Below are 72,089 nucleotides of genomic sequence, written 5' to 3'. Positions count from 1 at the left end.
TGAGATCAATATGTACAAAATATCATTTTGGCTAATAGACTAGCCGCTCGAAGCTCTCTTCATTATTTGGCGTGAAGACTAACTACTCAATCCTCAATTTGTTGTATTATTTCAAGTTAGTGGGAAACTTCATTGGCTTGTATACATGGGTTTATCCGCTTAGCATTCTAAAAGCTCTCCAGCAATATTGGATAATATCAAGATTAATTCTTGGGGAGAGGAGTAGGTCACTTATTTAAAATCAAACCTCTCTATAAATATATGGTATTATATCTCTTCTCTTAACTCTTTTATTTTCCAATTAATTTCACTATCTTGATTTTCTGCTGCTTATTCAAATGTTTTTGATAAAATATTTTCAAACTCTGGTTTAAAAAAATGATTTTATTCTAAACTATCATTTTTTTAAACCTCCATAATTTACCCCTCCTCTTGTGTATGGGGTCACATGTTTTACAGCAGAGTCACAAGGACCTTAAGGAAAAAGAAGCTCATTCAAGCAAAAAATTTCCACCTCAGTAAAGAGGGCCTTCAATTTTGTTGTATTTTGATTATGAGATCTCTAAAACTAATCTTATAGAATCTCGTATCAACACCAATATCAAGAGGTAGAAAAGGATAGACAAGAATATCAATGTTCTAGCTCATAGGCCCGCTCAGAAGGGGTCTCAAATGCCTCCTGGATTATTCAGTGACGATGATGAGGATTCTAAGCAGTCCTTTCTTTTTTCTTTTTTCTAATATTTTTGCACTTTTCCTATTGTATTTGAATTCTCGTTTTAATTAATGAAGTATTTTATTTAATAGATATATGTGCTATTTCCCTTCTTATCTTTTTACTAAGGGATAAGGCCATCTTTGCTTATATACACTACCTAATTGATTAAGGCCATTAGCCCATTAAGGGTTTAGAGCTTCCTAATCAATTAAGAACACTCCTAATGGATTAAGATAGTAGCCACTGTAGGGTTTTCATTTTGAAAAATAGGGTTGCTATTTTTATGAAGCTCCTAATCTATTAGACTTATGGCATAATCAATTATGAGCAATAAAAAGCCCATGGATATTTTTCTCTTTTGTGCTAGATTTATCTCTTATAAATAGAGGGACCTCCTCACTTTCAAACCACATAAGAAAATGTGTTTTTGACACTCTTTATCACTTTGTAGTCCTTTTCATCTTATTTCTTTCATTTCACTAATATTGTCGTAGTGCATTAAGAATGAAAAATATCAGTGAAGATTTTATTGAGTATTTTGGTGCAGGGTAATATTGTAATTTATGCTAGTGAATTTTATCTCTTTTGAAAATTATCTTTTTAAGAAGTTGATGTTTGGTTCATGAGATTATCTATGAAAACATTGGTTTGGTTCGTTAGCTTTACCTGGTGTAAAAGATTTCATTTGGTTTGTGAGATTGTCCATTAAAATCGTTGTTTGACTCTTGAGTTGTGCCTGGTGTAAAAGATCTTATTTGCATCTAGATTATCCTGGTATAAAATCTCATGTTTGGTTTGGAGGATAACTAGTGTAAAACTTTAAGTTTGTTTATAAGAAGGTTTGTGGGCATAACCTATGAAATGCTCACACATATAATAGAAACTATCAAAAAGAAATTCTCTAGCACATATTTCTTATCTCTTATCTCTTTTTATTTTTGTTATTTACTTATTTATGTTGTGTGTTATTCTCTTCTTCACTGTAATTTATTTCTATTTATTTATTTGACTGCTTACTCTATGAAAAATTATTTTAACCAATTACTTTTAACATGATTTTTTTTAATTGGAAATAATTTTTCAAAGTAATACAATTCACCCCCTTTATGTTTGGAGTCACTTGTTCCTCGAGTTATGAATTCTCTGTTGAATTGGAATACGAGAATTTACCTCTTTTTTGTGGTTATCGTGTGTGTTGGTAATAGTATTAATAAATGTTAGAAGTTGAAAGGCAAGCATTTTGAGAAGTATGTAATTAAAGATTTTACTAGATACATGTATAAAAAGTTAAAATTATGGAACTATGTAACTGCAAGTACAATTGTCTGCAATTGTCAGATGATCCTGATGGTTTTAATGATGCCAACACCCATGGTCAAATGGAAAATGGAAAATTCTTTGGTAACAACAATCCAACAAATATGATGAAGGCATATGATCAAAGAAGTTATCTCAAGCCTCATTAGTTAGAATAGTCAAGTTCTAGATGAAGTGATATATCAATAAGGAATCAAGCTAGGAAACTTTAAGCTCTAAAGTTGTGAAAGAGAGAAAGTATACAAGTTCTCTAAATTCTACACTTGGCGCGTCTATGAGTGATCAATTTAATGTATATGTATAAAAGTATTTCTCGAGATACTAAAGAAGCTCACGCACTCTCTCTCACACACACACACAAATGTTTTGAGTCTTCCCTTCAGATAAAAATACAATTTTTTTCAGAACACATTCAAACAGAGATATGTTAGTAACAAAATCACTAGACTGAGGCATGAAAATTTTATTTTGGAGAGGGAATTGAATCAAATAATCTTGTTATAGACCTCTAAATAAATTTATTCAAATCATAAAACCATTGCAGTTATAACAATCTAGATGGAAAGAACTATCCCAAAAATTATAACTCATTCGAATAATGAAGATCTCACTAGAATGCCTTAACCTAAGAACCTTAAGAATGAAATGCATAATATGGATGGTAATTATACTCTAGTCCATGATGTTAGAATAAGATTTGTTCTGATCAATATTCTTAGTTTTGATGATAACAAGCATATGAATTTTGTATGAGATAATGTGGTACTCTAATACTATGCAATTTCCATTTCAGGAATTATATAAAGAGTATGCACAAAATCAGCGCAAGAAGCACTGACTCAGAAGGTTCAGCATGCAACATCAGAACATGGTCTGGCAAGACATCAGAAGATGGTCAAGCAGAATCAGAACATGGGTCTATGGAAGCATCAGAAGCAAGTACTAGACTGGCAGGCTACGCTGACTGACAAAAGGAACGTTAGAAGCTATTAAAGGCAACGTCAGTAGACACAGCGAAAACAAGGCTCGAGGTAGTTGACAAAAGAGTGAAACATTAAATGCAATGGCTGTACGGAATATGCAAAGCATTAAATGCTCCCAATGGTCATCTTCTCAAGTGCCTATAAATATGAAGTTCCGATGAGAAGCTAAAATAGACAACACTTGCGCATTATACAGAAACGCTGTCAGATTCAAAAGCTCTCAAACTTCATCATCAAGCTCACTACATTGCTGTTGTAATATCTTAGTGAGATTTAAGCTTAAACTTAAGAGAAAATCACAGTTGTGATAATAGCTTTATAAGAAGCATTATAACTCTTAAAAGAATTTGTTTACATTAAGTTGTAAGAACTAGAGTGATCAGGTTGTTGATCAGTATACTCTAGCAAGTCTTAGAAGTTGTCTAAGCAGTTTGTTCCTAGAGTGATCAGGTTGTGATCAGGATACTCTAGAAGACTTAGCAGTTGTCAAAGTGGAAAACCATTGTAATCAAGTGTGATTAGTGGATTAAATCCTCAGGTGAGGTAAATCACTCCAAGGGGGTGGACTGGAGTAGTTTAGTTAACAACGAACCAGGATAAAAATCATTGTGCAAATTGTTTTTATCTTACAAGTTTTAAAGCTACACTTATTTAAACCCCCTTTCTAAGTGTTTTTCTATCCTTCAATTGGCATCAGAGCGCCGGTTCTAAGGTGCAAGCACTTAACCGTGTTTAGAAAAGATAAAGGAAGAGAAAAACGCTTCAGTAAAAGATGGCTGGTGAAATTCCAACAAACACACCTGCATCTACATCTGGCTCTGCTGAGCAATACAATGGAAATGGTAACAATGGTTACACTAGACCGCCAGTATTTGATGGTGAAAACTTTGAATACTGGAAAGATAAACTTGAAAGTTACTTCCTTGGTCTATATTGTGACTTATGGGATCTTCTGGTGGATGGTTACAAACATCCAGTGAATGCTACTGGCGTAAGGCTTACAAGACAAGAAATGAATGATGATCAAAAGAAGCTTTTCAAAAATCATCATAAATGTAGGACTGTTTTGCTGAATGCTATCTCTCATGCTGAGTATGAAAAGATATCTAATAGGGAAACTGCCCATGATATATATGAGTCATTGAAAATGACCCATGAAGGAAATGCTTAAGTCAAGGAGACCAAAGCTCTTGCTCTAATCCAGAAATATGAAGCCTTCAAGATGGAGGACGATGAAGATATTGAGAAGATGTTCTCAAGATTTCAAACGCTAACTGCTGGATTAAGAGTTCTGGACAAAGGCTACACCAAGGCTGATCATGTAAAGAAGATCATCAGAAGCTTACCCAGAAGATGGGGTCCAATGGTGACTGCATTCAAGATTGCAAAGAATCTGAATGAGGTTTCTTTGGAAGAGCTAATCAGTGCCTTGAGAAGCCATGAGATAGAGCTGGATGCAAATGAGCCTCAGAAGAAAGGTAAGTCTATTGCATTAAAATCTAATATTAAAAAATGCACTAACGCTTTTCAGGCTGAAGAAGTAGATTCTGAAGAATTAGAATCAGAAGAAGAAGATGAACTGTCCATGATCTCCAGAAGGGTAAACCAACTCTGGAAGAGCAAACAAAGGAAGTTCAAAAGCTTCAGAAGTTCAAAGAAGTTTGAACGAGGAGAATCTTCTGGTGGCAGAAGATCTGACAAGAAGAAGGTCGTCTTCTATGAGTGCAATGAGCCTGGACACTTCAAGAATGAATGTCCAAAACTTCAGAAGGAGAATCCCAAGAAGAAGTTTCATAAGAAGAAAGGTCTTATGGCAACATGGGATGATTCTGAATCAGAATCAGAATCAGACTCTGAAGGAGAGCAAGCCAACTTTGCACTGATGGCTACAGTGGATGATGGATCAGAATCTACATCAGAATCAGATTCTGAAGAGGTATTTTCAGAAATATCTAGAGAAGAGTTAGTTTCCAGTCTAACTGAACTTCTGGAACTCAAGGCTCATCTTAGTATCAAATACAAAAAGCTGAAAAAGCAATTTGAATTTGAAACTAAGAAGCTGGAAGTGGAAAATTGTGAACTGAAGGAAAAAGTTTTAAAATCATCCAAAGATAGTGGATCTCCTTCTGAATCAGAAAAATCCATTCCTAGTCTCAATCATATTCTGAAAGAATATGACTCGAGCTTCAGAAAGTTCCTATCTAGAAGTATTGGCAGAAGTCATCTTGCTTCTATGATATATGGTGTTTCTGGAAACAAAAGGTTTGGCTTTGGCTATGAGGGTGATACCTCACATAAATTTGAACCTGTTGATGATTTGAAAATCACATACAAACCATTGTATGATCAGTTCAAATATGGCCACTCACATGATATCAAGCTCACATCACATGCACAGAGTTTTAACACAACACACACCAAGAAGCATGTGACACAACCTAAAAGATATCTTGCTGACAAACCCAAAGAATATCATGTTGTTCCTCCTGTCACTTATCATGCTAAACCCAAGTTCAATCAGAACTTGAGGAAAACTAACAAGAAAGGACCCAAGAAATTGTGGGTGCCTAAGGAGAAGATAATCTCTGTTGCAGATATCCTTAGCAGCAAAGAAGGCACAACACAAAATGTCATGGTACCTGGACTCTGGGTGCTCGCGACACATGACGGGAAGAAGGTCTATGTTCCAAGACCTGGTGCTTAAGTCTGGTGGAGAAGTCAAGTTTGGAGGAGATCAGAAGGGCAAGATTATTGGCTCTGGAACCATAATTATTGGTAACTCTCCTTCCATAACTAATATACTTCTTGTAGAAGGATTAGCGCATAACTTATTATCCATAAGTCAATTAAGTGACAATGGTTATGACATAATCTTCAATCAAAAGTCTTGCAAGGCTGTAAGTCAGAAGGATGACTCAATCCTATTTACAGGCAAGAGAAAGAACAACATTTATAAGATTGATCTTTCTGATCTTGAGAAGCAGAAGGTGACTTGCCTTATGTCTGTTTCTGAAGAGCAATGGGTCTGGCACAGAAAATTAGGATATGCTAGTTTGAGAAAGATTTCTCAGATTAACAAACTAAATCTGGTCAGAGGTCACCCAAATCTGAAATATAAATCAGATGCTCTTTGTGAAGCATGTCAGAAGGGCAAGTTCTCCAAACCTGCATTCAAATCTAAGAATGTTGTCTCTTCCTCAAGGCCGTTAGAAATTCTGCACATTGATCTGTTTGGACCAGTCAAAACAGCATCTGTCAGAGGGAAGAAATATGGATTAGTCATCGTAGATGATTATAGCCGCTGGACATGGGTAAAGTTCTTAAAACACAAGGATGAGTCTCATTCAGTGTTCTTTGAATTCTGCACTCAGATCCAATCTGAGAAGGAGTGCAAAATCATAAAGGTCAGAATTGATCATGGTGGCGAATTTGAGAACAGATTCTTTGAGGAGTTCTTCAAAGAAAATGATATTGCCCATGATTTCTCTTGCCCTAGAACTCCACAGCAAAATGGAGTTGTAGAGCGAAAGAATAGGACTCTGCAAGAAATGGCCAGAACCATGATCAATGAGACCAATATGGCTAAGCACTTCTGGGCAGAAGCAATAAACACTGCATGTTATATTCAGAATAGAATCTCTATAAGACCTATTCTAAATAAGACTCGTTATGAATTGTGGAAGAACAGAAAGCCCAACCTTTCATATTTTCATCCTTTTGGATGTGTGTGTTTTATTCTGAATACTAAAGATCATCTTGGTAAGTTTGATTCTAAGGCACAAAAATGTTTTCTTCTTGGATATTCTGAATGCTCTAAAGGCTACAGAGTATACAATACTGAAACATTGGTTGTAGAAGAATCAATCAATATCAGGTTTGATGATAAGCTTGGTCTTGAAAAGCCAAAGCAGTTTGAGAATTTTGCAGATATAGATATTGACATATCAGAAGTTGTAGAACCAAGAAGCAAAGCTCCAGAAGCTGAAAGTCTCAGAAGCAAAGAATCAGAAGATCAAGTTGCTGCATCTTTAGAGAATCTTAGAATTTCTGAAGAGCCAACAGTCAGAAGATCTTCTAGACTTACCTCTGCTCACTCAGAAGATGCGGTCCTTGGAAAGAAAGATGATCCCATCCGAACAAGAGCATTACTTAAGAACAATGCAGAATGTCAATTAGGTCTTGTTTCTTTGATCGAGCCAACTTCTGTTGATCAAGCTCTAGAAGATCCAGACTGGATAATTGCCATGCAAGAAGAACTAAATCAGTTTACAAGGAATGATGTATGGGATTTGGCTCCTAGACCAAAAGGATTCAACATCATTGGTACAAAGTGGGTGTTCAGAAATGAAATTCTGGACTCAGACACGCGATGTCTTACAGGATGTCACGACATCACTATCTGAATGTTTTTAAACAAATGAACAAAGTGTAAACAGAAAAACAACACAGGAAAATTGTTAACCCAGTTCGGTGCAAACACACCTACATCTGGGGGCTACCAAGCCAGGGAGGAAGTCCACTATAAGTAATATCAATTCAAGGTAATACAACTCAATATTACGCCTTTCACTTAATATCTACCCAATGCAACTTCAATCTAAACAACTTAGACCAGAGATCCTACTCACTCCCCCTCAATCACAGCAGTGATGAAAAACTAACCAATTAAAAACAGAAGAAGACACTCTTCAAAAACACAACTTGATCTTGCTTAAAAGCTTTGATCAAGTACAATGGTACTCTTGCTTAAAAGCTTTGAGTACTTCTTACAACTCAAAAAACAAAACACCTAGACCAAGACAATCATCATCATGATTGTTTGGCTTACAAGAAAACTACAACACAAACGAAAAACACAACCAACTTCTTGACGGCAAACCCTAAAAACCACATCGTACAGCAGCTTCTTCAAATGTTATAAATAACCTTGCAGCCGCTGGGCCTTGGATCCAATATTGGTTTTAAACCAATTTAAAACCATTTCCATAAAATAAAGATCCTATGAATAAACATCGCAGAACGTTGTTCTGAAACAAATCAATATCCAAAGTTTCCAAAAGAGGCGCGCAAAGTCTTAACAGATCAAACAACCATCCTGAGAACATAATAAAACACAGCAGCTTCGGATGTCATGACATCGGTCTTGACATCAGGTAAAAGCCTGCACAAGAAAAACTTCAAAAACAATGCATATCATGACACCAGGTTTGACATGATACAGACACTATTTGTTTTACCAAAAAATACAGCCAATCAATAACATCTACAAGAAACAAGCTCAGTGAGAAGGGAGAAGTGGTAAGAAACAAAGCCAGACTGGTGGCTCAGGGATATAGTCAGCAAGAAGGGATTGACTATACAGAAACCTTTGCACCAGTGGCTAGGTTAGAATCTATTCGCTTATTGATTTCTTTTGCCACTCAGCACAACATCACTCTGTATCAGATGGATGTTAAGAGTGCCTTCTTAAATGGCTATATAGATGAGGAAGTCTATGTCCACCAACCTCCTGGTTTTGAAGACTCTAAGTCTCCAGAACATGTTTTCAAACTTAAGAAATCATTGTATGGGTTGAAGCAAGCTCCCAGAGCTTGGTATGAAAGATTAAGTTCTTTCCTTCTGGACAATGGTTTCACTAGAGGACAAGTGGACACGACTCTTTTTTGTAAAACATCTAAGAAGGACATTTTAATTTGTCAAATTTATGTTGATGATATTATCTTTGGAACATCTAATGCTTCACTTGGAAAGGAGTTTGCTAAGTCTATGCAGGCTGAATTTGAAATGAGTATGATGGGTGAACTCAAGTATTTCCTTGGTATTCAAATCAACCAAACTTCTGATGGAACATATGTTCATCAAACGAAGTATGTAAAAGAACTTCTGAAGAAGTTTAACCTTTCTAAAAGCAAAGAAGCCAAAACTCCTATGCATCCAACATGTGTTCTAGGTAAGGATGAGGTAAGTAAGAAGGTAGATCAGAAGTTGTACAGAGGTATGATTGGATCTCTTCTATACTTAACTGTTTCTAGACTTGACATTCTATTCAGTGTTTGTTTGTGTGCTAGATTCCAATCAGATCCCAGAGAATCTCACTTAACTACTGTTAAGAGAATTCTGAGGTATCTAAAAGGTACTACTAACGTTGGTTTAGTCTACAGAAGATCTAAAGAATACAACTTAGTAGGATTCTGTGATGCTGACTATGCTGGAGATAGAATTGAAAGGAAGAGTACTTCAGGAAGCTGTCAATTTCTTGGAAGTCATCTGATTTCCTGGTACAGCAAGAAGCAAGCTACCATAGCTCTCTCAACAACAGAAGCATAATATGTTGTTGCTGCTGGGTGTAGCACACAAATGCTCTGGATGAAGAGTCAGCTAGAAGATTATCAGATATATAAGAGTAACATTCCTATTTTCTGTGATAATACTTCTGCTATATGTTTATCTAAGAATCCTATCTTACATTCCAAAGCTAAACATATTGAGATTAAACATCATTTTATGAGGGACTATGTTCAGAAGGGTGTTCTTTCTTTGAACTTTGTGGATACAGACCATCAATGGGATGATATCTTTACAAAACCCCTTGCTGAAGATAGGTTTAAGTTGATTCTGAAGAATATCAGTATGGACTTATGAATAACTTCTGAAATGTGTTAGGACTAGGCAGCTATAAGAAGTTCTGATAATGATCAATTAGAAGTTCTGATTATGTTATTACTAACGTTTCATTATCTAAGTTGATTCAGAAGCTCTTTTAAAGTAAAACAGCTGTCACCAGTCTTTCCAGGAAATGAACACGTGTTCACTGTTTTTGGACAAGCATGCATGCAGTTAAGGAGACGCCGCCCTAGGTAACTGTGCAAATCATTTCATTTTGTCACTTTATCTCTCCTAACGTCATTTCTCATTAAATGCATATTGATGTCATTTTTTTTTGTAATCATTTCTTTTAAACAGTTTTTTTATTTTCTTTTATTCAAACCATTTAAATAACCCGCTTCATCTTCATTTTATCTTTTTCGCTCTCTCTCTCCATTTGTGTCTCTCTCTCTTTGCATTTGTTCCTTCAAACCCTAGTTTGTGATCTGAAACCAAGAAAAATCATCATGTATTCATCATCAAGTTCATCAAGCCCGGCAGAAAAACTTACTTCTACTAAGATTCTTCTAAAAAAGTATGGGTATGCCCCTCTAAAGACTTGCATGATACCCACTGACGAACTGGAAGTTCTCTGTGAGTCCGCTGTGGACTTCTATAATCTAAGAGCAAATGGTTTCCTGTGTGATGCTCGGATATTAGCACAAGGATGGTCAAACTATCTTGACAGATTGGTTGGACCAATTTATCCTGAACTGGTGAAGGATTTCTGGGTTCATGCAACGGTTACCCCAACTGCCATCATTTCCTTCGTGCTAGGGCATGAAGTTGTTATCACTGAAAAGTTAATCAGGAAGCTATACAACCTAGATGATGAAGAAGGTTGCACCGATCCTCAACCTGGAAGGGTTAACTGGTTTCAGGTTGAACAACAAATCTCTCAAGCTATCGGGATTGAATCTCATAAAATTGGCACTTTAAGGTCGTTTTATCAAGTGTGGGCTGAGATTATCCTGGGTTCTCTTCACCACAGGAAGCAGTTATTCTCCTCCTCCGCCTACATCAGTCCTGATCATAAGTATACTCTCTTCTGTATTGGCAGAAAGATGGAACTCAACATCTCTCACATTCTGTTTGAGAATCTGAAGACCTCTATAGTAGAGTCTAGAAAGGAAGAAAGGGCGAAGTATCCTCATATTCCAAGAAACACTATTCCTTTCGCCAGAATGATCTCTGATATTCTGACTGAAAGTAACTTGCTGGATTCTATTAGGACCATTGGAGCGTCCCAATTTCTTGGAGTTGTTCAAGGTCCTGTCTTCAACGGTGTTGATCTGTTCAGACTTGATCTCATCCAGAAGGTATCTTCTGTTGGTACAAGCTTTCCAGATATTCTGTCTAGGAGAGTTCCTGTTGAAGGTTTTGCCACTTTGTTTCATTTAGAACTTCACAAGGCTGTCAAGCACCACTTGGAAGATTCTGTTAGGAAACAATCTGATATTGATCCTGCGTGGATTCGTGGTAGAGTGCTTCTTTCACGGGCTGATCTTCAGAAGAAACAAGAAGCAAGGCTAAAAATAAAGGCTCAAGAAGATGAGGCCAAGAAAGCCAAGAAGCAGAGGGTCACCTATGATCCTGACAAGGTGAACACTCCAGAATATCAGCAGCAGAAAATAAGAAGTTCTTTTCGTGCTTCCAGAACTGCTAGTGTCTCCAGGCATGTTTTTACTCCTCCTTCTGAACCTCAAACTTCTATCCAACCACCTCCTTCTGAACCACAAAACACCTTTACCATACCAAATCCTCCTCCACCTTTTCTTTCTACTCCTGTCTTAAACCCTACACCTCTAAATATCCTTCCCCCAACTCCTTCTGATAAGCCATCCTCATCAACCCCCATCATAATTATTCCATTCTCACCTACTCCAATCACAGATATTCCTTCCTCCTCAATCATCCCCATAGATATCCCATCTTCTTCAAACACTGCACCTCCACCTTCTCTACCCCATCCCCTAACTACCAGAAAATCCAACCCATACTGCCTTCTCTACCCTGACTACAAATTCACCTTCAACCCACCTGAACCTGAACCCCATATCTACGTGGAGTTGTTCATAAATGAAGTGATAAGCAGACTGGACTTTTTGAAGGATGCTTTCTTCAAGGGTCTTGATGATGTTTCTACAAGAAACCTCTAGAGAAGCTTTCGCCAGGATTTTCAAGTAGGAGCTATGGGAGTTCAGAAGAGACTAGTGGCTGCTGCCCCTGGTTATGCTGGTTATCTTTTGGAGGGTGATAATGGTATCTACTATCATCCCCTCAGAAACAGGAGAGCTGTAGAGGAGAAGAGGTTTGTGGATGAGCTGGAAGAAGCAAGGATTGCAGCTGCAATGGAAGTTAACCCTTGCAGGGAGATTGTGGTCTGGAGACCTCAGTATCCTGCTGATTGGAGACTTCAGGACTCTCTTTGAATTTCTGAGGGAAAATCCTTCTGAGAAAGACCCAAGCTTGGTCATTCTAGAAGTTGTTGACCCGCCAGAAGTTGAAGGTCCTTCTGCTCCTAGGAATCTGGCTGCCATTCTTCAGGCTCTTGAGAATGGAGATTCTGAGGTTCCTGCTGCAGAGTATGGAGATGCTTCTATGGAAGAAGCAAATGCTGAAGATCATGTTGCTGAAACCATTCCTGTTGAGGAAAATCCTGCAAATGATCTGACCATGGAAGCTGCGGATCAGAATGCCATCCCTCTGGAAAGAAGTTGTGAAGCTTCTTCTGATGAACCTTCTCGTCTCGCAAGGACTCTGGAAGTGATTCAGAAGAACCAGGATGAGCAGAGATCGATCAACGCTGAGTTTCGTGCTTTCATGGAGAGGCAGAATGAGAGCAACAATGGGATTCATGATATGCTGGCCAAGATCATGTCAAAACTAGGGTCATCTTAGTCATTGAGTCTTAGATTATTTTCTTTTGTTTTGCTGCATCTGTTTTTCTGTGCATCTTCCCTTGCCCTCTTGTACTTCTGACACTCTTTTTCCTGTGCTATCAATGAAATTATCCTTTTCTTCTAGTGTTTGTCTTGTTTTTTCATCTGAATCTTTTATGTTTTTGATGTTATGACAAAAAGGGGGAGAAAATTGTGATAAATGATCTGATTTAATTTATCAGTTGCTGGAGAAAGGCTCCACATTTCTAACAGAACTTGCAAAGTTCTATGTCTTTGAGTGTTGTTTTGCAGGAATTGAAGATCCTCTTTAAAGCTCAACATAAGAAGCAAAGACATGGGGAAAAGCAATTCTATAAAGAATCAAGCTCATGGAAATTGAAGCAAGCTGAGTGCTATAAAGCTTCAAGATCAGAAGCAAGAAGGAAGAATGTTCTGATATTCTGATGATAGAATATGCTTTCATTCTTATTCCTTATATGTTCTGATGCATGTTTTTAGTTACAAAATATGCTCTGCAACATTATGTTTGTGTGCTCTGATACATAATTATATGTTCTGATACATATTTTATGTTCTGATTCATTCATGCTGACTTTTGTCGTTTAGTTTGTTCTGTAACATTTCAGGATGTAAAGATGCTCTGATGATGCTCTGGTACATTCAACAATGTTCTGATACAATCTAGCATGCAATGACTCAAGAAGAAATTCAAGCTCTGAAGCTATCCAATGGAAGCAAGAATCAGAAGCTATGAATATTCTGAAGATCTAGGAAATTCAAGTTCTGAAGCTGTCCTATGGAAGCAAGAATCAGAAGTTGTGAATGTTCTGAAGATCTAAGCATATGTGAAAGTCTCAACTGAAATACTCAGGGAAGTCTTTTATTTATAAAATTCTTCTAGTATTTATTTCAGGGGGAGATTATTTATCTCAGGGGGAGATTGTTAATCTCAGGGGGAGACATATTCACACACTATGTCTATATGCTTATGCTATAGCTGTGTAATTGTCTTTAGCCGTCTGATATTCTGATCGCAAATTCATATCATTTATGTATGTTTTTGTCATCATCAAAAAGGGGGAGATTGTTAGAACAAGATTTGTTCTGATCAATATTCTTAGTTTTGATGATAACAAGCATATGAATTTTGTATGAGATAATGTGGTACTCTAATACTATGCAATTTCCATTTCAGGAATTATATAAAGAGTATGCACAAAATCAGCGCAAGAAGCACTGACTCAGAAGGTTCAGCATGCAACATCAGAACATGGTCTGGCAAGACATCAGAAGATGGTCAAGCAGAATCAGAACATGGGTCTATGGAAGCATCAGAAGAACTTGAGATCAGAAGCAGAAGCACTGATGTTCTCATGGTATCACGCTCAGAAGCACTTCAAGTTCAGAAGACAAGAAGATGCTCTGCACCAAGCTGTTTGACTCTGATGACATTCAAACGTTGTTTACACAAACATCAGATCAGAAGCAAGTACTAGACTAGCAGGCTACGCTGACTGAAAAAAGGAACGTTAGAAGCTATTAAAGGCAACGTCAATAGACACAGCGAAAACAAGGCTCGAGGTAGTTTACAAAAGAGTGAAACATTAATTGCAATGCTGTACGGAATACGCAAAGCATTAAATGCTCCCAACGGTCATCTTCTCAAGTGCCTATAAATATGAAGTTCCGATGAGAAGCTAAAATAGACAACACTTGCGCATTATACAGAAACGCTGTCAAATTCAAAAGCTCTCAAACTTCATCATCAAGCTCACTACATTGCTGTTGTAATATCTTAGTGAGATTTAAGCTTAAACTTAAGAGAAAATCACAGTTGTGATAATAGCTTTATAAGAAGCATTGTAACTCTTAAAAGAATTTATTTACATTAAGTTGTAAGAACTAGAGTGATCAGGTTGTTGATTAGTATACTCTAGCAAGTCTTAGAAGTTGTCTAAGCAGTTTGTTCCTAGAGTGATCAGGTTGTGATCAGGATACTCTAGAAGACTTAGCAGTTGTCTAAGTCAAAAACCATTGTAATCAAGTGTGATTAGTGGATTAAATCCTCAGGTGAGGTAAATCACTCTAAGGGGGTGGACTGGAGTAGTTTAGTTAACAACGAACCAGGATAAAAATCATTGTGCAGATTGTTTTTATCTTACAAGTTTTAAAGCTACACTTATTCAAACCCCCCTTTCTAAGTGTTTTTCTATCCTTCACCTGATACCTAAACAACATGGAGCAGATTCTATTGAGCATTATAGATCTCATAAATTTGCAAGTTCTCGATTCAAAATAATCACTAATATAATTACAGATAGGTTCGAAATTTTAGCTCTTGAAACTATTTCATAACACCAAAGTGACTTCATTAGAGTAAGCCATATTTATGAATGCATTGAGATTATTTTAAAAGCCATTAATTTCTTGGACAAGAAATCCTTTGAAGACAGTATGACTTTGAAGATAGAAATCGTAAAATCCTTTGATACTTTATATTGCCATTATCTTATTTAAGTGCTTACTCAATTTGGATTTTACCAAATGTTTTATAACTAGATTCTTACCCTTCTCCCCTCAGCAAAAATGTCAATCATGACAAGTGGTTAAGTTGCACAATTTTTTTCTTGCTAAAGAGAAATGAGGCAAGGAGATCCTCTATTTCCATTGCTCTTATGAATTAACAAAGAGGCACTTAGTAGACAGGTATGAATGTTGTGGATCAGGGTAAGCTGGCATACATATCATTTGGTAAGACAACCAACTATAGGCACAATGTTTTGTAGATGAACTTATGATGTTCTGCAAATATGACATAAAAAATGTTTAAGTCATTAACCATCTCCTTTAAAAATATGGTTAGAATTATGTTCTCCACATCATTCCAACTAAGTGTAAGCTTTATGGTGGAACCAGTCAAGGATTTAGGTTGAGGCACATTATTTATAGGATTGGATTCACAATGGGACAAACATAATCTAACTATCTTGGAGTTCCTATATTAAAAAGAAGACCTAAACTCACCATCTTTGAAGGTTAAGCAAACACAAGAAAGGAGTGGGGGTTGAATTGGGTTTCAAGAATGAAATTTGTTTACCAACCAAGACAAACAAACAAAGAACTTAGAATAAAAATAATGAACATAATACTTTTATCCTAGTTCACTGTTAACAAAGCTACCTCCAGTCCACCCGCCAAGGTGATTTTTCCTTCTCACAAGGACTTAATCCACTATAACCAAACTGATTACAAACACAAAGTCCTAATGTTAATGTCTTCTTGAGAATTTTGACTATACCCTAGTCTCTCTAGGAACATAATCAACTTAAAAGTTGAGATACAAAGGTGTGTTTAAAAAGATGCTTCTATAAAGCAGATTACATAAATTGAAATAAAATGAATAACACAAAAGTGTTTGAAAGAAAGTGTATGAACAAAAGTTCATTGCTTGATAATTTTCTATGAATAAAGTTTCTGGCTCCTAGCATTTAAAACATGTGATATCTTTGCTTGCACTAGACTTCTTATATCTAGAAGTATATTTGAAGCAACCACATGTCCTTCTTGATCCTCTGAACTTGCCTTGTATTTTCTGGAGAGAAGAGATAATCATCATCATCTTCTTCAGAATCTTCTTTAAATTCTTCTTCCTCTCTAACTTGAAAGGCTTTAGTCTTTTCAGACTTTCCCATAGATTTCAGAGCCACATGTATTCGTTTTCTTTGAGGCTCATCTTCTTCAAGCTCTATCTCATGACTTTTCAAAGAAATAATAAGTTCATCAAGAGTAGTGTTGTTCAGATCCTTATACAGTTTTAGCCTTGTAATCTTTTCGTACTCAATCTACGAAATAGCATTCAACAAAATAGTTCTAGCCTTATGATGATTCTTGTAGTCTTTCTTTTGTTGCTCATTCACCACTCTTCTTTCTATCTTGTTTCCACTAGCATAAACATGAGGAACATAGCCATTAACCACCATATCCCATAGAGCAAACTTTCTATTATGTCTTTCCAATGATCAAACTTTTCTCCATAAAAAATGGAGGTTTGGCACTATAGCGATATCTTTCATTAACAATGGGTGCATTTGATGGGTTGACTCTTGCCATTGTGTTTCAAAAAAAAAATGATGGATCTTTATCTGACACGGTGAAGTGTTTGATACACAATCAATACTAGAACCGGAGCTCTGATGCCAATTGAAGGTTAAAGAAGCATAAGAAAAGGGGGGAGGTGAATTGGGTTTCAAGAATGATTTTTTTATCAACCAATAAAAACAAACAAAGAAATTAGAATAAAAATAATGAACATAATATTTTTATCTTGGTTCGGTGTTAACGAAGCTACCTCCAGTCCGCCCGTCAAGGTGATTTTGCCTTCTCACAATGACTTAATTCACTATAACCAAACTGATTACAAACACAAAGACCTATTATCAATATATTCTTGAGAATTATGACTATACCTTAGTCTCTCAAGGAATAAAACCAACTCAAAAGATAAGATGCAAAGGTGTGTTTACAAAGATGCTTCTATAAAGTAAATTACACAAATTGAAATACAATGAAAGTAGGTATATGAACAAAAGTTCCTTGTTTGATGCTTTTCTATCACACAGAGTTTCAAAATTTTTGTTTGAGCAAAATTTCTCCAAAAGTTCCTCCAAAAATTCTTCTTTTCCATTCTACCAAGTCTTCTTTATACAGGCATAGAAAAATTCTTTCAAGGGAGAATATGGAGTTCCATAATTTCCTAGCTATATCCTTGCATAATGGTCAGTAGAAAGTGGGATGCAAAATGGTACAATAGTGTTGTCATTTATCCACAAAATCATTGGAGGAGAAGGAATATTTAATCTTATATCATGTACAATTTTCTCACATAAAACCTTTTTGATCTTATCTTGTAAACTTCATAGGCTTCAGAATGCGCGTTGATGAAGAATGTTTAGAAGGATCAAAAGTTGAAAGACAATTTTCAAAAACTTATCTTCAGAGTCTTCATAACTTGTTCTTCACAACCTTGTCTTTAGAGTCTTTAGAATTGACCTTCATAATCACAACTTATGATGAGCAGAATGTCAAAACTTGAAAATCTTCAAAAGCTCCTTTATTAAATTCAGAAGCCATTTAATGAGCATTCTTTCAGAAGCACTGTCAAAGAGCATTCCCGAACTTGAATTTTCTTTGTAAAGCCCATTTTTTTATATCTTCAGAGTCAGAGTCTGTTTAGTTAAGAAACTGATGACGACACACGTTATTTATTTAGAGTCAGAACCTATTAGCATTCAACTATACACTAGACAAAATCATTAGGTTACAAAATTTATCTCTAAGAAACAATGTATTGTTAAGATCAAAAATAGAGGTCAGATGCAGAACCAAATCTTGTTCTTACAAGCTTCATATCATAGTAGATAGAGTATTGACCGAGATAGATACTTAGAAAAGCCACATTCTTTCTATGATACACATGGTTTAATTGACAGGGTAACCCATACATGGTGCACTTTTGTATAGTCTTAGGAATTATGAATGGTCAATCAATCTTCTTAACAAACTGAATTCTTGCATTAGAAATTTTTTGTGAACATGTAGCATATATAATAGAAAGAGAATTACTACTATGTAAGATTATTTTCTAACCTTTATCTTATCGAGGTCTTGGCCTAATAGATATTAAGACAACAAATCAACATGGTTGTCTATCTCTTTGTTGGAAGATTTATCTATTTCCTTATGTTAGCATATTCAAGATTTTCTCTATGCCATCAAGATGTGAGAGCTGTAAACCATTTATTTCTTATACGCACACCTTACTTTTTCTGGAAATGGATGAGGCGGTTATTTGGCATAAACATTGATAAAACTAGTTATGAATCTTATTCAAACTTGTTGATAGAAGTTTGAGCTCTCAAATTCAGAATCTGATGAATACTTTACTCTAATCATAATATTTCTTTGGAAAACTTGGCACACAAGAAATGATATTAAGTTTCAAAATTGTAAAATTGGCTTTGATGGACTAATTCATCATGTTAAATAATGGGTCTATGTGGAATTTATTTCTTTCAAGGAGCATATATATTCCTCAATTCACGAATTTACAATTTTTAAATTCTTTGATATCAATTATCGACCTCCTCCAACACCTAGAATCATACAAGTTAATTGGTGTTTTCCTAATCATAATTAGATTAAGTGCAACAAAGAAGAAACTTCTAGAGGATATCTTAAAATATCAACTAGTGGTGGCCTATACAGAGATAACTTGGGAACATTCTTGGGCACTTACTCAACTAAGATTGAAGTTTACACTTCCTTTCAAACTGAATTGCATACTATCATGCTTGCTACGAAATATGCTAACAGAAGAAATTAGAGAAATCTTTAGTTTGAACTCACTTAATGTTGACAATTCGTGCATTTTCTAATATGAATATTGTTCATTTTCCTATTTTAATAAAAATGAAGAATACTTTACACATTACCCGTTCTTTTAGATTCAAGATATATCACATTTTCAAAAATAGAAAACTGTTCATCCCAAATTATTTTTAAATTTTTCTTCCATTTCCAAAATTGATAATACAATCAAATTGATAATATTAGTATCATATTTATTTGTCTATTTTACATCACAAAAGTGATAATGAAGAGTAGAAAACTGATTCTATTTTCAAATATAAAGAAAGAGATGACGAAAATTTAACTTCTATGTCCGCACCTCAAAGAGTTCTTAATAACCCAAGAATTGAAGAAAATGTTAATAGAGATTGGGGCACGGTCATCCCAAAATTTTTCTTCTATTTCAAAATTAATAATACAATCAAATTGATAATATCAGTATCATATTTATTCATCTATTTTGAGGCTTTCTTCCAATTATGTTAATTTAAAAAATATTGTGTATGATTGAACTGTGAATTTAGGGATTTATAGGATTGCTTCTCTATTGTAAGTTGTATTGTGAATTTAAAGAACTTTACGATTTTTTGTGTTGCGTTGTGCTGAAATTTTATATGGAGTTTAACAATAAAATTAAAGTGTTTTCTTGTTAATTTCTTCAATTGATTTTGTAGCAAAAAAGTGATAATGAAGAGTAGAAAAATTGATTATTTTTCAAGAGGAAAGAAAGAGATGACAAAAATTTAACTTCCATGTCTGAACCTTAAAGATTTCTTGAGAATTCGAGAGTTGAAGAAAATGTTAATAGAGTTTGTTTGGATGACAATGAGAATTCTTTAAAACGTGATCTTGGAAAACGTCCTCCAATATGGAAATATCCATTAAATCAAATGGATGAAATACGAAGAGATTTTAGAACACTTGGTTTTGCCTTTTTTTCTTCATGGTTAGAATGTTCAGCTTCAGAAGATGCTGCTTATTGCTTACCATGTTATCTATTTTTAGCAAAAGACCAAGTAGACACTCTGGTTCAAATGTCTTCATTTCTCCAGGTTTTAGAGGTGGAAGAAAGTTTGAAAGGGAAATCATTGTGCCTTACTTATGAAGTGTGACACCCTTGTGTGACTGTTTCATTAATTTATTCGTAAATTATACATGGGGTTTAGAAGGGTGTTACAGCCACTACTGAAAGATCTTTCTTGGCAATGAAAATTACCAAGACAAGATTGAGAAGCAAAATGGATGCTGATATTTTAGGGGATAGCATGACAGGTAACATTGAAAGAGAAATTGAGGCAAATATTAATTCTGGGACTATTATTGAAGATTTCAAGCTACTTAAAAACCGTAGAACTTTATTATAAAATATTTTTAAATAATAGTTTTTAATCATTTCATGGTAATTTAGATATTTTATGAATAGTTTTAAATACTTATAGTTTCGCCAAAATTCGTACCCGCAGGTACCCACTCGAACCTGTCCCGAAGTTGACGGGGAAAATCCGCTTAGTCAGGATTTGGGTTCTAGTTTGAGTTTTTTCCGATTAAAAAATAGAGGGACGAGTCGGATAATTGGGACACTAGTATTCACGCAGAAACTGCCCCCGAACATGCACCGCTTATTTTATTATTTATATTATTATTTATTTTTGATAATTTAGAATATTATATATGTGACCAATATTTTGGATTTGTATTTATTATTTAAAATACTTGAAATATATGTATGAAATTTGTTGAAATTATTTTATTTTATTATTTATAATGCAATTTAATTTTATAAAAAATTAATATTTTTATTAAAAAATTGATTTTACTAAATAAATGGTGGCAGAAATACCCGAACGGTTTAAGTTTTAATTCTTCATTCTCGTGTTTATATATATATATATATATATATATATATATATATATATATATATATATATATATATATATATATATATATATAGTTTTGATAAAATAAAAAAAATGATTTTAAAATATGTAGAATTAATATTGGTATTTTTTTTAAATGGAATTGATTTTACTTTAAAATTAATTTTACATCAACAATGTAATTTGTATCTTTTTATAATTGAATTTTGGTCTCAGTTTTAAAATAAGTTACATTCAATTTATAAAATTTAATCTTAAACAGTTTTAAGAACTGAATGTAAATTTAGTCAATATAGAATCAAAGACACGTCACTTTTAAACGAATCAATTTTCTGCATTTTATTCATTCTAAATTAACTTTTATCAATAATAACCAAACATACATGCATGTGCTTATTTTCTGTCGGCAACATAAGCTTTCAAGTATGAAAACTGAATCATTTTTAATACTAGTTTTTTTCCCATGGCATTACACGTGACCTAACAAAACATTCAACTAAAGTCACAACAATATCCACAATGTGTCTCTTCACATGCATAGTACACATTTGTTTGATTATTTCGGTAGGAAATCTCTTTGAAAATCAACAAGTAATATAAACTTATTGAAGATATCATGAATAATGGATAACCTCAATAATAGTTGATACCATCTTTCTTCTCTAGTTTTATTTTAATTCATGAACAAAATATGCCCATGCTGACACATGATACGATAGTATATTATGTTCTTTTTAAACGATAATCTTGCCATATAATTTAAACATAGAGATGAAGATTTCTGCTAATAATGTCTGACATATTTTTTTTTAAATCAAGATAATAATAACGGGAGAATTGAAATTTTCTAATCTTTTTACACGAAAGAAACAGAATAATATTCCCGACAAAAGAAGCACAAAAGAGGCGGGAATTACCGACCAATTGAAGTAACGAAAGAAAACCCAATGAGTCCTTTGTAAATTCGTAGAAGCTAAAATTGAATTTTGTAATATCTCCCAAAATCGCCTATCTCCACACTAAGCTCTTTACATTCCAAACCGTATTATGAACATTTCACCCGTCAGTGCGAAAACAAATCTCGTTCCGGGTTAACCAAATGGACCAAAAAATTGCCAACCAAAAAAGTCCACATTTATCCTCCTTAACCCTCTTGCTCTTACAATACAAAAACCAATCCTTAAAATTCCCGAAAAACTCCTCCTCTAAATCAACCGGTTTTCCTATCCAAAAAACAATATCATTCCAAATAATCTTCACCACTTTACAAGAGAAAAAAGAGTGATTCCTACTCTCCACCTCAAGATCACAAAACACACACTTTAAAGATGTTAAAGGAAGAGAAATACCTCTAGATTTTAAAAGGTCTTTAGTAGGAAGTCTATTCATAAAAAGTCTCCAACTAAAAACCTTGATTTTATAAGGCACTCCAATCTTCCATATCTTTCCCAACACCGCTTCATCCCTATTAGGAGGGCCGGAAGGAATACTGAAATTCGCATAGAAATGATAACATGAATCTATCGAAAATATCCCACCCGGTTCCCCACACCAACCAACCTAATCATGCTCGAGTAACCCAATCTCCACTTCTGATAAAATAGAACGAAGATAAGCGATGGAATTATGAAGCTCCGAATTTAATAAATTAACTTTAATACCAAAATCACCCCAACACCAAACATCATTATTCCACCCACCCATACCGTCCGCTGAAACTTTTTTCAAACAAGATAAAGAATAGAGAGCCGAAAACTATGTCTGACATGCTAAAAATAGTTTTTATAATAAATTTATTATTAGACTTTACTTTCTGCAGTATTTGTCACATGATTAATCAAGGGAGATGCTTTTTTGTTTTTGGTAACCTATACATAACATAAATTATACTTAAGTTAAAAGTATGAATTATACTTAAAGTATTAAGAACACTCTCTTTAACAATTACAATTGAGAATAATTGGAATAATTGCATCTAGTTTTATTAGCGTCAAAAATGAATTACACCTTGGTACTTATACAATAAGTAAAGTATACAATTGTTACCATACATTGCCATACATAGTATTATTATTTCCTAACTAATTCTAACTGTAATAACTAACAGTCAGTTAGTTGGTTAGTTTCTCATGCACTAAATCTTTCTTATTGTTTATACTCAAAGGAATCTTATGTTGTAACACCCTCCCACAAGTTGATGGTTGATACATGTCAAGCATCATTAACTTGGATATAAAATTGTTGAACGGTTGAGGCAGCTGTGGTTTGGTGAAAAGTCTGCTAGTTGATCCTTTGAAGTACATGGCAGTAACTTCATCAATCCATTTAACATTTTCTCCTTAACAATATGGCAATCTACTTTTAGATGTTTGGTTCTTTCGTGAAATACAGGATTAGCAACAATATTTAATGCACTATTGTTATCACAGTAAAACTCGGGTATCTTCATGCATTCAACATGTAAATCTTTGAACATGTATGTAAGCCATTGAAGCTCACAAGTGGCAGCAGCTAGAGCCAGATATTCAACTTCACTTGATGACCTTGAGATAGTCAACTGTTTCTTAGTTCTTCGAGAAATAAATGATCTTCCAAGAAAGAAGCATTGACCAGAGATAGATATTCTAGTAACTGAGCATCCATCCCATTCTACATCTGAATATCTCTACAACTTCACTTGGGAATTTCTAGGTAAGAAGATGCCCCTCCCAGGACATGACTTCAAATATCTTAGAACCTGAATAACTGCATTGAAATGGGTAAAACTTGGAGTTGATAAAAATTGACGAGCTATTGAGTGCAAAATGTTATGTTATGTCAGGTCTTGTATCATTCAGATAAAGTAGCCTTCCAATAAGTCTCATATATGCAGGATTGTCATGGTATGGTGCACTTGAATCTTTATAAAGTTTAGTGGATGGATCTGATGGAGTAGAAGCTGGTTTGGCAGATAACATATTTGAATCCTGCAAAAGACCTAGACAATATTTTCTTTGACAAAGTGAAATGCCAAGTTTTGAATGAGCAACCTCAATTTTAAGGAAGTATTTTAACTATCCTAGGTCTTTGATCTTGAACTCATGGTGAAGCTTCTCTTTATTCTGGTGCATCTCTTGTAGGGAACTTCCAGCTAAAATGATATCTGTAGCAACCTGCCCTAAAAATTAAGATTTAGAGTCGCCACCTATTCTACCAGGGCGAATAGGAAACCCTACGAAGTTATAGAGAATTCTGGGTAAGTTATTATATTCGGGTCAAGGGAAGGTGTTAGGCACCCTTAACCATTTCCTAAGGTTTGCATTTAAGGTTTGTAAGAGTATTATGATAAGGTTTAGGGTTTATAGCTAAGAAAATGAATAGGGTGAACGGCAAAATTCGAACCTAATTAGAATTTTGGGGAAGGGGACTCGCCTTGTTACCAAGTGCCTACGTACCTCCTTATGGAGGATCAGAGTCTACGTAGTTCGGGGGCGGGTTGTACGCCTTAGATTTAGTATGAATGTGTGAAGGTATTTTGAATTACCTTATCGCAGTTTTGAAATTCGTAGTTTATGAGAAAGATGTGTTTTTGATGTGGTTTGATCAATAGGTTTGATCAACATAATTAACAAATTAAATAAAGAATTGCTAATTATTCTAATCGATTGATTCAATTATCACCGTTAGCAAGTTTTAATAGACTATTTGAATTGTTTTGGGAATTGAATTATTTTATTATTAACCATCGCAACCAATTAGTTTGATTAAAACGATTAATAAATTGAGCCTAACCTAAATTAGCTAAATTAAATTAATTGACTAAAATAAATTAAAAGGGAAGCCTAATCCTAATTTTACTAATTATATCAATTTACCTAAAAACTAAGTCATTGTTTTATTTAAAAAGGAAAAAGGGTTAGAGGTTTTTCTAGGTTTTTACGGTGATAAATCTTAAATCTTAAGGGTTAGTGAACAAACCTAAAAATAAAACTAATGGTTAAAAAAAAGAGATTTTACCAAGGTTTTCAAGGGTAATGAAGCAAACAAATAAGTGTAAGGAAGAATTGACACCTGCTACCATTTGGCCAAAGGAGGTATTTGGCCAAATACCAAAAGGTTTTTGGCCTAAAAAACAATTGGGGTACCATCCACTTGGTCAATCCATAGAAAACCTGCTCATAAACCAACGCAATGTTACGATTAAGAAAACAAATGGAAAAATAGAAAAGTGATTAAAATAAAATCAAAAAAATATAAAAACCTGATTATAAATCAAATAAAATAAGAACACGAAACTACAATCTTTTTTTAGATTTTTTTGAAAATATGAGAATAGAAATTAAATCAAATAAAATAGAAAAAAGAGGAATTAAATCAAATAAAATAGAAAAAATGTTCTACGATTTTTTTCTGAACTTCTGGAAAAAAATTCGGAGCAAATCGAAACAGTAGTTTCAGAATTCGACTGATAGGCTGGAAAATTTATTACTGTGCTGCAACCGGAATTGCAACCCTGGAGAAGGAGAAGTAGGAGAAAATATTTTTTGTGTTTGTGAGAAGAGAGAGAGCCTCAGGGTTAGAATTGTTAGTCCTATTTATCATAATGAATTAGGTTAGAAGAAAAATAATTATAGTAAAATTATGGACCAAATCAAAGCCCAAAAATCAATTTGTTTTAATTCTAATAAAAAAATTAAATCAAACTAATTTAATAAGATTGACTTGTTTCCTAAGTTATAAAAAGTGCTAAAAATATGACAAATAAGATTAAAAACTTCTTTTTTTGGATTTTTTGAATATTTTATGATTTTTGGTGATTTTTTGACTAAAAATGCATAAAAAGTTAAAATTGCTTATTTTAAAAAATATCTATTTAATTAATACGAAAATTAAAAATAAAATGATAAAAAATGATTTTTTTGTGATTTTTTTAATATAAATGAAAATAAAATTAAAACTATAGTTAGAAACAAATAAAAGAAAAAGTGTTAGAAGTAGGATTTGAACCCAAGACTTTGTACTTGCAATCCTTACCTCCTTACCAATTGTGCTATATTATTTGTTTGAAATAAAATCTAATTGAAAGTGTATGAAGTATGGAAAAACATTTTACTATTTATTAAAATATAAATAGTTTAAGAGTAAATTATTATATTTTAAAATAGACTTTTAAATCAAATATTTATAAAATTCAAGACGTCAATGTGAATGACCTCAAAATTTTATTAAAAAAATTCAATTTTGAAATAATTTGAATATTTGAATATGGTGTGCAAATTTTGGGGTATGACAATATCATCTACATAAACCAATATGATTATAAAAGATGTTTTGGTCTATTTAATAAACAAGGATACATAAGCAGTAGCTTGTTTGTATTGATGTTGAATGAGGAAGGAAGTTAATTTTTCATGCCATTTTCTACTAGCTTGTTTTAGTCCATATATGGACTTACTAAGTTTGAAAACTTGATTAGGTTTGACATATGTAACACCTGGTTGAATTTTCATGTAACATCCTCTTGAAGTTGTCCATGTAAAAATACATTGTTTACATCTAATTGGTGAAGATGGAAATTACTGATAGATGCAAGAGCAATGATAGTTATGATAGTAGTTAATTTTGCAACAAAAGAGTAGGTTTTAAAGTAGTCTAGGCCTTTAATTTGCTTGTAACCCTTAGCAACTAGCCTAGCTTTGTATATCTCAATGGTGCCATCAGCATGATGTTTAATCTTGCAGACCCACCTGCAGCCAATGGGCTTGGCATTTGGAGGCAAATATAGAATCTTCCAAGTACTTGTCTTCTTAAGTGCAATCAACTCGACTTGCATAGCTTTGTCCAACAATCATACTTACAAGCATCAACATATGACTTAGGCTTAGTGTGAGAGGAAATAGACAGGAGTAGTGAGCGTGAGGTGAAGAAAGATTTGAATATAACATGGATTGAGAGATATGATAAAGCATACCATTAGATGATGATTTGAATTTTTGAGAATTTTAGCATACATAGTGGTGCAAGTATGATGGCTTGTGATAAATTCTTGATGATACACGAGTGGGAATGGTAGAGGGTAAGTAGGTGGTTTCAGGTGTATGGTTAGCAGAATGGGTTGGGATATATGGTAAGTTGGGAGCATATGAAACTGTTTGGTGGGATTTGGAAATTAAGTCAAAAACAAAAGGGTATGGTGAATTTGCATGTGATGTTTGAGGTTTGGAAGGATTGTGTTGATTATTAGTTTGGCCATTCGATGAGCTGGGATAATAGGTCCAGGACTGGCAGGGCTGAGGTATGTGTGGTGTAAGGTAGAATATGCTCATGAAAGGAAACATTTCTTGAGATAAAAACTTCTTTAGTGTTTAGGTATAAAAGAGTGTATCCTTTCATATGAGGAGGGTATCCTAAAAAAAGAGATTTTCTGACTTTAGGGTCGAGTTTAGTTATGTGTACACTAATACTTAAAGCATAACAAAGTAATCCAAACACTTTGAATGATTCAATATTAGGGAGGTTGTCATGGAAGACTTGATAATGGGATTGCTTGTTTGGAATGGTAGTAGGGACTCTATTGATTATGAAGGTAGCATAAAGTAAGGCATAAAACCAGTAGGTTTTAGGGAGTTTATATGTGTAAAGTAAAGCTCTGCCATCATTAAGTAGATGTTGGTGTTTTCTTTCCACAACATGTTCTCGTCCACACCATTGAAGATATCATTCACAACATTTTCTTGTCCACACCATTGAAAATATCATTCACAACATTGGAATTTTAAGAGTTTACCCATTTTCAACATCAATCCATTCAAATTCTGGTTTCAAACTGGTTGTACCATCTTCAGAAGTAACCATTGGATGTCTCCATCCGTTTATCACAGCTTTCCATGCTTTATTGACCATGGATTTGAGAAAGATAGTCATCATTAACTTCCAATAATCATAGTTAGTGCCATCAAAAATAGGTGGTTTGTTGACTGATCCTCCATCTTTCATTGTGACACCATTTAAGTAGAAGTTAAACCATAATCACCATAATTAACTTGTATAAGATGATGGAGCAAAAAAGCAATAAAAATACAATCAATTGATAACCCAATTTGATGTAACCTGCACCTACGTCTAGAGGGTTGGCTTCCAATCCAAGAAAGGAAATTATCTATTAGTAGCTTAATACAATTATCCTTACAAGCAACCCAATGACTTTGTATTTAGGACTCCTCCTAAATATGAGACACACTCTCAATTTCTCTCAAACACTGTCCCTAAGTGTTTAGACTCCAATCACTAACCCATAACGATCAACTTCAATCATAACTAAGTGATGTTAAATCTTACAACTCCACTAGACAAACCTACAACTATTCCAAGTTACTGAAACACAGTGTGGCGTACATAAAATAACAAGGACTCCCTTATAAACATAGTACTCTAAGATCTTCAATATGAATGCTTTAATTTTAATTTAGGTTTGATCTCCTTATATAGCATGATGATTATAGGCTTTTCTTCATGGATATTTGATTTGATTTTATCCAAAAATAATGAAAAATCTGTTGGATATTATATGTTCCTTAAATCTCTCCAACAACATATGATTTGTTTCAATTTAAATCTCAATTTAAGTTTGAATTATTCTTCATCGAGCCGTCAAACAAATCTCTACATCATATTGTTAAATCAATAAAAATAAAATATAATCCAATCTTTGACCAGAGAATCTTCAAAGTGCAGTACTAATGCCTTATTGTGCAAGGCCTATATGTCGTACCAACATGCTGAGACATCGTGTCCAGCATGTGTCCCTTCTGTACTTCCATACAACTTAAGCAAGCTAGAACAATTTTGAACACTTTGAACACTTCTTCCTGTTGTTATTTTTCAAAATTCATCCAATCCAAAGAGCTAATTTACAAGGAACTTCAAGATAGTCTTTATAAAATGAATCTAAGTTATTTCCCATTCCCTGTGGATTCAGCATCCTTACAATTTGATCACTTTCTACTTAAAACATTCATGTACTTTCATGTAACTTCACATGTTTTCAACCAACATACTTATAAGGAAGCATTAGCTTCAAGGGACTCTTCCTATTTGTTAGTGGCAGGCGGCCTGAACGTTGTATAGAGGAACTAGCATAACAGACATGCTTGAATTTTTAAACACAAGACAATTCTAAATCACTCATTTAATACAAAAGAACTTTAATGGTGGGGGAAAAATGAAGCAGGTACGAATATAAGAAGGCCCAAAATAGCCAAGGTATCCAAAACAAAATGGATCCAATAATGTCAAACCATACCCGAGAGCTTGTAAATTTACCTAGGGGATCAAGACCCATTGGATTCAAGTAGGTCTTTAGACAAAAGTATCATAGTGAAGGTACACTAAACACCCATAAGGCTAATTTATTAACAAATGGCTTTCGATAAAAGGAAGCTATTGATTATTTCCACGCATATGCACTGGCAGCAAGGACGATAACATCTAGAGTATTGCTTGCATTAACTTCTTTGCATGACTTATTAGTTCATCAAGTCGATGTCAAATTAAGTTTGCTAAATGGAGATCTCGATGAGGAATTTTAGATGGAGCAACCTGAAGGTTATGTGCTTCCTCGAAATAAACAAAAGGTGTGCAAGCTTTTCAAATCCTTGTAAGGACTAAAACAAACACCGAAAAAATGACATCAAAAGTTTGACGCTGTAATACTTTCAAATGGATTTGTACCCAGATCTTGTGATAAGTGTTTGTATACAAAGGTGCATGAAAATATTTTAATATTGCTTTGTCTCTATGTTGATGACATTTTGATCATTAGAAATAAGGTGAATGGAATTTTATAAACAAAGTGGTTTCTAACTTCCATTTTCAAGATGAAATATCCTTGACTAGTTGACACTATTTTAGGAATCAAAGTAAGCAAAATAGTAGAGCCTATGAACTTAATCAAACATGCTATATTGAGAAAATACTTGATAAGTACAAACAGTTACGTTACAAGGAAATGAATACTCCATTTGATCCTAGTGTCAAACTTCAAAAGAATAATGAAAGAGTTGTGGCTCAATTGGAATATGCAAGTGCAAGATGAAATGTACTAGACCTAATATACCATTTGTAGTTAGTAAAATGAGTAGATTTACTAGCAATACAAATTGTGAGCACCGGACGACCATCACTAGGATTTTAGGTTATCGTTTGAAAGACAAAAATCACGACATATGGTAGGTTTCCTGCCATACTATAAGGATATACCGATGCGAGTTAGATATAGAGTGTTTGAGATCATAAATATACAAATGGGTTGATATTTACACTAGTTTGAATGAAATTTCTTAGAAGAGAAATAAACAAAGGTGTATCACTCTCTTAACCATGGAATCAAAGTTCGTGGCACTTGCTTCCATTGATCAATAAGCTGAATGGTTGAGGGACCTCATGTTGGAAGTTCCACTGTCTAAAAACAATGTTCCAAAGGTGTTGATACATGCGATAGTCAAACCAATTTAGCTAGAGCATATAGTAACTTGTATAATAGAAAGTCTATGCACATAGGTCTTTGATATTCCTTCGTGAAAAAATTAATTAAGGATGAAATCATTTCACTCAGATATATACGTTCAAGTGATAATTTAGCTGATCCATTTACTAAACCATTGGTTAGAGTTTTAATAAAGACTACCTTGAGAGATATGAGATTGAAACTCCTCGAGTAAGATTTTCAACTACAGTAGCAACCCAATCTAATGTTAGGAAAATATTAACCTCAAGATTCAATGGATAACAATAATTTGTTGATTTGGATGTTTGTGCAATATTATGTAATAAAGTTGACTATTGCATTTAGAGGGTTGAGTTTTTCAAACTCTTAATGTAGTTCAATGTCGAGAATATGTATCTCAAGTAAAGTGGATACAATATGAACTTCACTATGTGAATTTCGAGACAGTGTCGTCTCAAAGTGAGAATTAGAGTTTCTCTCACGATGAATTCACAAAACAGGAAAACACATGATCATAAATAATGTTAGGTGAGATATGTATGAAAGGAACTATTAAAGAGTGTGCGTAAGGTAATATCTATTTAATTACAAGAAATAATTGGTCCAAAGCTTTTCTACCTAAAATTCCAATTAGACTCTATGTTCTCTTTACTAAGATTAAGTTTAAATTGAAAGCTACTTATTTGTATTGACTTTCTTTGCTACTTTTTATGGAATTGATTTTGTCATTATTAGAACAAGTGGAAGATTGGTATAATTTATAATTATTCATGAACATTAGTGTGTTTCAAAATGACAAGAAAACTTGCTAGTAAGTAAATGAATATTCAATGTATGAAAAATAGTCTCACATAGAAAGTTTAACTCACTTTAATGTTCCTTTTATAAAGTTGCATTTATAAATTCAATAAAGGAGCTGAAGAAAATAAAGTGCCACATAGACGAGTGTGGTGCTCCTAAGTCTTATGCCACTTGTCGCCTTCATACTCCCCTCGTCGATGTCGCCACATGCGACACTGACTTTGACTCCAGCACAAACATCGCAGACGTGGGTGTGGAGGCGACTTGTAGGTGGAACTTGAAGTGACAACACTTTGGGAAGTGTTGCAATAGTTAATAAAATGTGAAAATAATTTTTCACCAACATCGGATGCAGGGGCATTCCTTTAGTTTGTTATTTTTTGAGCTCGAAAATGACAACGCATTGTGAAGTGTTGCAATAGTTGGTAAAACGTGAAAAATTGCAACACTTGTTTGAAAATAGACAGAATTATCCTAAATATTCTTGTCCACTGTATAACATTTTAAAATTACTTAAAATAACCAGAAAAATAATTACCTGCATTATTATAGTCTTAATGCATTTAACTTACAATCTTTACCTAACATATTTGTTATAATTAAGGGTAAACCAGGTTCATAATTTCTATAGTATACAAATTTGATATATAGTTAAAAACTATAAAGGTCACTTTTATTTAAAAAAATCAATAAATGAGCAACGCTGTCATATTTCTAGCTCATGTTTAAATTCTTAATTAAAGACATATCCACCTTTAGTAACATAAGAGTTTTAAATATGATCATTGAGTAGAAGTAATTATAACCTATAAAGATAAAAATGTGGATTCACCAACATATTTGCTATTTATTTCACATGGTATTTCTTCAAATATTTGGTATAAAAATGTATATGCCATTGATTTGACATGATATTCCACCAAAAGTTACTTACCACATTAATGCAATAAAGTATTATATTTAGTATTGTTACTTAAATCTAATGTATTTATCTCACACGAGGGTTAGTTTTGTAATGATGTCAACCACTGGTACTAAGCACAGTTTGTACAACAAGAAGCAAAGCCAGCTGTTTCTTTTTAAACTATCAACCAAACATTTAAATTACATTTAAGAAGTTAATAAATTAACAAACATGAAACATGTCTTTGTTTTCTTATATCAACGTGGCACATTCTCAAGCACATACAAGATACTGATTTCCTTCCTTCCCCTCTTGATTATTGGAAAAGGGGAGGTGCATGTCCTTAAGAACTTGTTATTGAGAGATACTACTCCATGTGCTAAGATAGTGTTAATCTTTTTCTTAAGACCCTACTCATTTCAATTCATAGTGTAGTTTAGGCCTCTTTAATTATTTTAAAAAAAATTGTTGTCTTTATTTTTGTCTAACCATGTCTACTTTTAATATATAAATTGAATTATTTGTGTATAATTAAAGAGATTAATTTATTAAGACAGAAAAAATTGTAATAAATAATAAAAAAATTTAAAAAAATTTAAGACCGATGATTGTCTAAAGTCGTACTCGAATCTCAAACAAATTAAACTTATAAAAATTATTATCATCTCATTCAAATACTCTTAGATTTATTTAATCTTTTATATAGCTTGTTAATAAAATAAATAAATACTCTTAAAATAAATTACGGTGATATATACAATATGAAATTTTATTTGAATATGTTTATTTTTGAAAAATAATAAAAATATTGTTTTAGAGATTTTTATTATTTAATTATTTGTTGATCTAAGATTAAATTTCTGAAAGTATTATTTTTTATATTTTTTATAATATACTAATATAAATAAGTTATTGATTTTTTGAAAATTTATATATTTTTAAAATTAATAAACACAAATATTTATTTTTAAAAAATTTAAATATAAGTCTCAATACTTTTGAATATTTTAAAATAAATCATCATTTTATTATTTAAACTACCAGTTTTCACAAATTTAATTTATAAATTATATAAATATAATAAAAAATTGTTAGATATATGATATCCGTCAATTTATATTTCAAAATATATAAAAATCATCAACTTGGTTCTTAAAAATCTTAATAAAAAGATAAATGTAATAACTTTTAAGTTTTTAAAACATTTATATAGTTTAAGATTTAAATTGAAAAGATAATAATGATAATTATCTGAGGATTAAATTAATAGCTAATTGATTATTTTATTATTGAAACTCTTAACACCAAGCACTACCTAATCATTCACAAGTTCTTATCCTATTATTATCCATTATAAACAAGTGGAAAAAGAAATATAAAACTATAGCAATCAAATGATATTGATGTTGGTCTATAAAGTTAGGAAGAAAAATAGTTAGGAATGCATGTGCACTACTATGGCCCACAATATTAGCGGTTGGGAAGCCCAATCAAAACAAAAGCATGTGCCATTGATTTGTCACTTGTTATGTGGCTTTTAGGAAGAAAAAAACACATGAACATGTTCATCTTGATTACAAAATGTTGCTTATAAATAGAACTCCCTTATACCTTATGACATCACAACACAACACATTACAATACAATACAACATAGCAAACAAAGTGCAACTTCCTCTGTTTTTTCTTCATAATGGCTCAAAAGCTTAGAATGGGAGAACAAGAATTTTCTATTGCTATGGTGATTCTATTTGTTTTGTTTATTAACATGAATATGTTAAGTGTTAGAGGTGATTATGGTGGTTGGGAGAGTGCTCATGCCACTTTCTATGGCGGCGGTGATGCTTCTGGCACAATGGGTGAGTTTAAGTTTAACTGTAGTACTTGTAGTACTGCAGTTTGTTGTCTGTTTATCTTTTAAAAAACAAATGTAAAATATATTATTTTAATAATTATAAAAAAATACGTCATCTGAATTTGAGGTTCAGTGCTGTAGCAGAAACTTCGTCTGCACTAGACCGACCCTAATTATAAATGTTAAAATATATTTAATATTTATAATTTTGAATATTATCATCAAATTTAGTTTTTTTTTTTTTTTATAGGTGGAGCATGTGGATATGGAAATTTGTATAGTCAAGGATATGGAACAAACACAGCAGCATTAAGCACTGCTTTGTTCAACAATGGATTAAGCTGTGGATCTTGCTATGAAATGAGATGCAATGATGATCCAAGATGGTGCAAACCTGGTTCTATTATTGTTACTGCTACAAATTTCTGTCCACCAAATCCAGCTCAAGCTAACAACGATGGTGGTTGGTGTAATCCTCCTTTGCAACATTTTGATATGGCTGAACCTGCTTTCCTTCAAATTGCTGAATATAGAGCTGGAATTGTTCCTGTCTCCTTTAGAAGGTTAGTGTGAATCACAATCAAATAGACTTCAATTCCTATTGTGCTCGCCTAAAGAACTCTGATATTGTTACCAATCTTATTTCAACTGTCGAAAATCAATTCTGTTATGTTGGACGCCAATATAAGGGTTCAAACCATAAACCTCACATGTTTATGAAATTTGAGTGATTGTTACTATTTCGTCTAAAAATAAATAAAAAACGTGACACCAGAGTTTAAACAGTGTACGTTTTTCAAAATTTATAATTTATATTTCATTTGGTCATTATTATAAATCAAAATTCACTTTTAAAAATTTATTGAATAATTTGTGTCTCTGAGGAATCTATAAACTGAATATTTGTTTAGTAGGTCTTAATTAGTCATTGTTAATGTGTCTAACAAGATTATTATTTTTGTGATGATTTTAGGGTGCCATGTTTGAAAAAGGGAGGAGTAAGATTCACAATAAATGGCCACTCTTACTTCAACCTAGTTTTGGTGACCAATGTGGGTGGAGCTGGTGATGTCCATTCAATTTCCATCAAAGGCTCAAGAACTTCATGGCAACCAATGTCAAGAAATTGGGGCCAAAATTGGCAGAGCAACTCTTACCTTAATGGACAAAGCCTCTCATTTCAAGTCACCACAAGTGATGGTAGAACAATGACAAGCTATAATGTGGCACCAGCAAATTGGCAGTTTGGTCAAACCTTTCAAGGAGCTCAATTTTAGAGTTTGCAATATGAAAAAAAAAGTTTGTATACTTAGTAAGTTCATTCATCAATTTGAAAGGCCTAAAAAGTTTCATAAGGGGTATTTGATTATTGAGAATATGTTAATGTGATTTTGAGAGACCAGTGTTTTATTTGATTGGTCTGTAAAGTAGCTGAGGTTGTTATGTAGCACCCGCTGGTCACTTCATAAATATATAATATAATATAATATAATATACATGATGGAGAGTTTTATGTCTTTTTTTTTTTTTTTTGGTATTGTGAGAGAGTTCTTTTCAATTGATATTAGTAAGATTGATGAGAGAAATGTTGTTGTTATTTGATCTCAATATAAATAATAAATAGATGATACGAATATTTGCTTATTTTATAAATATGTGGTTGATGGTTGATGAGAGGAATGTTGTTTGAACTCATTTTTTTACTTATATGTCATAAGTATATGATAGATTACCTTAACCATAATCTAGATGATATTTCATAGTTGGGTGTTGTTCTAAATGATTGCAAGGTTATTGTTAAGTTGATGGACAAGAAAAAGTCAAACAAACAATAATTAAAATGAAATTAAAATATTTAAATAAATAAACATTGTATCTAAAACAAAAATTAAAACTTATGTGTTAGAAAATTACAAACAATTAACTAAAGACGAAGATAAAAAGAGTAGAAGAATGATAAAAAAAACAAAGTTCAACGTTAAAAATGCCTACATTTTTAGGGATGAACTCTTGTTGATATCACAAGAAGAAAGCATAAAGGAAAGTAATTTTGTATTATTGAATAATGAGTTCCTGTTACATTGAGTTTCCATATATATATATATATATATATATATATATATATATATATATATATATATATATATATATATATATATATATATATATATATATATATATATATATATATATATATATATATATTGTATAAACTAAGTGTACTATATGAATAAAACTATACACTATGTATATTAATACATCATCATGCAGCTGTATGTATACTAAGCTAATACCTCCCCACAAGTTGGAATGTGGATATTGCACAATCCTAACTTGGACAAAAGAGAGGAAAACAGTGGTGAGTGCAGAGGTTTTGTAAGAACATCTGCCAGTTGAGAATTAGAAGGCACAGGAAGCAAATGAATGAGGTTAGATGCCAATTTCTCCCGAATAACATGTCAATCTATTTCGATATGCTTGCTGCGTTCATGAAAAGTTGGATTGTGAGCCAAATAGATAGAAGATTTGCTATCACAATAGACGGAAGCTGGCTCAGAAAAGGGGATGCGAAAGTCATCGAACAAGAAACGCAACCATTGAATCTCACAGGTTAGAGAAGCTAATGCCCGATACTCAGCTTCACTGGAGGAACGGGAAACAGTGTTCTGCTTCTTGGAACGCCATGAGAGTAAAGAATCACCAAGAAGAACACAGAAACCAGTGACAGATTTCCTAGAATCAGGGCAACGAGCCCAATCGGAGTCTGCAAAGCCATGAAGTTTAAGAGCACTAGAACAAGAAAAGAAGATACCTTGAGCAGGAAATGTCTTCAGATAACGCAGGATTCAAGTGGCAGCTTTGTAATGGGAGACAAAGGGGTTAGCAACAAATTGGCTGAGATGTTGAACCGCATATGAAATGTCAGGGCGTGTATTTGTAAGATAGAGGAGTCTGCCAATTAGTTTCCTATAAGAAGAAGGATCATCCAAGGGAGTGCCATTAGTGGAAGAGAGCTTCAAGGTGGGATCAATAGGAGTAGTGGCAGGTTTAGAACCAAGGAAGCCTGTATCCTCAAGCAACTCTAGCACATACTTCCTTTGATTCAAGAAAATGCCTGAAGAGGATCGAGCTATTTCCAGACCAAGAAAGAATCTGAGCTGACCTAGGTCTTTGATTTTGAATTTTTTATCCAAAAAAGACTTGACCAATTTGATCTCAGTGAGAGAATTGCCTGTAAGTACTATGTCATCAACATAGACTAGAAGGGCAATGAAATGTTGGTCTGTGTACTTTGTATAAAGGGAGAGGTCAGCTTCAAATTGTGTATACCCCAAGGCTAAAGGTGCAGTGAATAGTTTTGCTTGCCATTGCCTGCTAGCCTGTTTCAAGCCATATAAGGATTTTGTGAGCTTGCAAACCTTAGAAGAGTTAGGACAGCCATAACCTGGTGGTAGTTGCATATACACCTCCTCATTGAGATCACCATGGAGGAAAGCATTGTTGACATCAAGCTGCTCCAAATGCCAATGCTTGATGGCAGCAACTGCTAAAAGAACTCTGACAGTTGTGATCTTTGCAACAGATGAGAAGGTATCAAAATAGTCCACTCCCTCAAGTTGAGTGTATCCCTTAGCAACAAGTCTTGCTTTATATCTCTCTATGGTTCCATCAGCATTGTATTTCACCTTATAGACCCACTTGCATCCAACTGGAACTTTACCTGCAGGAAGATCTACAAGAATCCAAGTTTTGTTAGACTCAAGGGCAGAAATCTCAGCATCCATGGCCTGTCTCCAACATTCATGTTTAGATGCTTGGTTAAAGGTTTTAGGTTCAGGGATAGTAGAAATGGTACAGCAAAAATGTTTGTAGGCATTGGATCAATTTTGATATGATAAGAAATTTGAGATGGGATAAGGAACATTTGGACAATGCTGAGAACTAGTGGATAAGAGATTGCAATGAAAATCTTGGAGGTAACTAGGGGGATGTTTAGCCCTAGTGGTTTTTCTTGTAGGCTGAACTAAGGCAGGTGGGGAAGGATTGGGAATAGGGCTGGTGATAGCAGGGGTAGCATCTGACAGGACAGGGTCAGATGGAGAATTAGGGTCAAAGTCTATTACATGAGGACTGGGAATAAGACTTGTAGGGACCACAGAGTCAGAAATAGGGGAAGCAGGTTCAGGAGTGATTGAGGGAAGGGATGGACTTGCTGAGAGAGAAACAGGCTCAACTTCAAGGGTAATGTTATTATCCAACATGTCAGGAGAGGTAGCCTGCAAGGGAATTTTAGAGGGAACAGGTTTGAAAGGAAAAGCACTTTCATAGAAAACCATATTTCTTGAAACAAAAATCTCATGAGATGACAAATCATATAAGAGATACCCTTTTGTACCATCTTTGAAGCCAAGAAAAACAGCCTTTCTGGCTCTTGGCTGGAATTCAGTTCTATGAGCCTGAAGAGTAGATGCAAAAGAGAGGCAGCCAAACACTTTGAGGTGAACTAGAACAGGAAAAATGTTAAAAAGCAATTCATATGGGCATTTGTTTTGAAGAAGAGGACTAGGAATTCTGTTAATTAAATGCACAACATGTTTAATACTAAAACTCCATAAGGAAGTAGGCATGTTGGAATGGAAAGCATGGGCTCTAGCAACATTGAGAATGTGCTGATGCTTTCTCTCTACCACCCCATTCTGTTGGGGTGTTTCAACACAAGATTTTTGGTGAGAGATGCCTTTGGATAGAAAAAATTGACTTAGAGTGAGAAATTCTGAACCATTATCAGATCTAAAGCATTTTAAAGTTGTTTGAAATTGATTTTCTAAAGAGGCAACAAAGTGGACAACACTCTGCCTAACTTCAGTTTTAGATTTTAAGAAAATAATCCATGTGAAACGAGAGAAATCATCTACCAATGTAAGAAAATATTTGTGACCTTGAATAGATTCAGAGGCAAAAGGGCCCCAGAGGTCAGTGTCATACCCCAAATTTGTCCTACCCCTTTACTTCTATCTGGCTTATGCATCTCATAATCTCATGTACATATCTCCATTAGGACATTAACATAATCCATGCATTCATTGATCAATAATCTGACGAGGGATCAAGGGTCGTGAAATAAGCTGGAGTCTCACATAGGCCTTGGCAAAAGGTTATTTATTCCCTCAAAAGGGATGTTTGTCACTTAATCAAGATTGTGATTGGTACAGGTCTTCTGGAAGGCATTTGTTCAAACAACTTAGTGCTTGACCTAAGGTTTATTTCCTGGGTCATTTGAACAAAGATTTCCTAATTAAGGTTACGGCCTCATATGTACTACATTGGTTAATTCTGTTACAATGCTATGTTTTGAGTTGAGGTATTGATTCTTTGAGTTGAGGTATTGATTCTTCTCTGTGTGGGCAACTATGGTCGGGTTTTGTTTCTTCTACGACAAGACATTGGGTTGATGGTCGATTTGAAGATTAAAGTGCAAATTCTTTTGATGTCAAGCATCAAGAGAAATAAAGGAAAATTGCTCCAGGAAAAACATAAAGATGCTCACATTCGGTTATGAGTTGACCTTTAAGCCAACAAGTCAACTAAAGAAAGTTGGCATTCGTGGACCAAATTATATTGGGTTGCCCATATGGATCCTTGCACTATTAGAGGCATTAAGGGTACTTGAAGAGAGAAACATAATCGAAGGATCTCATTCAAAAGAGGAATATTTGAAATTTCTAGTCAACAAAAGTGGAGGGAAAGTTCAAGGTTTGAATAAAATTACAAAGAGTCAAATTACATTTTCAAAGTTCAAACAGAGTCCAAGATTCTACAAGAAATTTATACAAATATAAACCTTGAACCGCCTATTCTAAGAGCATATTCAAATAGTCACACAACTTGATTCAAATTGATTTTGTCTGCCTTGTTCTAATAAGCCCTTGTTCTTCTTTGATCCTAAAACTGCATGCCACTCTTCCTTTAAAACTTTGCCAAAGCCTCACTTCATCATTCTAAGCCAATATGACCTTGCTGCTGCAATTCCTCAGTTCTCACTCACTTATGCTGCAACAAATACCATCAAATCCTGCAAGGTTAAACATGAGTCAGCCCCATTCTAAACCTGAATATAACATGAACACATTCCAAAACTAATGCATTCAAATTCAAATCACCCCTGCATCCCAAACAGTACAAAAAAGGAACAAAATCCAAACATACACATATAAACCATACCACAGTCTAGCATTAACCATTCATTTACTCAAACCATATTTTTCCATCATACAAAAATAACCAACACCCTGTATATATATTCATAACAGCCCTGCACCTTACTAAGACATTCAAAACCCTACATATACCATATCATAACCATGAACAAGGCCATATATAAAGTTACTTCCTGTCTGCCAATTCTAAACCGATCTTGCATTTGTCTTCGACCTACACCATTCAGCTCAAACTAGTTTCAAACAGGACCATTAAATACTCGCATCAAAGCCATAGCTGCCTCCATTATTCAGAAGGAAATATTTCAAATTCAAGAAAAGGAACTAGGTTCAGTCAAAGAGAATCAATGCAAAAAGGCTTCCAAACAAACCTGCACAAGCAAATCAAAGAAAACCAAAACTGCCAGCACATCAGTTCCAATTCTTCTAGGTATTCTGAAGAAGTTTCTGATAGAAAAGAAGTCAGTTCCAGTCTGGTTCAGCAACACCGCAACGCGGCTTCACAAATCTTCCGCAATTTCGTGGTAACAGCGATTTCAACTCGACCTCATCGTTTGCACGACACTGCAGTATCAGCTCCATAAGAGTCATACAAAAAAGAAAAGAAGACAAAACTCAGCTTTACATAAACAACCACATACAGCAATTCATAACAGTCCCACTCTACCATCTAGCTCTGTACCTGCATACATACACACATCCTTTAATCTTTCAACTGTCAAAAAAAACCTCACTAACTAACTGTTTTCTTTTCAAGCCTTACCATTTCCTAACTTCACAAAAATCTAGTAACTAACTCCCTAACGAACTAGTTAGTCCATAACAGAATTAAAAACCACCTGTAACCGATTCCAACTACCTAACTAACCGCCTATAAACTAATTCCTAACAGATTCAAACTCCCCATAACTAACCTGCCAGCTCATCAAACAGAATCATAACTAACCTGCCAGCTCATCAAACAGAATCATAACTAACCTATAACTAACTGCAGCAGTTACTAACAGCTGATAACAGAAAGAGGAGAAGAAATTACAGAAAAAATCAGAATGAAACGAACCTGAGGAGCTTCTATAAAACCAGGACCACTATCATTCAGAACTCTTCACGCCACTTCACACTCCCACCACTTCTTTCACCCTGCTTCACATCACAGACACCACTTCACCATCCCTCATTCTCTAGAAACAGATAACAGAAAAAAAGAAGAAAATCGAGAGAGAGAGAAAGAGAGAGATAACAAACCTGTAATGGAACCATAACAGAATCCATCAATTCTCTCTTCATCTTCTACCACCTTCTCAGAAAATCTTCAACTCCTCTCCTCGATCCTCAACCTTCAATCACACCTCAAACTTCAAACAAGAGTCATCAATTCGAAAGGATTCGTATTCTTCTCAATAACCTTCATCCATCAAGTCCTCAAAAACTCTGCAAAATCAAAGGAATCCCGAATCAGAACAACAAAAAGAAACAAAGAAAGCGTTATCGGTTCATCATCACCTTCGTACCAATCTGCGGCAACCAAATTCTCTTTCGATCTTCATCACAACTCACTTCATCTTCTCTCACCTTCCATCATCACCAAACCTGCAAAACAGAAAAGAAAAGGACCACAACAATCTTCATCGATAATCACCGATAACCTCCATCATTCACAGAATTCTACTTCATCTTCATCAATCGTCAACGTCTGTTCGCGACGCAAAACGCAACTCGACGAATCTGCAACCAACAACGAACATCAGCAGGAGCTCGATAAGGCTCACATGACGAGAAATCCGAAGAAGGGAAAATAAGAAGAGGTGAAGGCAAATTCACGAAGCATTTCTTGAAGATTCTCGGGTCCTCTATCCAACACGATCGCCGATTGAAGCACCATCGGAGTGTGTTCGGCCGGTGATTGCATTGTGTGAGTCGGAGATCGAGAACGGAGTGGGGTTATCGGACGATGCTGCAAGGTGTATCGGAGGGAAAGACGCGCCCTTGCCGCCGTCGCCGCCGTCGTATGCTCGTGGAAGAGAAAATGAACGTGAATATGAAAGGTCACACACTCTAGCCCTAATCCCTTTTCTTTTCTTTTTAATTAACATTATAGTTAGTTAGTTTTAATTGGGTTAGTAGCTGCTAATTAGAGTTTAATTAGAATTAATTGGAATAAGAATCTGAATAATTGTTGAGTTGAACCGGATCAAACTCCATGGGCTTCACCGAATTGCTAGGTTCACCCCTTTAGCCCATTGCTCCTGTTTGAAAATCTGAATAAAACAAAAATCCCTTGGGCCGAATTTCTGATTGCACCTCCCTCTGAGGCCCGGACGCCATTTTTGGCATTTCCCAAAAACTACAACAAAAACTATGTTGGGCTCTTTGTCTGGGCCTGCGCCCCATTTACTACTGACACCATCATTTCCATTTTAACCCCCCTGATCACTAGTTTTCTTGTTAGAATTTAGATTTTTGACATAGGTCTTGTTCTATTTTTTTTAGACAATAAAAGCATATAAAATCATATTTTCTCATTAGAGTTTTGGATAATAATAACATTTAGAATCATAATTTTTGCTTGATTTTTAAGTAATAAAAATGACATAGAAAACCATAAAAATACTAGTTTAGGCTTATTAGAATTTAGGTTTTTTAATACAATTTAAACTTGAACTAGAATTCCCTTAACACCAATAAGCCATAAAAATAGTAGTTTTTTTTTAGTTTCATTTTTGTACTAATGCTTGAATCGTTTTGTGCTATTTCCATGCTCGTTTTGTATAATTGTTGTATGACTTTGTTGCTTGTAATTTTGGCCTTATTTTTGGCCTACCTTGTTAATATCACTTGTATGCTTCTTATAGAATCTACCCCATGTTAACATTAGGATTTAGACTTGTACAGACAACATAGATTAGAATTTAGGATTAGTCCCCTATTGCATTCTTTTCCTTTTCAACTCTTTTAAAATGCTTAATAAAAGGAAGATGCGAATCACATTAAGAAAGTGATAGAGAAATGAATGGGATTCATTCCCTAATCTGTTTCTCAATCACTTAGTGGCATAGAAACGAGTGGGATCCATTCCCTAATCTGTTTCTCGGTCACTACTTAATGGGAGAGAAACGAGTGGGATTCATTCCCTAATCTGTTTCTCAAACATTAATTAATGGGAGAGAAATGAGTGAGATTCATTCTCTAATCTGTTTCTCAAACATTACATAATGGGATGGAAGTGAGTGGGATTCATTCTCTAATCTGCTTCTCGATCATTATACATTTTATGTGATTCGAATCGTGAAGTAAATTCCCTTAAAAAATACACAACCAAAAACACTTTAAAACATCTAACAATGGTTCAGACTAAAGCAAAGTAGAGAAAGTGGTGAGTGGCCCGGTATTGGGAACTGTTCATCACTCATCTATCCTAAAAGACACAAACCAATCATTTCTTTTTCTTTTGCCTCGTTGGCACTTAAGGGCAATGTCATTTCCGTTCGTACGCATCGTAGGTCTTCCCTTATGCAAGAACGTGAACGTTGACTCCGCCCAATTAAAAAACACAAAAACAAACAGAAAATCTTTAGCCGAGCTACGGTAACTCTGATTCCTGAAAAGGATACGTAGGCAGCGGGGTAGGGCCCGTGCGAGTACAATTCTTTATTTTCCCTACATTTTGCATTCATTTCGCATTTAGACATAGACATAGATACACACCCTTTAGATAGAAACAAACATAGGTGGATACCATCGAGTACGATGGGCGCGAGGGGTGCTAATACCTTCCCCTCGCGTAACCGAATCCCGTACCTTGATTCTCTGGTCGCAAGACCCTGTTCCTTCCTTTGTTAGGTTTTCTGATATTCCTTTCCCTTATGGGATAAATATATTGGTGGCGACTCTGTTCATTTTTTCGCGAGCGTGCGACAGCTGGCGACTCTGCTGGGGATGTTGCTAGACCTGTTGCTGGTCCATCCTTAGTGAGTCGATCCTAGCCTGCGTTTGTTTGTTTATTTACTGGGTGTTTATTTGTTTTTTATGTCTATACCTTGTATATATGTTTGCATGTTTACTTTTCTACTTGCATATCATGTTTATTTCTGTTTGCACATCATGCATATGGATTATATTCTGTGTTCCTTGGGGTCTTCTGTTCTGTTTTGCAGGTTGGGTGGGATGTTCTATGAGGTAAAAGGCCCAATACCCAGGCCAGAGTGACACATAGGATACCTAGGATAGAGTGGATAGTCATGACGCCAACAGAATGTCAGGTTCTGTTGATTGCGATCATGAGACCCACGACCAGTCGAGGTTCAAATGAGATACCGTTGTTGGCATGTATTTGCGACAATGATGGTGTTTCAGGAGAACTGATAACGCTGGAAGCCATTGACCTGCCTTGACCTAGATTCACCTGTGAGTGGGGTGGGATATACATGACAGGTACCGTTGGTGACTATTCTGTTCTGTTGGTGACTATTGGTTTTCCTGGTATTCAAAAAGGTGTCGGACCTTTGATCCTGTGACATTTGACCTGTATCAGTTATTCAGAGGATTGTACAGTGGTTACTAAGATTATATGGACCGTTGATCCCATGCTCTTGCATTGCATAACATCATTGCTTTGTCCACTTCATTTATGAAAGATCCTAAAGTCTATTTCCAAAAAAAAGGAAGGAGAAAAAGAAAAAGGAAATAGAAAAGCAAAAAAAAGGGAAAGAAAAGAAAAGATATTCTATACAAAAAAACAAAAAAGCAAAAAAACTTTGATTCCAAAAGAAAATGAAAGTGTGTAAAAAGACTTTAGGATCTCTCATAAATGAAACATGCATTCATACTACCATGCATTTCATGGTTCTTTCAAAGACTTATGGGACCACTTCTATTCAGATTCCAAGATCAACAACAGATTTGACTTCTCACCGTTATGTGCCTGAGAGTTAACAATAGAACAACTCTGTGGGGTTTTGACTGAGATAAGAACGGAAATGGGGATTAACATGAATCAATGTATGGAGGTTATTCAAGCCTTTTCTCTTTGACAAGAAGAATTGAGACAAGTTCCTCAAAGGCCAAATGCAAATTTTAATCTCACCCATGAGAAGGTTTTATGAATCAGAATGTTTGAAGTACTGTTGAGGTTCCTATCCTTGGTAAGGAGGAAACGCATCATGAGAACAATTTGGAAATTGAAGTCTTCAAGTTTCCAAATAATGAAATTAACAAAAGGTTTCACCTCTTGGACGAAAGGTTGGAAGTCATAGAAAAGGTCATGACTCCGCTGATTTAGATGTTGTTGGTTTGTGCCTAATGCCTGATATCAAGAAATGCAAGGATCATTAACTCTCACTCCGAATGGTTTGGATATTGAAGCTAAATTGATAATCATCTCCTGTACATGTGTGGAAGTTGCTTGGGGCTCCCGCACGAGGGATAAGCAAGACGTACTCTTATCTTGAGCATTGCATCATTCGCATTGCTCGAATCCCTAAAAGCATTACAAATTCCTATGTGACTTCGTCAGAATCTTCTTCCGTGTGGTAATCAAGAGTGTTCTTCATAATGCTTCTCATCCTCAAGGTTCTGCTCCATATCCCAGTTACATTTTCTCAGAATTTCCTTCTCAATGGCCTTCGCTTGTTAATAGAGACAAAAGAATATGAGAAACAAATTGACGTGATTCTATTGCCTTGTGCCCAGTTGCTTCCTCGTTTGTCAGACTTTCAGTTGGTTAAGATTCGTGTTTTGGGTCTTCTTCACCACAAATATATCTCCTCAATTTGATGACCATACAAGGTTCTTCCATTTATGATGGTGATTACTACTCCAACATCTATGCTTGGGGCTCCCGCACGAGGGATAAGCAAGACATACTCTTATCTTGAGCATTGCGTCATTCGCATTACTCGAATCCCTAAAGCAAGGCAAAAGTTTACAACTCTTGGGTGACTTTGTCGGAATTCTCTTTTGAAGTAATCTGAAGTGTTTGGAAGGAAATGCAGAAAGTATTCGAGATCAACAAGTCCAGACGGAGTCAAGTCTCCTCAACAATGACATTCATTTAGTTTCTTTTGCATTCTCATTCGTAACATTCCTTTGTTGTTTAAGCATCAATAGCATGTAAAAACTTGTTAATTTCTGAATGAAAATCATAATACATTGTTTATGTTTGCCTTGAAGTAATCCATTCGTTATCACTCATAAAATGTTTTGGCATTACGATACCAACTTTATTAATCCCTTGCTTAGGCAAAGAGCGGAGGGAGAATGATGAAAAATAAAAATGCAAAATCTCTAATCATGTGTTTTTGAATAAGAACCCTACTGAGGATGTACAGGCATTATTTCAAATCCCCAAACACCGGAGATATAAGGGAGATAGACCCTCGTTAACCCCTTTTGAGCCTTGAAGTAGGAGTTCTTTTCTAATCATAAAAAACCCTTATTTTAACCTTGGGGCGGGGTAGTGTTCATTTAACTTGATCGAGTGTTCAAAACTCACCAAAAAGGGTATGCATCTAAGGATACAACAATGGTTATCCTTCAAAAGGTTGAGGAATGTCAAAACCGCAATGACTATCCTTATTCCATCAGGAGGTCAAGAGATGACGACGCCACAATGGTTATTCCTCATCAATCAAAGAATGAGGCAGTCACAATCACCTCCCGCAAATCAAAGACTCAAGATCACACGACTTGTTCAAAAAAAAAAAAGTGAATAAAAAAAAGAAAGCCCGCTAAGTCAAAAACTTGAAATAAGTGACTTAGGCAAAAGTTAGGGCATCCCGCTGGACTCCAAAATAAAATTCAAGAGAATTTGTCCAGGCAAAAGTTAGGGAAAGCAGAAGCGAAAAACAAGAATTACAAAATAAAAATCCTCATCAAAGGAACAAAGTCGTGTGATGATCAATCAGAAGAATAAGAAAGTGAGTGACTGCCATGTCCGAAAAACCTCATTGATTCTTCAACCATTTCTAAATTCCTTGTGAGGGATGAACACTCATGTCGAGTTAATTGAACCTAGGAATGGAGAACATCACGGAGGGGGTGGGAACAAAATAATTTTGAGCCTAAAAATCCTTTGTTTCTGAAAACCGTGAACCCGACCACATTACAACCCTTAAAAGTCCTAATTGAAGTAGGGTTTATTTTGAAAGCACACTCCGATGAGATATCGTTTAACTGACTCCTAATGAAGCGAGACTCATATCCATGTTGGTATCGTATGCCTGCTTTATCTTTCATGTGCGAAAATTTGAGGTTGTGTCAACCTAGTGATCCATTCACGAGAGGTCGCAACCTCATTTCAATAAAAAGTTTTACAACTTCAAGACTAGCATAGGCTTTGCATTAGAATTATCATTCTTAGAATTAACATTCTTTTGCATGCAAAATATGTGCTTAACATCAAGGAAATTTTCAAGGATGAGAATCGGTGAAGAGCTTGATCATGTCAAAGCAACAAGACTTGAGAAATCTGAGGAGTAAAAGCTAATCATTCCAAATGTTGACCATCAAGGGGCAGATTCTCTAAAAACTCCGTTGAGCATGAACAGTTAATGCTTTCTTTGATTACCTTGAGGGGAAGAGTTTAAAGACTCCGTCGAGCGTGGTGAAGTTGTTCCCATGTTTGTTTGGCATCAAAACAAGGAAAGCTTGAGGATTCTAGTCAGATGTACCTAACCAGGGGCAATTGAATCGAGGTTGGACCTCTCAAATTCAGTATATCTGGGGCAATCATGTCGATAAATCTCTTCAAGCTTTGATCAATCAGGGGCAATCATGTCGATAAATCTCTGCAAGCTTTGATCAATATGGGGCAATCAAGTCGAGGAATCTCTCTCAAAATTCAACCAATCTGGGGCAGTTACGTCGAGATTTGACAAATCTCTCCAAGGCTCCTGTGGGGAAAATTCCTCCATAAGTCACGAAGCTTGGGGCACAATCTTCTGAGTTTTATTGCCTCTCCCAAATCATAGGAGTTTATTTCTCCTGGAAACTTGGCCTCTCCCCAAGCACGAAGTTTATTTCTCCTGAGAGTTTGTTCCATTTCTCAAGCATAGGAGTTTATTTCTCCTAAGAGTTGTTCTACTTCCCTAATCAAGGCTCCTTACCTGAATTTCTCATCCCCGACGTGGTGAATCGAGGGAATCTCCTCAAGTTGAAAATCTTCCAAGCAGTGGCACATGGTGAGAAGTCCAAAGTCATTCTATGTTCTGGAAGACAACAACAAGAGTGTGCTCTTACAAGTCAAAGTCCAATATCTTTTGGCACCTCTACATGGTCCTTAACGCCAAGGGTATTCTCCCTGGTGTTTACCTCACTAATGCCTTTATTTGGCATCCTGCATATAGTGTTCACTGCATATAACATTGCATCCTCAAAAGCGTAGCATATCCATCAAAATGGAGCATTACGCCATAGAAAAATTCAAACATGCATACAAAGCATAAGCCAGATAATACAAATCAGCATTCATTCAAGACAACGATACCTCCCCACATAAAAGGTTGTTCTTACAAACTCCGATTGATATCTGCTACCACATTGCAAATCTCCTTATGCCACGGTGCCAATACCTGGTATCCCAATCCCCAGTAAGTCCATCTACTAAGCTTTTCAAACACTCGTATGTGTCGTTCCTTCGGTACTCGTCTGTATCTCCTTTTGATGCTCGTATGTGTCGTTCCTTCGGTACTCGTCTGTATCTCCTTTTGATGCTCGTATGTGTCATTCTTTCGATACTCGTTTGTATCTCCTTTGATGCTCGTATGTGTCATTCTTTCGATACTCGTTTGTATCTCCTTTGATGCTCGTATGTGTCATTCTTTCGATGCTCGTCTGTATCTCCTTTTGATGCTCGTATGTGTCATTCTTTCGATACTCGTCTGTATCTCCTTTTGATGCTCGTATGTGTCATTCTTTCGATACTCGTTTGTATCTCCTTTGATGCTTGTATGTGTCATTCTTTCGATACTCGTTTGTATCTCCTTTGATGCTCGTATGTGTCATTCTTTCGATACTCGTTTGTATCTCCTTTGATGCTCGTATGTGTCATTCTTTCGATGCTCGTCTGTATCTCCTTTTGATGCTCGTATGTGTCATTCTTTCGATACTCGTCGTATCTCTTTTGATGCTCGTATGTGTCATTCTTTCGATGCTCGTCTGTATCTCCTTTTGATGCTCGTATGTGTCATTCTTTCGATACTCGTCTGTATCTCCTTTTGATGCTCGTATGTGTCATTCTTTCGATACTCGTTTGTATCTCCTTTGATGCTCGTATGTGTCATTCTTTCGATACTCGTTTGTATCTCCTTTGATGCTCGTATGTGTCATTCTTTCGATACTCGTTTGTATCTCCTTTGATGCTCGTATGTGTCATTCTTTCGATACTCGTCTGTATCTCCTTTTGATGCTCGTATGTGTCATTCTTTCGATACTCGTCTGTATCTCTTTTGATGCCCGTATGTGTCATTCTCTCGATACTCGTTTGTATCTCCTTTGATGCTCGTATGTGTCATTCTTTCGATACTCGTTTGTATCTCCTTTGATGCTCGTATGTGTCATTCTTTCGATGCTCGTCTGTATCTCCTTTTGATGCTCGTATGTGTCATTCTTTCGATACTCGTCTGTATCCCCTTTTGATGCTCGTATGTGTCATTCTTTCGATACTCGTCTGTATCCCCTTTTGATGCTCGTATGTGTCATTCTTTCGATACTCGTCTGTATCTCTTTTGATGCTCGTATGTGTCATTCTTTCGATACTCGTCTGTATCCCCTTTTGATGCTCGTATGTGTCATTCTTTCGATACTCGTCTGTATCTCTTTTGATGCTCGTATGTGTCATTCTTTCGATACTCGTCTGTATCTCCTTTTGATGCTCGTATGTGTCATTCTTTCGATACTCGTCTGTACCTCCCCTTTTGATGCTCGTATGCGTCATTCTGTCGATACTCGTCCGTATCTCCTTTAAAACACTTGTCTATCTTACCTTCCCACCAGACATACTTCTGCTCCGACCACTTCCATGTAGTAAACATTTCCTTTGAGAACCTTGTATTGGCACCTTGGGCTACGTTACAAGCTCTCACCATTCATCCACCACTCACTGTAACTTCTCCACCATAAATTTCCATAAAAAAAAAAAAACAAAATTCTCTTTCCCCAGCAGATATCAAAACAAAATAAAGAAATAAAAACCACTCCATCTCCTCAAGACAAATTTCAGGCCTTCGATATTTAATCTTCTTCTACCTCGAATGTTCGAAAGGCTAACGCCAATCTCACCTTCAGGTTTAAGATGATTAAATAGGGGTAACTGTCATACCCCAAATTTGTCCTACCCCTTTACTTCTATCTGGCTTATGCATCTCATAATCTCATGTACATATCTCCATTAGGACATTAACATAATCCATGCATTCATTGATCAATAATCTGACGAGGGATCAAGGGTCGTGAAATAAGCTGGAGTCTCACATAGGCCTTGGCAAAAGGTTATTTATTCCCTCAAAAGGGATGTTTGTCACTTAATCAAGATTGTGATTGGTACAGGTCTTCTGGAAGGCATTTGTTCAAACAACTTAGTGCTTGACCTAAGGTTTATTTCCTGGGTCATTTGAACAAAGATTTCCTAATTAAGGTTACGGCCTCATATGTACTACATTGGTTAATTCTGTTACAATGCTATGTTTTGAGTTGAGGTATTGATTCTTTGAGTTGAGGTATTGATTCTTCTCTGTGTGGGCAACTATGGTCGGGTTTTGTTTCTTCTACGACAAGACATTGGGTTGATGGTCGATTTGAAGATTAAAGTGCAAATTCTTTTGATGTCAAGCATCAAGAGAAATAAAGGAAAATTGCTCCAGGAAAAACATAAAGATGCTCACATTCGGTTATGAGTTGACCTTTAAGCCAACAAGTCAACTAAAGAAAGTTGGCATTCGTGGACCAAATTATATTGGGTTGCCCATATGGATCCTTGCACTATTAGAGGCATTAAGGGTACTTGAAGAGAGAAACATAATCGAAGGATCTCATTCAAAAGAGGAATATTTGAAATTTCTAGTCAACAAAAGTGGAGGGAAAGTTCAAGGTTTGAATAAAATTACAAAGAGTCAAATTACATTTTCAAAGTTCAAACAGAGTCCAAGATTCTACAAGAAATTTATACAAATATAAACCTTGAACCGCCTATTCTAAGAGCATATTCAAATAGTCACACAACTTGATTCAAATTGATTTTGTCTGCCTTGTTCTAATAAGCCCTTGTTCTTCTTTGATCCTAAAACTGCATGCCACTCTTCCTTTAAAACTTTGCCAAAGCCTCACTTCATCATTCCAAGCCAATATGACCTTGCTGCTGCAATTCCTCAGTTCTCACTCACTTATGCTGCAACAAATACCATCAAATCCTGCAAGGTTAAACATGAGTCAGCCCCATTCTAAACCTGAATATAACATGAACACATTCCAAAACTAATGCATTCAAATTCAAATCACCCCTGCATCCCAAACAGTACAAAAAAGGAACAAAATCCAAACATACACATATAAACCATACCACAGTCTAGCATTAACCATTCATTTACTCAAACCATATTTTTCCATCATACAAAAATAACCAACACCCTGTATATATATTCATAACAGCCCTGCACCTTACTAAGACATTCAAAACCCTACATATACCATATCATAACCATGAACAAGGCCATATATAAAGTTACTTCCTGTCTGCCAATTCTAAACCGATCTTGCATTTGTCTTCGACCTACACCATTCAGCTCAAACTAGTTTCAAACAGGACCATTAAATACTCGCATCAAAGCCATAGCTGCCTCCATTATTCAGAAGGAAATATTTCAAATTCAAGAAAAGGAACTAGGTTCAGTCAAAGAGAATCAATGCAAAAAGGCTTCCAAACAAACCTGCACAAGCAAATCAAAGAAAACCAAAACTGCCAGCACATCAGTTCCAATTCTTCTAGGTATTCTGAAGAAGTTTCTGATAGAAAAGAAGTCAGTTCCAGTCTGGTTCAGCAACACCGCAACGCGGCTTCACAAATCTTCCGCAATTTCGTGGTAACAGCGATTTCAACTCGACCTCATCGTTTGCACGACACTGCAGTATCAGCTCCATAAGAGTCATACAAAAAAGAAAAGAAGACAAAACTCAGCTTTACATAAACAACCACATACAGCAATTCATAACAGTCCCACTCTACCATCCAGCTCTGTACCTGCATACATACACACATCCTTTAATCTTTCAACTGTCAAAAAAAACCTCACTAACTAACTGTTTTCTTTTCAAGCCTTACCATTTCCTAACTTCACAAAAATCTAGTAACTAACTCCCTAACGAACTAGTTAGTCCATAACAGAATTAAAAACCACCTGTAACCGATTCCAACTACCTAACTAACCGCCTATAAACTAATTCCTAACAGATTCAAACTCCCCATAACTAACCTGCCAGCTCATCAAACAGAATCATAACTAACCTGCCAGCTCATCAAACAGAATCATAACTAACCTATAACTAACTGCAGCAGTTACTAACAGCTGATAACAGAAAGAGGAGAAGAAATTACAGAAAAAATCAGAATGAAACGAACCTGAGGAGCTTCTATAAAACCAGGACCACTATCATTCAGAACTCTTCACGCCACTTCACACTCCCACCACTTCTTTCACCCTGCTTCACATCACAGACACCACTTCACCATCCCTCATTCTCTAGAAACAGATAACAGAAAAAAAGAAGAAAATCGAGAGAGAGAGAGAAAGAGAGAGATAACAAACCTGTAATGGAACCATAACAGAATCCATCAATTCTCTCTTCATCTTCTACCACCTTCTCAGAAAATCTTCAACTCCTCTCCTCGATCCTCAACCTTCAATCACACCTCAAACTTCAAACAAGAGTCATCAATTCGAAAGGATTCGTATTCTTCTCAATAACCTTCATCCATCAAGTCCTCAAAAACTCTGCAAAATCAAAGGAATCCCGAATCAGAACAACAAAAAGAAACAAAGAAAGCGTTATCGGTTCATCATCACCTTCGTACCAATCTGCGGCAACCAAATTCTCTTTCGATCTTCATCACAACTCACTTCATCTTCTCTCACCTTCCATCATCACCAAACCTGCAAAACAGAAAAGAAAAGGACCACAACAATCTTCATCGATAATCACCGATAACCTCCATCATTCACAGAATTCTACTTCATCTTCATCAATCGTCAACGTCTGTTCGCGACGCAAAACGCAACTCGACGAATCTGCAATCAACAACGAACATCAGCAGGAGCTCGATAAGGCTCACATGACGAGAAATCCGAAGAAGGGAAAATAAGAAGAGGTGAAGGCAAATTCACGAAGCATTTCTTGAAGATTCTCGGGTCCTCTATCCAACACGATCGCCGATTGAAGCACCATCGGAGTGTGTTCGGCCGGTGATTGCATTGTGTGAGTCGGAGATCGAGAACGGAGTGGGGTTATCGGACGATGCTGCAAGGTGTATCGGAGGGAAAGACGCGCCCTTGCCGCCGTCGCCGCCGTTGTATGCTCGTGGAAGAGAAAATGAACGTGAATATGAAAGGTCACACACTCTAGCCCTAATCCCTTTTCTTTTCTTTTTAATTAACATTATAGTTAGTTAGTTTTAATTGGGTTAGTAGCTGCTAATTAGAGTTTAATTAGAATTAATTGGAATAAGAATCTGAATAATTGTTGAGTTGAACCGGATCAAACTCCATGGGCTTCACCGAATTGCTAGGTTCACCCCTTTAGCCCATTGCTCCTGTTTGAAAATCTGAATAAAACAAAAATCCCTTGGGCCGAATTTCTGATTGCACCTCCCTCTGAGGCCCGGACGCCATTTTTGGCATTTCCCAAAAACTACAACAAAAACTATGTTGGGCTCTTTGTCTGGGCCTGCGCCCCATTTACTACTGACACCATCATTTCCATTTTAACCCCCCTGATCACTAGTTTTCTTGTTAGAATTTAGATTTTTGACATAGGTCTTGTTCTATTTTTTTTAGACAATAAAAGCATATAAAATCATATTTTCTCATTAGAGTTTTGGATAATAATAACATTTAGAATCATAATTTTTGCTTGATTTTTAAGTAATAAAAATGACATAGAAAACCATAAAAATACTAGTTTAGGCTTATTAGAATTTAGGTTTTTTAATACAATTTAAACTTGAACTAGAATTCCCTTAACACCAATAAGCCATAAAAATAGTAGTTTTTTTTTAGTTTCATTTTTGTACTAATGCTTGAATCGTTTTGTGCTATTTCCATGCTCGTTTTGTATAATTGTTGTATGACTTTGTTGCTTGTAATTTTGGCCTTATTTTTGGCCTACCTTGTTAATATCACTTGTATGCTTCTTATAGAATCTACCCCATGTTAACATTAGGATTTAGACTTGTACAGACAACATAGATTAGAATTTAGGATTAGTCCCCTATTGCATTCTTTTCCTTTTCAACTCTTTTAAAATGCTTAATAAAAGGAAGATGCGAATCACATTAAGAAAGTGATAGAGAAATGAATGGGATTCATTCCCTAATCTGTTTCTCAATCACTTAGTGGCATAGAAACGAGTGGGATCCATTCCCTAATCTGTTTCTCGGTCACTACTTAATGGGAGAGAAACGAGTGGGATTCATTCCCTAATCTGTTTCTCAAACATTAATTAATGGGAGAGAAATGAGTGAGATTCATTCTCTAATCTGTTTCTCAAACATTACATAATGGGATGGAAGTGAGTGGGATTCATTCTCTAATCTGCTTCTCGATCATTATACATTTTATGTGATTCGAATCGTGAAGTAAATTCCCTTAAAAAATACACAACCAAAAACACTTTAAAACATCTAACAATGGTTCAGACTAAAGCAAAGTAGAGAAAGTGGTGAGTGGCCCGGTATTGGGAACTGTTCATCACTCATCTATCCTAAAAGACACAAACCAATCATTTCTTTTTCTTTTGCCTCGTTGGCACTTAAGGGCAATGTCATTTCCGTTCGTACGCATCGTAGGTCTTCCCTTATGCAAGAACGTGAACGTTGACTCCGCCCAATTAAAAAACACAAAAACAAACAGAAAATCTTTAGCCGAGCTACGGTAACTCTGATTCCTGAAAAGGATACGTAGGCAGCGGGGTAGGGCCCGTGCGAGTACAATTCTTTATTTTCCCTACATTTTGCATTCATTTCGCATTTAGACATAGACATAGATACACACCCTTTAGATAGAAACAAACATAGGTGGATACCATCGAGTACGATGGGCGCGAGGGGTGCTAATACCTTCCCCTCGCGTAACCGACTCCCGTACCTTGATTCTCTGGTCGCAAGACCCTGTTCCTTCCTTTGTTAGGTTTTCTGATATTCCTTTCCCTTATGGGATAAATATATTGGTGGCGACTCTGTTCATTTTTTCGCGAGCGTGCGACAGCCATGTCTCTAGTTCGCCAAATTCAGACACTGGGCGTCTGGCGCTGACCATGTTAACCGCTGCTGGAGGAACTTCAGAGATCTGGATTTTCTGGAGTTTCATCCTGAGGTCTTCAGTGGCCTCACTGTTTTCTTCCTTCGATGCTTCAATTATTTCCGTCTTGGAAGATTCTTCAACATCAGTGTTGAAGACTATGTCACCATTTAGGCTTTCAGTAGCCTGCTTTCCATTGAACATTGTTTTAGTTTCCACAACTTCAACTTCAGATGCCTCCACCATGTTGATATCTTCTACCTCACAGAGGCTGGCGTCAGCAATGTTCAGGGGATTGGTATCGACCCTCATATGACTCTTGGTCTTGTCAGCAAACTTCAACCTTCCATCATTGAGAGCATTTTGAATTAGATCCCTGAAAAGGAAACATTGAGAAGTTTTATGGCCTAAAAACCCATGATATTTACAAAAACCTCTTTTCTTCCGTTGCTCCAACGGGGGAATTTTGGAATTTGGAGGTAGTATCATTTGGCCATCTTTTACCAATAAATCAAATATTTCATCACACTTGGTAATGTCGAATGTATAAGTTTTCTTAGGGAACCTATCATTCTTATCGTTTTCTACTGGGTTTTTTCCATTTGCAGGATTTAACAATTTACAGGCATAAGGTGGCGCTTCTTTCAACTCAGCTAAGTCTATTTCGACTTCTTCAGGGCTATATGAGTCATTGAAAGACTCATCATCAGCGTCCTCGGCTTCGACGTACGCTACTCTTTCCTTCTTATAACTTTTATTCGCCCTAACTTTTTCTGCCTTCAGGCGTTCGACCTGCCGAACCCTGTCTGCTAATTGGGCCATGTCCCTAAGGTATTGGGTATCTAGTTTCTTTCTTATTGAATAATCTAGACCACCTGCAGCCATTTCGACAAGTTCATGCTCTGGGACTGTTGTAAAACACCTTGATTTCAACAGACGGAACCTATTCAAATAGTCATCAATTGTTTCTGTGAATTTTCTTTTAACATTGGCCAATTCTTTCAAACTTATCTTAGTTTGGCCCATATAGAATTGCTCATGGAAAAGCCTTTCTAAGTATGCCCATGCATCTATCGAATTTGGTGGCAAAGTAGTGAACCAAATGAAGGCATTCTTTGTCAGCGAACTAGGGAAATATTTGATCCTTAAATCCTCGTTTCCCGCTAAGTCTCCTGCTTCTGTCAAATATCTAGCAATATGTTCCACCGTTGACTCATTAGTTTCGCCTGAAAATTTTGTAAATTTGGGTACCTTAGTGCCCCTAGGCAATTCTGTCTGCATGATATAATCTGATATAGGGGATGTATAATTTGGACGTCTAAGTCCAGTACTAAGGCCATTATTGGCCATAACCCTTTCTATCATGGCAGTTAAGTTATTTTCTGTAGCCATATTTTCTCTTCTGACTCTTTGGACAACCTCATCTGGGTGTTCGTTCCTACCCACAATCCTCAATCTGGGTCGCTCTTCCTCCGTTTCCTGTCGAACGGGGACGGCTCTTTGATTTGAAGCTTCTAAGTTAATTACTGGAGTTCCTTCGAACGTCTCTGTTCTTCGTGAGGGGCCTACATCCCTAGTGGCTGTCCTAGATGACGGAACATTATCTTGTACACGTTCCAAAATGGGCCTCTCTTCTTGATTCGAAGGCTGTTTGTCTTTCCTTTTAGGTGGTGTTACTCCCATGAACTCTGCCATTCGATTCATTTGAGATGATATCTTTTGGAAAATCTCCACGTTTTCTCTATTTGTAGTAGTAACATTTGCCATTAGTAGGCTTAAAACTGAAGTCAATTCTCTGGCCAAAACCCCTACCATATCATGGTTGCTTGCATCCATTTCTTGTCGAAATGCTGCTTGGTTATTTGTGGTAAAGTGGGGCACCTGGGTAGAAAAACTAGTGTTGTGTGCACTTCGACCCACTGAACTAACATTCGGTGAAAATGTCGTATTGTTAGTTGGGGCATATATAGATCCTGCCCCTCGTACGCCTGTTCATATGGGTATGGCATTCCATATGAACTATTTGGTCTCCATTCGAAAGTAGAATTCGTGCCTTGACCAGACAAATTATTTGCAGCATTTGTCGATGAAAACAGTACGTCTTCTGGACTTGTGGATGAGGGTGCGGTTGTCGACACTAAAACTGGAGTAGTCCCTGAGGGTCCTGTATTAGTTTCAGGCATAGCCTGGGAATTATCTGCAGGTCTCGATCCATTCGGACCCGTTGCATCCCGTGTTCCTTGAGTGGAAGTCGAATTTGCCGCTCCTGATCCTGAACCTTGTGGGGGATCTCGATCACCCCCTGCACTGGCCGTAGCGGCCATTTTCTTGTTGTACCTTCGTTTGGGAATCGGTTGTGCACTGTTCTTTAATTTACCGTTCCTAAGGTTCATACAAGATCTTGATATTGTCTAGACAAAAATAAAGCAATTGATTAAAACAATCCGCTTGACACAGTCCCACTGGGCGTGCCAATTTGTTTACGGTGATTTCCGGTAAACAACCGCTAGTCTTCCAAACTATAATAAATATGATTTGGTTACTCGCAGGATCGACTAGATTGATCCTAGGACACATAGTCAAGAAGATTGTTATCAATGTTCATTCGAACCATATTCATGATTCGTCTTCTTCAATAAGCGTTGTTCGATTAAAGAACAAATAATCTTGATAATCACTTTGTTATATGTAAGTGTGATTTCAACGAGAAGATAAGTAACATAACATATGAAATTAAAAGGACTATTAAAACGTAAGGAATCTTAAAATGCAGAAACGTTAAAGACTTTGAAAGTAAATAACATGAAAGTAATTCGAAAGTAAATGACATTAAAGTAAAGATACAGAAATGTAAATGGCAAGAAGTAAACGAAATGCAGTAATTCTGGAAGATATTTAAAAACGAAAGATAATACACATGTATTAAAGTGGTGGTGTCATACGTACATTTTCTCAACGAACTCTTTCTCTTAACGCTTGATACTTGAGTAAATATGTGAGTGATTTGTACAAAATGAACACACAGAATCCTAACATTAAGACTCCTATTTATACTAGTTTCGACCTTAACGGTCCTACACTAATCTGCTGCCACGTCTCTCATAAGAACTTCTAGCGACGCCATCTGTTACTTGGACAGTTACGAAACCGTCTTCGAATATCAAATCTTCCCGCCTGAGTCCGTCTTCGACGCGTGGCAGTGTATTTAAAAACACTACGAAAACACGCTAAGTAGTAATACTTGAATATATTTTATAAATTTTGTCTAAGTCCCCGAAGACACATACTTTCACTAGTTTTCAGTATTCACTATCTTCATAACGAACTTAGAAATCTTTATTCTCGAAGCATGACCATCAGTAGCCATTCTTTTATTTTTAAAGGATGGCCATCAGTAACCATCTTCGATTTTCCACTTCTTCGAAGGACAAATATTACAAAACGAAATCTTCAGCTAACACTATGCAGTGTATTTTAGCAAGGACTATGTCGGGAACATTTTTTATGCTGCTATTTTTTCTTTGTAATGTATGTATATCCTTGATGATGTGCTGTTAGTATTTTGTTCGTAAAGTAAAGATGCAGGGACTGTGGTGACGATGAATTACTGTATATTTGTTGGTAATAACAGTGATAAAGGTGTATGCCCCGCGACGATTTTTGTTGATTGTGTATGTGATGTTGCATTCATCGAGTCACATACATTTACATTTGTGACGAAGGCTTATGCATGTGCGTTTGTTAGTGTCTCATTCTATATTGCATGAGTATTGATTTATGTGAAGTGTTGTGACTTGTATTGTGAATTGAATCGTTTGTTGGATATAATGATGTAAAGTGAATTGTGACGATAATACCGCGATGTGGTAATTTTTATGATCTAACTCTAATATATTATTTATCATAATCTCAATTTTATCGATAGATATCTCACCCTTTTCTTGTTGGTCGTTGCCTTTATACTGGTAACGTGCAGGTGATCCGCAGACAGGCGCAGTGAGTGAAGACTTAGTTACCATGAGGTCGAGTTGGTGTTGTCGCTCTGATACGTAGCACTCAGGGGGACAAACTCATGCTTTTATTATTGTTCATTTGTTTCTATTGCTGAATTTTTTAGTTGTTTCATTAAGACTTGTTATTTTTGAAGTTGTTTTATGTTGAAGCAAGATGCTATGTTTTATTTGGAGTTTAAAGCTGAGAATCCGCTGCATGGTTAATTAAAGTTGAGTTATTGTTTTCAAGACTAGCCAGGTCATTATAAGTTCGTTCATTTCAAAAGTGTTATGTATCTGTTTTGAATGCGTTATGCCGTTGTGATTAAGTTGTAAATATGATATCTATGTATTGGTTGGATTTTTTATACTCTGATTTTTGTTATAATTACCAGGTAGAAATGGGGTGTTACAAGGCTACTTGGGAAATATGTTATTCTCAAGTCTTCATTGTTCGCAATATCCCCAGCCATAGTTAGATACCTGACTATGTGTTCGACAGTTGAATCACTAGTATCACTAGAGAATTTAGTGAACTTTGAGACTTTGCATCCTCTTGGGAGTTCAGCTGGCAAAATGTATTCAGACTAAGGGTATGTATAATTGGTCATGTGGAGGCCTATAGTTACCCACTTTTGTGCCATAATCCTTCCGACCATGGCTGCCAAATTATTCTCTACTACGACGCCATCGTTCCTAATATGATGACCGACTTCGTCAGCATTTTAGTTACTGTTAACCATAACTATCCTTGGGGGCTTCCCTCTTCCAATGTATTTGTTGTTCGATCCTATGAGGTTTGCCGTTTTGGCCCTGATCCAATTCACCGTATGTGGTACAAAATGTTGGGCCTGGTTAATGGTTAGATCTTCCTCTAGGATACATCCTTGGTTTTTTACCATCCATTTTCGACGGGGTTGTCAAATTTGTGCCTAGGGAGCGCCTAAGAAATCTGCAATGCACGTCAATTTGCGCTGCCAATTGTTGATTAGTCTGGGTGGTATTTTGTATTAAAGGATTAAAAATTGTACCCATATGTTGGGTAAGCATGTTAACTATATCATGGTTACTCTCATCCATTTGTTATCTTAATATTGCACCAGAATTTTTTGTAAATGCGGGTAATTGGGCAGAAAATCCTGCCCCTGGGTTGTGGATATTTCAACCCAAATTATTCACAACTGATCCAAACCCTTGTAATGGCGAAAATGATGTCGCCACCGGTTCAGAAAACATTGATACACTGTTATGAAAATTTTCAATTATAGAAGTTGGCTTGCCATATGGTTGTTCGCGACCATTTGGTGACATTGTGAATCCAGGCACATATGTTGGCCTAGTATTATTATTTCCCCTGGTCTTGGGGTCACCGATTGACCTTGTGTTTGCATTAGGGATAAAATCGGTCTACTTTGCGCATTTAACAGGATTGATGTTGTACTCACTGTGGATGGTATTGCTTCAGACACATTTGATAGGGGAGGTTGTTCTACATTGTTAGTTGGTGGATTGACCATCCTTCTAACGTTTTTCCTTCTGGGTATGAGTTCATTACTTCTGGCTACCCTACCACTCCTCAATCTCATACAACGAAATCTGAAGGGAAGTTAATCTTGTAAAACTGACAAAATTTTATCAAATTTTGAACCGGACACAACATGTCCCACTAGGCGTACCAATTTGTTTACCATTGATTTTGGTAAACAAGTGTTAATCCTCTGAAATTATAAACTTTGATTACTCGTAGGATCGACTAAATTGATCCTAAAGACAATTGTATTAAAGTTCTATAAATTTAGGTTTTCTAGGCCTAAATGTGCGTCTAATCTTAAAGAAAAAGAAAATAAATGGCTGTAAAGGTATGTGTTTAAAAGTAAAGGACTAGGAAAATTAAAGGATAAGGGAAGTAAATGACAAGGAAAGTAAATTTGGACTAGAAAGTAAAGGTTTTCGATATAAAGGATAAAAGAAAAATTGTAAAAAGATGATGAATGTAAATAACTGTTTATGACTGAAATAAGTGGTGTTTCAAATGTACATTCTCATAGAAAACTCTTTCCTCAATACACTAGATATTTTGAGTATATTTTGAGGATTTGTACAATGTTAAACACACGGAAAATCTAGTACTATTTCGACTACAATGGTCTTCTACTCTTAATGATGACACGTTTCTTGTCTGCATGCGCTTCGCTTCTTGTAAGCTTCCACGCATCCTTTTTGAAGATAGATAAGGCCAAATATCCCTCCAATGACCTATTTTGAATTCGCTTCTTCAATTTCCAAGTCCAAGTGCCTTGAAATATTTCTAAGTCCGGGATAACATACTCAGTCCATCAGCATGACTAATTATCAGTCGAAGTGAATCTCCATGATCGTCGAAGTGAATCTGTTTCCATAAAATTTAATCCTTTATCTCCTAAATATACTCCTCTCGGTGAGCGTCGAATTTGCAGCTAACAATTCCATAATAAGAAACCCAAACATTCTATACTATTATTTAGTGGAAAACCCAAAGATATTTGTTTTTTCTGACTCTGATAATATATGAGAAAATGGATCTATGTTAACCAAGTGAGTATCCACTATCACTCTGATTACAATTTTCAGGCTTTTCAAAAATATCCTAGTCTCATCTCAAGGGAGCTTATAAACCTCACTCTGAAGAAGCTGAGATTAATTTTGGCAAGTGTAAAACTCAGGGGGAGCTTACAAACCTCATTCAGAAGATGTTGAGATGAATTTTGAGAAGTACAAAACTTAGGGGGAGCTTACAAACCTAACTCTGAAGTTTTAATATATGTTAATCCAAGTAAAAATTGTTCATCAAAATACATGATTTTGTCATCATCAAAAAGGGGGAGATTGTTGGAACAAGTTTGGATTCCGTAAGTATCCTTAAGTTTTGATGTTAACAAAGCCTATAATGTATGAAGAATAATTTTGTACTCTAACAGTTTTGTTAAGTGCGCAGATTATGGAATAGCAAGTTATGGACTCTGGACTAGTGAGACTATGGACTCTAAACAAGCAAACTCTGAACTCTCGACAGTAAATGCACTCTGAACCAAAGGAGAAATTCAAAAGTGTGTGCTAAAAGATGTCAAGCTTCTGAATTGTTAAGTCAACGCATCTGCAAGCATTCATCCAGAATGCCTCTAATAATTCAAACAAGAGAAGTCTCTGGATTATGAACTCTAAAGACTCTGAAGTCTCACTCTCATCAAGTTAATAGACTTTGATAACTTTAATCTCTACTTAAGCTTCATCAACTTATATTTGAAGCCTATGATTCAAGAAGATATTGAGGTAAATTCATTCATTTCATTTCATTGAGGCAAATTATAACTTATTATAATACATTTAAATGTACGAAAGCCGGTGTGAACATTCATTCATTGAGTTCTTACTGTTCCCCCTTTTGACTCTTTGCTTCTCCCTTTAACCAAAACCCCCATTTTGTGAAGGAAGATCCCATACTGTTCCCCCTTTTGATTATTTTCTTCTCCCATGTCAGTTTGTTTTTCCAAAAAGGAATATGAACCGATTTTGTGATGGAAGTTCAATTTATGCTTTGCTTAACTTGTTTTCATCACTCAATGAATGAATGCACTTTACGTGTTTGTAATAATGTTCTTCCTTACATTACCGCTATTTTACTTTATTCCATCCCTTCGTCTTTTCTCCACCATAAATTTGTGGCTACAAAACATATACATGAGTTGTAACAAACCAAAAAAGAGAAAGGAGAACTTGAATTGAAGTTAACACTAGCTACTGCTGTTTGGAGAAAGCCCAAGATTGTTCATACAACTTCAGCTCAAAGTTGGAAATAAGGTAATTTCCAATCATATGACCTTTTTTTTATTTTATTTTTCAATTTTTAAAATTAGCTGTTTCTCACAACCTAGAATCCATCACTGAGTTTTTTAATCTTGTATATTTATGTATTTTAATTTTTTCTTATTGTTTCTTTAACACTATTTTTAGTTTTTTAAAAATTTTTGTAGTGATGTTTTTGCTGTGAGTCGGACAATATACTTTCATACTCATAAAAAATTTTATTTTTTATTAACTTACCCATATATTCACTTTTTTTTAATGCCATATGCCCATATTCCGTACCGATGTTAGTACCCGCACCGACTACCATCCCTGTACCTACATCATAACTTGAGTTTTGTAGTTTTTTTTACTGGTTGCTTGTTATGTCCTACTTGTATATTCTTTTGTATCTCATTTTCCTTTTAGTCTATTCAATGGAGATGATCCTTTATCTCACTTCCCTCTAGGTTGATATCATTCATAACTTCATAAGAATTAAAGAAATTTAAGAATATGTTTTCAATTTATAAATTAATAATAATCAGCTGAATTTATTTTATATTTTATGTAAGCAAATTAAATTTAAAATCATATTAAACTATTACGAATTATGATGTAATATCTGCTGCTCTTTGTTTGCTGTAGAACTTGAACGGAAGTGAGCACTACATAATGGAGAAACAAGATTAATTGTTCATTCAACTTGAGCTTCCATTGAAAGTGGTGAAAATAAAAATAAGGTAAGACCATTCATATGATTGTTTTTTTTTTTTTTTTATATAAATATTTGCTTATAACCCAAAATCATTGTATCACCATAGACAAAATTATGTTTATTTTCTTTTTGTTCTGCTTATTGTCATAAGCAATTACATAATATATTATAATTAATTATTACATGATTCCTTTTTATACTGTTGGATATTCTATGCATATTTTATTTGTTTCATAGTGCTATATTATGGTTTTTATTTTTTGTTGATAGAGATTTTAGAATAGTCTTGTTATTCTTCGGGTTTTGATTTGGTGGTAAACTTATTTATATGTCATATTGAGTTGAAGTATCTCTTATACTCTCAATTCATAATTTTTTTTTATGGTTAAAATAATCCTACTTTAAACTTTATATATATGGCTGGTTTAATGTACAATTTGATAAAATGTTCCTTGGAGTGTGTGGGATGTGGAGGCATATATTAATTTTTGAGGGAGAGCATATAAGTGAATGAGTTGAGGGGGTTGTTGTGATACAAGAGTGAGTTAAAAATCTCTCATTGCTTGAAAAACGTGGAGGTCGATCAATATATGATTAAGAGGACCCATGAACCTAATGTCTTAAGTGGTGTCTCTCACTTGTGTAGTTACTCTTGACCCAATGTGGATGCCCACATCATGACCCATCACCTAAATACCTTAAATCCAAAATATTTCGTTTAACTTTATGCATGGTCGAACATTTATGCTTAATTTTGAAATATCAAAGCAATGTTAAACATTCATCCCTAACTTTGACCGACTGTAAATGATTTAGATGACGAGTTTTCTAATTGATTACGCGAAGAAAAATGTGGAGAAATCGTTAGATGGAGTGCTGAAAGAACTACGTTATATATGTTGTTTCACTTGCATTGCTAAGGAATTTGAAGAAGAAAAAACTTGGTTGGAAGCGGAAAGAACAACTGTTGGGCAACGTGTTAAAGTTGCAAAAAGAAGAGGAGATGACGTTCAAGATAATGTTATTTTTTGGGAAGAAGAAGCTGATAAGATCATTCAAGAAGACACCAAAACAAATAAAAAATGCTTTTTTGGATTATGTCCTGATTGCATATGGCGATATAGAAGGGGAAAGGAATTGGCAAATAAGAAGGACCAAATAAAAAAACTTATGAAAACCGGAAAGGAACTTGGAATTGGACTCCCTGCCCCTCTTCCAGATGTTGACCGATATTCATCCCGACACTATATTTCTTTTAAAAGTAGAGAATCGAAATGTAAAGAGCTTTTGGATGCACTAAAAGATGACAACAATTATATAGTCGGTTTGCAAGGAATAGGCGGCACTGGAAAGACTACATTGGCCAAAGAAGTGGGTAAGAAACTTAAGCAATCCAAACAATTTACATACATTATTGATACAACAGTGTCATTTTCTCCAAATATTAAAAAGATTCAAGATGATATTGCTGGACCCTTGGGATTGACTTTTGATGGATGTAGTGAATCAGACCGATCCAAAAAACTTTGGAAAGGATTAACCAGTGGTGAAAAAATTCTTCTAATATTGGATGATGTTTGGGGAGATATTGATTTTGAAGAAATAGGGATTCCCTATAGTGACAATCACAATGGTTGTAGAATTCTTGTAACCACACGCAATGTGTTGGTATGCAACAAATTAGAATGCAGTAAGACAATCAGATTGGAGTTCTTGTCTCAAGACGATGCATGGGAAATGTTCAAACGGCATGCTAGTCTAACTGAAATTTCATCTAAAAGTTTGCTCGACAAGGGTTTTAAAATTGCAAATGAATGCCAAGGATTACCAATTGCAATTGCTGTTATCGCAAGTAGTTTGAAGGGAAAACATCAGGTAGAATGGGATGTTGCCTTAAAATCCTTGAAGAAGCATGCACCAATACACGAAATTGATGATGATTTGGTTAAAATATATGAATGCTTGAAGTTTAGCTATGATAATATGAATGATGGAAAGTCCAAAAGACTATTCCTTTTGTGTTCTGTATTTCCAGAAGATGAAGAAATTCCTACTGAAAGGTTGATGAGACATGGCATAGGAGCAGGTCTTTTTGGGGAAAATTATGGCAACTACGATGATGCTCGAAGTCAAGTAGTTATATCAAAAAAAAAACTCCTAGATTCTTGTTTATTGTTGGAGGTCGATCAAGATAGAGTGAAAATGCATGACTTGGTTCGTGATGCAGCCCAATGGATAGCAAAGAAAGAGATTCAAACAATAAAGTTGTATGATAAAAAACAAAAGGCAATGGTTGAAAGGGAGAAGAATATTAAATATTTGTTTTGCGAAGGAAAGCTAAAGGATGTGCTTTCTTGCAAGCTTGATAGTTCAAAGCTCCAGATTCTAATTGTCAGAATGCAGATGGATGGTGGTTTTCACGACGAGAAACATGAAGTTCCAAATTCATTTTTTGAAAATATTAGTGGCCTTCGCGTTTTTCACTTAATTAGTGATTTTTATCCACCAACTGTATCGTTACCTAAATCAATTCAATCGTTGAAAAATATTCGAGCTCTTCTTGTTAATGGTGTTGATTTGGGTGATATCTCTATTTTGGGAAATCTACAAAGTCTTGAGACACTTGATTTGGATTGGTGTAAAATTAATGAATTGCCAGAAGGACTGGCAAAACTACAGAAGCTTATATTGTTAAAACTGATAAATTGTGAAATAATAAGGAATAATCCATTTAAAGTGATTGAAGGATGCTCCTCACTAGAAGAGTTGTATTTCGTAGGCAGTTTTAATGATTATTGCCGAGAAATATCCTTACCAATGTTACAAAGATTTATATTGGATGATAGGAAGAGGTATGATGAGATTGGTTCTCTATCAAAATCTGTGTCTCTTGAATATCCAGAAGATGAACATTTACTATCTGAAAAACTACTGAAGGACTGTATACAAGTAGTAGAGGTTCTTAGACTAAAAAAAATCTGGTGGGAATGGGTAAATATAATACCTGAAATTGTTCCTATGGATCATGGTATGAATGATCTAGTCAGGCTTAAATTGAGTTGCATTTCACAACTTAAGTGTCTCATTGACACTAAGCATAATAATTCTCAAGTAACAACTGTCTTCTCCAAGTTAGTGGTACTAAAATTGGAAGAAATGGAAAGTTTGAGAGAATTGTGCAATGGTCCCATTTCCTTTGATTCTCTGAAGAGTTTAGAGAAACTGACCATCGAGGGATGCAATCAATTGCAAAGCTTATTCGCGTGCAACCTAAACCTCTTCAATTTAAAGAGCTTGTCACTGATACGATGTCCGATGTTGATCTTCTCCCTATTTGAACTGACCACGTCTCGTAGCCTAGTGTCATTGGAGGAATTGGTAATAATTGACTGCAGGCAACTTGAATACATAATAATAGATGAAAGAAAAGTGAAAGAATCGAGAAGAAAAACAGTTCTTGATGATGATGATAATAATGATCGCAAGAGGAGTCAAGACTCAATATTTCCAAAACTTAAAGATCTTCATATTTATGAGTGTCCTGGATTAAAATATATATTCCCGTTTCTCTCTGTTCAGGATCTTCCATCACTAGAAACTATCATAATATATGATTGTGAGAAGCTGCAACACATATTTGGCCATAATTTAATAAATAATTATCTAAAATGTGATGATGTTATCACGTCTTCTCCCATTTCTAGAAACGCTTCCAAACCAAAACAACAATCAGATCCTATGAAATGCAGTCCCTTTTCATGGACCAATATATGTTGCTTTGGTAAAAAGTCAATGACTACTGCAAAGACTGAAATCCCATTGGTTTCTGAAGATCAACACCAGGTAAGCCTTCACCTTCTATCATATTATCTTTTAGCCAAGGGGTAAAGTGTTTGACATTGTACTTTTAAGAGATGAAGTTCAAATACATATGAGATTGTTGTAAAATAATAATTTCTCTGTTCTCCATATAAAAACTATATAAGGCCATCTTTAGGACTTGTACAAGAGAGAACTTATAATTTATCAAAAAAAGAGAGAATCAAATTCATATTCCCTTAACATACGGAAACGTGTTCTATGTTTTTCTACACAATCACTCTTCATGTCAAATATAAATGAGATTATATTGGTTGTTATTTCGAAGATAAAATCAGTATTTATGTTGAAAACTGTGATGAATTGCAGCACATAGTAATAGACAAGGGAGATCATCAAAGTGAATTTCACCTTCAGCTTCCAGCAATGAAATGTCTCCATCTTAGGAATCTGCCATGTTTAGTCGCCACGTGTCCCAAACTTTATCGCACAACCTTTCCACATTTGGAAGAACTTGATGTTCATAACTGCTTGCAATTTGCTATAAAATCTATTGGTGATCTCACAATTCATTCGGCTTCACAATCTCTGGATTCTACAATCAAGAAGGTACCGTCTTTCCATAATATATCTTTGTTGTTTGTGAAATTAATCAAATATTTTGATTTCCATGAGATTGCAAAATGAAAAATATTCATACCATGTTTCGGTAGTTAATATCATTATTTCTTGTAGTGACATCATTTGTTTCTATAAATTTTATAAATGGTTTTAAAAATATAAATATATAAATTTTATGCTAAATATTAGGAACCAAAATGCTTGTTTGTCCGGAAAGCAATTGACAAAGAATAACTCGCTAATAATTTTGTTGGTTTTGAAAAATGCTTGTAATGTCTTTTAATCGTTTGTAATTTAACTATTATCAAAAATGAAATATTCTTTATTTACTTTTACCAAATCTCAAAAATGTAGGATCTGACTAAGGAGACTACGAGTTTTTTGGTTGGTCCAAAAAATTCATTTTCCCTCAGTCAACTTTCACAGATAAAAATATTCCGATGCGAAAAATTGGAAATCATGTTTTCCACATCAATATTAAGATGCCTACCGGAATTGTTTTTTCTAAGAATAGAAGAATGCAAAGAGTTGAAGCATATTATTGAAGATGATTTGGAGAATGAAAAATCCATAAATTTTCAGTCTACAAACACATACTTCCCAAAGCTAGAGATACTTGTTGTAGTAAACTGCAACAAGCTCAAATGTGTTTTTCAGTCCTCAGTATGTAAAGAGCTTCCAAAGTTAAAGGTTCTGATTATTAAAGAAGCATATGAGCTACAAGAAATATTCAAAACTGAAGGTGATGAACAGAAACTCGGGATTCCAAATCTGGAAATGGTAGCATTTATCAATCTTCCAAACCTCTGCCATGCTCAGGGAATGCACTTTCAGGCTGTAGAAACTCGTCTTGTACATAACTGTCATAAACTCTCTTTGGCTTCAGCATCAAAATTGGATTACATTTCTGAAATTATTGATTATCTTTACAACATAGGTACATACTATATCAAATATTTTTCAAGACTTACATGAATGACGCAAATAATTACATATAATGCGATACTAGTATTTATAAAAATAACTGACGGGACAAATGGGACAAAAGTTAAGTAGAATATAAGGATATATTCTTTTTTAATATTGAAAATAATGATTTATAGTTGAAAGTAGACATTTTGATTTGTAATTACGATTATGACTATAAATATCAAGAGTGTAGATTGAAATCATCAACTAATAATTTCAATTTCTCTAACCAACTCTCTTTCTCTTATCTTTCTTCTCAACTCAATGACTACCAAGTTCTAACAAGTTACTATATAATGATGTTAATATATATCTATAATATTTTGATATAGATGCTAGTATATATTGGGAATTGCACACGCTACTACAACAATTAGTAAATGTGTGCGATAGCCATGATACTTGTAATGGAAAACCAAGTTCAGAAAATACTCAAGAATTTGCAATTGGGGTTCAAGCGGAAGCATCATCAGAATCAGGAAGTAGATTGACTTCTTCACAGCCACAGGTCAATACTATACTCTATATCAAACACCTAAATAACCAAAATAAGTTTGAGGACATGATTTATTTTTAACTGTCAAGTTACCTTGGATATTACTAGTTTCGTATCGCTAATGCTTATGTTCTTTCTTGTTATAGGTGTTGATGAATGAACATTCAATGGATCAACAACATTCACTTGGAGAAACTGATACTACCATCAAACCTCAGGTAAACTTATAAATATATTACAATTTATTAACATTTGCATGCCATGAAATTAGTTGGATGGTTCTACTATGCCGGAAAAAAATTTAGCAGAAACCTTGTATCCAAAGTACAGGGATTTTGTTGCTTGGAAATTGTGGAGGCTTAACATTGAAATTCTTGTTTTCTATTTTTTTAGTCAATTGATAATAAAATCGAACTTAAGAGAAAGACCAAGGAAAACTAAGAGAAGTTATTAGGAAAGATCACGAGCTTAACAAGTTAGATAAACGTATGGCCCTGGATAGAACATTATGGCGGAAGTTGATCCATGTAGCCAACCCTCCCTAGTGGGATAAGGTTTGGTTGTTGTTCTTGTTGTTTGGTAATAAAATCGGGCTCTTCCGTATTTAAGATGTCAGCTAAGTAGTAAGAGTTTGACTTTGTGACCGTAAGGGGCCAAGTTCAAATGTCCATATGAGGGTTGTAAAATATTCAATAGTGTCATTTTGTTTAACTATAATTTCCTCTTTCCCCATTTCTTTTTAATATCAAGCTTTTCCAAACTAAAATATATTTGATGTTTTGAGTCTATGCAGGAAGATGGTGATTTCCAAATAGCGGCGACCTCTTTGTTCAGTCCCACAACAGAAACCAATGATGAAGGTGGAGAGTCTTTGAATATATTTTCTATTTTTATGTTACTTCAATAATCATCACCATTTTGATTTTGCACATGTTCCTATCCCATAATTTGTTCAGTTTGTCTAAATGGTGACGCTTTCAAGAAAGTAAGCTCAAATATTGAGGAACAATTTACTAACGATGATAAAATAATATTTTCCAAATCTAAACCCTCTCCTAGCATCTCATCTCCTTTTGCATCTCAGTTTCCATCAATTTCTTCTAAAGGTATTTACTGCTTTCATTTTTTTTTTATTAATTTTGTTGTGATCAAAGAGGCTTAATAATTATTTTCTATACCTTCAGGTGACCCTTCTCAAAAAGTAGAGGAGTTAAGTTCTTTTTTGCCGATCACAAAGGAGCTTGAGCAACTAGTCTTGAAGAAGCATCTGGATTATGAGAACTCATTTTTGTTGACTGATTTCCTTTATAAACATCCTTCTGTTCTTTTAAAGGACAATTCACTTAGTAACAGATACAAGGGTTATGCCTACAACTGTCTGGCAGAGCTATTGAAATTCCTCCAAACCCATAGTGTGCTGGATGTGTTAGGTTCAAACCACTATGAATTTGTTGAATTATTGCAAGATGTGCGCAAATGTGGTTTTGATAAGGATTGGTTGGATGGTATCGAAAGGCGCATTTTGTTTCCTAATCTGAAGCATCAATTGACATCATCTGAAGCTGTTTTGGAGAGTATCATTCAACAGAAAAGGGTATTAAGCGCCCCTATTGGCTATTAGACTAAATTTTCCTATACCTCTATTCCTTCGTTTCTAATTTGCTATGCTTTTCAATGTGGGAATTTTCATTGGGTGTAAGGTTTCGTCAATTCTCATATGAAATGAACTTATAAACCATCTTATTATGTTTCTGTATTTAAAACTATTGTTTATTGATATATGTTAAGTTTGATGAAGGAAATAATAATATATGCACAACAGTTGTTATAATAAAATTGTGCATTATAGTTGAACTTTCATGTGTGAATATCTTGTTAAAATATAGTGTTTTCAAGAGGATACTTGTGTTTACTGCTTGCGAAGTTCTAGAGCATTATTGAACTATTTCAAATATCATTTGCAGTGGCTGAGGTTATAACACCCCGTATAATATAAATCTTGAATAATATCATATACCGTGTTAATTGGTATTGATACA

The 72,089-nt window shown here is 35.2% G+C and overlaps 2 protein-coding genes across 2 annotated transcripts; both read left to right on the top strand.

The window, feature by feature from the left end:
* Nucleotides 1–33,653: 33,653 nt before the first annotated feature.
* On the top strand, nucleotides 33,654–35,566 carry LOC131662150 (expansin-A10-like). The gene is made up of 3 exons (XM_058931854.1): nucleotides 33,654–33,899; nucleotides 34,146–34,458; nucleotides 34,869–35,566. The coding sequence occupies exons 1-3, from the start codon at nucleotides 33,734–33,736 to the stop codon at nucleotides 35,170–35,172; spliced, it is 783 nt and encodes a 260-aa protein (XP_058787837.1). The 5' UTR covers nucleotides 33,654–33,733; the 3' UTR covers nucleotides 35,173–35,566.
* A 27,230-nt stretch (nucleotides 35,567–62,796) lies between these two features.
* On the top strand, nucleotides 62,797–71,829 carry LOC131662149 (disease resistance protein SUMM2-like). The gene is made up of 10 exons (XM_058931853.1): nucleotides 62,797–63,442; nucleotides 64,076–64,170; nucleotides 64,962–67,988; nucleotides 68,334–68,573; nucleotides 68,940–69,522; nucleotides 69,887–70,062; nucleotides 70,197–70,268; nucleotides 70,844–70,910; nucleotides 71,007–71,156; nucleotides 71,235–71,829. The coding sequence occupies exons 3-10, from the start codon at nucleotides 64,962–64,964 to the stop codon at nucleotides 71,669–71,671; spliced, it is 4,752 nt and encodes a 1,583-aa protein (XP_058787836.1). The 5' UTR covers nucleotides 62,797–63,442; nucleotides 64,076–64,170; the 3' UTR covers nucleotides 71,672–71,829.
* Nucleotides 71,830–72,089: the final 260 nt, after the last annotated feature.

The sequence above is a fragment of the Vicia villosa genome, linkage group LG3, assembly GCF_029867415.1.
Source record: "Vicia villosa cultivar HV-30 ecotype Madison, WI linkage group LG3, Vvil1.0, whole genome shotgun sequence".
Classification (NCBI taxonomy): Eukaryota; Viridiplantae; Streptophyta; class Magnoliopsida; order Fabales; family Fabaceae; genus Vicia; species Vicia villosa.
This window is presented reverse-complemented; position numbering and strand designations above follow the sequence as displayed.

Coding starts and splice junctions, on each gene's coding strand:
- LOC131662150 (XM_058931854.1), top strand. CDS start 33,734: ATGGCTCAAAAGCTTAGAATGGGAGAACAAGAATTTTCTATTGCTATG. Junction 33,900..34,145: donor TGATGCTTCTGGCACAATGG/GTGAGTTTAAGT, acceptor TTTTTTTTATAG/GTGGAGCATGTGGATATGGA. Junction 34,459..34,868: donor GTTCCTGTCTCCTTTAGAAG/GTTAGTGTGAAT, acceptor TGATGATTTTAG/GGTGCCATGTTTGAAAAAGG.
- LOC131662149 (XM_058931853.1), top strand. CDS start 64,962: ATGACGAGTTTTCTAATTGATTACGCGAAGAAAAATGTGGAGAAATCG. Junction 69,523..69,886: donor TGATTATCTTTACAACATAG/GTACATACTATA, acceptor ATTTTGATATAG/ATGCTAGTATATATTGGGAA. Junction 70,063..70,196: donor TGACTTCTTCACAGCCACAG/GTCAATACTATA, acceptor TTCTTGTTATAG/GTGTTGATGAATGAACATTC.